Consider the following 72089-nt stretch of genomic DNA (forward strand, 5'->3'; position numbering starts at 1 on the left):
GTTAGTACTGAATGGCTTGTTGGTTAGTACTGAATCACTTGTTGGTTAGTACTGAATGGCTTGTTGGTTAGTGCTGAGTTGGTTAGTACTGAATCACTTGTTGGTTAGTACTGAATGGCTTGTTGGTTAGTACTGAATCGATTGTTGGTTAGTACTGATTGGCTTGTTGGTTAGTACTGAATGGCTTGTTGGTTAGTACTGATTGGCTTGTTGGTTAGTACTGAATCACTTGTTGGTTAGTACTGAATGGCTTGTTGGTTAGTACTGATTGGCTTGTTGGTTAGTACTGAATGGCTTGTTGGTTAGTACTGATTGGCTTGTTGGTTAGTACTGAATCACTTGTTGGTTAGTACTGAATGGCTTGTTGGTTAGTACTGAATCGCTTGTTTGTTATTACTGAATCACTTGTTGGTTAGTACTGAATCACTTGTTGGTTAGTAAAGAATCGCTTGTTGGTTAGTACTGAATCAATTGTTGGTTAGTACTGAATAGCTTGCTGGTTAGTACTGAATCGATTGTTTGTTAGTACTGAATCGCTTGCTGGTTAGTATCGCTTGCTGGTTGTGATCTCAAGTCCAAAATGGTCTCTTTCTCTCTCTGATTCAAAACCAGACTAAAAAACATAACTAATCAACTTTCACTTATAATCTAAACAGATGGGACATACCTCTTGATAGGACATACCTCTTGATAGGACATACCTCTGATAGGACATAGCTCTGATAGGACATACCTCTTGATAGGACATACCTCTGATAGGACATACCTCTTGATAGGACATACCTCTGATAGGACATACCTCTGATAGGACCTGCCTCTGATAGGACATGCCTCTGATAGGACATACCTCTGATAGGACCTGCCTCTATAGGACATACCTCTTGATAGGACATACCTCTGATAGGACATACCTCTTGATAGGACATACCTCTGATAGGACCTGCCTCTGATAGGACATGCCTCTGATAGGACATACCTCTGATAGGACCTGCCTCTATAGGACATACCTCTTGATAGGACATACCTCTGATAGGACATACCTCTTGATAGGACATACCTCTGATAGGACCTGCCTCTATAGGACATACCTCTTGATAGGACATACCTCTGATAGGACATACCTCTTGATAGGACATGTCTCTGATAGGACATACCTCTGATAGGACATGTCTCTGATAGGACATACCTCTGATAGGACATACCTCTTGATAGGACATACCTCTGATAGGACATACCTCTTGATAGGACATGTCTCTGATAGGACATACCTCTGATAGGACATACTGTACCTCTGATAGGACATACCTCTGATAGGACATACCTCTTGATAGGACATATCTCTGATAGGACATACCTCTGATAGGACATAGCTCTGATAGGACATACCTCTTGATAGGACATACCTCTGATAGGACATACCTCTTGATAGGACATGTCTCTGATAGGACATACCTCTGATAGGACATACTGTACCTCTGATAGGACATACCTCTGATAGGACATACCTCTTGATAGGACATATCTCTGATAGGACATACCTCTGATAGGACATATCTCTGATAGGACATACTGTACATCTGATAGGACATATCTCTGATAGGACATAGCTCTGATAGGACATACCTCTTGATAGGACATACCTCTGATAGGACATACCTCTTGATAGGACATGTCTCTGATAGGACATACCTCTGATAGGACATACTGTACCTCTGATAGGACATACCTCTGATAGGACATACCTCTTGATAGGACATACCTTTGATAGGACCTGCCTCTGATAGGACATGCCTCTGATAGGATATATCTCTGATAGGATATACCTCTGATAGGATATACCTCTGATAGGACATATCTCTGATAGGACATACCTCTGATAGGACATATCTCTGATAGGACATGCCTCTGATAGGATATTTCTCTGATAGGATATACCTCTGATAGGATATACCTCTGATAGGACATATCTCTGATAGGACATACCTCTGATAGGACATATCTCTGATAGGACATGCCTCTGATAGGACATATCTCTGATAGGACATACCTCTGATAAGACATACCTCTTGATAGGACATGTCTCTGATAGGACATACCTCTGATAGGACATACTGTACCTCTGATAGGACATACCTCTTGATAGGACATGTCTCTGATAGGACATATCTCTGATAGGACATACTGTACCTCTGATAGGACATACCTCTGATAGGACATACTGTACCTCTGATAGGACATACCTCTTGATAGGACATGTCTCTGATAGGACATACCTCTGATAGGACATACTGTACCTCTGATAGGACATACCTCTGATAGGACATACTGTACCTCTGATAGGACATACTGTACCTCTGATAGGACATACCTCTGATTGGACATGCCTCTGATAGGACATACCTCTTGATAGGACATGTCTCTGATAGGACATACCTCTGATAGGACATGCCTCTGATAGGACATACCTCTTGATAGGACATACCTCTGATAGGACATACCTCTGATAGGACCTGCCTCTTGATAGGACATATCTCTGATAGGACATAGCTCTGATAGGACATGCCTCTTGATAGGACATACCTCTGATAGGACATACCTCTGTTAGGACATACCTCTTATAGGACATACCTCTGATAGGACATACTGTACCTCTGATAGGACATATCTCTGATAGGACATACTGTACCTCTGATAGGACATATCTCTGATAGGACATAGCTCTGATAGGACATGTCTCTTGATAGGACATACCTCTGATAGGACATACCTCTGTTCGGACATACCTCTGATAGGACATACCTCTGATAGGACATACTGTACCTCTGATAGGACATATCTCTGATAGGACATACTGTACCTCTGATAGGACATATATCTGATAGGACATACCTCTTGATAGGACATGCCTCTGATAGGACATATCTCTGATAGGACATACCTCTGATAGGACATACCTCTGATAGGACATACTGTACCTCTGATAGGACATATCTCTGATAGGACATACTGTACCTCTGATCGGACATATCTCTGATAGGACATAGCTCTGATAGGACATGTCTCTTGATAGGACATACCTCTGATAGGACATACCTCTGTTAGGACATACCTCTGATAGGACATACCTCTGATAGGACATACTGTACCTCTGATAGGACATACTGTACCTCTGATAAAACATATATCTGATAGGACATACCTCTTGATAGGACATGCCTCTGATAGGACATATCTCTGATAGGACATGTCTCTGATAGGATATACCTCTGATAGGACATACCTCTGATAGGACATACCTCTGATAGGACATACCTCTGTGACGCTGACACTGTCTTCACAAGCTCTTCTGTGTGCGTGCATGCTCGCAATTACCCATTGAGGAAGGGAGGGAACATCATTGAGGGTTGCCAGGGGCTGAGTTAACAACCTAAAATATCTCAGCATGAGGGGAAAAGACAAAGAGATCTCATTCCCTCTTCTCGTTTTTTTTTTGGTTCTCAAAATAATTCCCAGGCCCATTTTGGGGCCATTTTCAGTTGTGATCATTCCAAACTAGCACAAAGAAAATGAGCCAAACGTAAGAAAGAAGACTTTGCTGGGATCAAGCGGTTGGAGCAACTAGACAGGAAATTAATGTGGGAAATGATTTATACGGTATCAGGTGAGTGTTCCCATAACGTACATGGTGGGACAGCAGAGGTCCCAGATAGCTAGATGGACGACGACCACACAAGGAGGAAATTATTATTTAATGTAGACGAATGATCACTAGCATAGTACCACAAACAACAACAACAAAAACATTGTAAGATCCTGCAGAGACTGGCTAAGGAGCTACAGTATGTCAACACAAAGACAGTCCTTGAGAAATCACTGTGGTTTAATTTTCCTTTACAGATAACTGTGGTTGAACTTTCCTTTACAGATAACTGCAGAGATAAAGGAAACAACACTCTGTGCACGAGAAAGATGAGAGAAAGATGAGAAAAAAAGAAGAGAGAAAGATGAGAGAAAGAGAAGAGAGAAAGATGAGAGAAAGAGAAGAGAGAAAGATGAGAGAAAGAGAAGAGAGAAAGATGAGAGAAAGAGAAGAGAGAAAGATGAGAGAAAGAGAAGAGAGAAAGATGAGAGAAAAAGAAGAGAGAAAGATGAGAGAAAGATGAAAGAAAGAGAAGAGAGAAAGAGAGGAGAGAAAGATGAGAGAAAGAGAAGAGAGAAAGATGAGAGAAAGATGAAAGAAAGAGAAGAGAGAAAGAGAGGAGAGAAAGATGAGAGAAAGAGAAGAGAGAAAGATGAGAGAAAGAGAAGAGAGAAAGAGAAGGATAGCAGCAGACAATAGTCACAAAGTGGAAAGACGTAAAACAAAATGTTTTTGCTAATATATTGAGAGAAAAAATTACTGAAATATGTCATTTCATAGCTCGTGAAATGCCATTCCTGCCCCATGATTGGGTCTAGACTAAAGTTCAATCTGACCTTTGACCTTAGAAGGGGATCTGCAAAATGTAACCAGCCAGTGGATACAATATATTCTAGAAATAAAGATGAAACGATGCTGATGCTCTGTAAATACAACAACGTAGAGGACCTTACAAAATAAACATGCCGGAAAGAATGGATTTCATCAGGGATCATGGTTCGAGGTTCCTGAGTGTGCGGGAATCCTGACGGGACTCGGGGGTTGAAAGATGGACTCGTTTGGAATCTCTCTATTGGAGTTTAGTCCCTGGAATTTCTAGTAAAGTGGATTTTTGTTATGCATTCCAAATTGCACCCTATTCCCTATATAGTGAGTTACGTTTTGATCAGAGCCCTATGGGTGTCACTTGAGACTCAGATTTTGGCTTTGGTTCAGCTGATATGGAACAAGTCCATCTATCCTCGATGGTGCAAACGATGGTGTATCGTTTACTAATTTATCTAGAAATGAACTAAATGCTTCTCGGTGAAGTACTATTGTGAGCAGCGATAAGGATATGACAGGGATGGGATAGCAGGCACATGCTTGGTGTCTGGTTTGTGTCAGACATGTTTCAATTTACAATACCTTTGATGTTCCACTAGAGGGAGGACTGTCTATTTGAAAAGGACAATAGCAGCAGTTGATCGGTCCACCTTCGTTACCAAGTTAATTGATTACTGACGCCGATGTTCTACCATTTTCCTCTAACAACAGTGATTAACGCAACCAGATCAATAAAAATCACCTCAAGAGTAATTCATTGTACGCTATCAAAGTAGCCTACAAGCAACATTGTAGCCTATTTCGATCCTTAGATTACTCGTTGGTTATTACTGCATTGTCGGAACTAGAAACAGAAGCATTTCACTACACTCGCATTAACATCTGCTAACCATGTGTATGTGACAAATACAATTTGATTTGAAGTAATAATAAAGTCATACAACTAAAATGTATCACTTTAAACTATTAAAACAAATATAAAATATGATAAACGGTTAGAATTACATATGATATGACACATTGTATTGAACTGATAATAGGTTATATTTTGAGATTTGAGAACTTCTACACAGAATAGAGTTATGGTCATATGGGATAGATAACCCGTGGTCCTTCCTCCATCAAAACGTCACAGCCGTCGGTATAAAACAAACGTGAGCCCGTGCTGGAGGGCGCACAGCTCTGCAACGTGACGTTAGCCGGGCACTGTTCGGAGAAGGTGCGTGCGGGTCAGTGGCACGAAGTTGTTCATGACAAATACAAATACAAAAAAGGAAGGATGCGCAGTTGTGGGGCGAGTCGGGCGACCTAAGTGAACGACAAGGGTTAAATAGAAGAATGAGAAAGACAAGTCAATAGGCGGTATGCGTTCAGTTACTAGAATGACGATTGAGATTGAGTTATTGCACTGAGTAGATTTTAGTTTGGCCCGCGCTTGGGATTTGATTCATTTGGAACGGCTGGGCGATAGATGTCTGATGGCTGAATACACACCTGGATTTCTATGGATCACAAACCAGCGAAATGGATTTCATCGGGAGAGACCATACGTGTATGAAGAAGCCAAATGAAAGTGCGAGAAAATAGTTTTTGTAAATTGCTATGAAGTTGATTTTGAACGTTTAAACATACTTTTACGCTTAAGGAACCTTGGGAAATAGTCACCGGTGTGAATCCGTTATTAGACTACATTTGTTTACCTAAGTGCTTCACGAACCAAATGCATCATTGAGCAACAGAAACATGTATCTCGGTAAAGCTCTTCTGTTGGTCCTTCTCCTAAACTACACGACTACCAGTCTTTCTCTGTCAACCTGCGCCACGGTGGATATCGATCACGTGAAGCGGAAGAGGTTCGAGGCGATACGGGGACAGATACTGAGTAAGCTCCGGTTGACCAGCCCGCCACACTCCCTGGGACCCAGTCAGGTCTCCTACCAGATCCAGTCGTTGTATAACAGTACCCGGGAGCTGCTTGAGGAGTTGGGGAGAGACCAGCAGCAAAGTTGTGGCCAAGACAACACGGAGACCGAATATTATGCCAAAGAGATATACAAATTCAACATGGTCCAGGGACCGCCAGAAAATAGTAGGCTAAGTCGTGTTATGTTATATTCATCTTAATGCTCTTTTGGTTGAAAAGCTATTTTCTATTGTTATTTTTTGTGAAACTCTTTTTGATGGTAGTTGGGCGCTCCATTACGCACGAGATCAATGAATAGAGAGCGTGCCAAATGCGTAATTTTGAAAACTTCCACGTGATCACAAGAGGGAGGGCTGTTACCTGAGTGAAGATCATACAATTAGTGGTTTATCTATTTGTCATGACAATGATGGGTCCTATCTGGGCTTTACATAGTTGATAGTTGACAACGGATAGGAACCAATCAACTCTGTATATTACATATATGGAGTGTGTGGATAACATACAGTAGACCAGAGTTTCCCAAACTCGGTCCTCGGGACCCCAATGGGTGCCCCCCCCAAAAAAACGTGCACCTCATTGAGGTCATGAGGACTGAGTTTGGGAAACCCTGTGAGTACCCAGATGGAACCCTGTGAGTACCCAGATGGAACCCTGTGAGTACCCAGATGGAACCCTGTGAGTACCCAGATGGAATGTGTCAGAAACGATCTGTTTAAGATCTCCTTAGATGTGCTAACTTCTGTTCACTTTATTGGCCATATTCAGGAACGTGTCTAGGACTTCAGTGAGATGTGGGACTAGTAGAAGCTGTGTTGTGGATGAACCTGGAAGTTGCCTCAGCTCTTTCCCCCAACCTATTTCAATCCAGAAGACTCGAGTTTTGTGTAGTCGTTCCTACTCCTCCTTCCTCACTCTTCCTCTTCCCTCCCTCTTTTTCCCCATGGACCCAGTCCCTCTCACCAGATGTGTCCGTTTTAGTTTCAGCCAGGCCCAAATGAGAGGGACATCTGCCCAAGCTGATTGGAACAGGGCTGGGGAAGGGAAGGGGAAGCCTTGCTGAGGGGAGATAGGAAAAGTTAACATGGAGACAGGAAAACTTAGCTGAGGGAAGGACAGTGAAAGTTAACATGGAGAAAGAAACAGTTAGCAGATGGAAGGACCTCTTCCACTCCTTAGTCAGAGAGCCACTCCCCACCACACTCTATCTCTCTTTCCCTATCTCACCTAATTATCACCTTTATAGACATCCACTCCCCACCACACTCTATCTCTCTTTCCCTATCTCACCTAATTATCACCTTTATAGACATCTCCCCACCACACTCTATCTCTCTTTCCCTATCTCACCTAATTATCACCTTTATAGACATCTCCCCACCACACTCTATCTCCCTTTCCCTATCTCGCCTAATTATCACCTTTATAGACATCTCCCCACCACACTCTATCTCTCTTTCCCTATCTCACCTAATTATCACCTTTATAGACATCTCCCCACCACACTCTCTCTTTCCCTATCTCACCTAATTATCACCTTTATAGACATCTCCCCACCACACTCTCTCTCTCTTTCCCTATCTCACCTAATTATCACCTTTATAGACATCCACTCCCCACCACACATTGTCTGTGAGGTCTGAGTAACAATTTCTGAGAAGAGAGGTGACAGGGAAGAGAGGTGTGTGTGTGGGGGGGGGGGGGTAGAGAGGTGGGTGGGTAGAAAGAGAGGGAGTGGGTGGAGAGGGAAGGAGGGGGGTAGAGAGGTGTGGGGGGGGTAGAGAGGTGGGTGGGTAGAAAGAGAGAGAGTGGGTGGAGAGGGAAGGAGAGGGGTAGAGAGGTGTGGGTGGGTAGAAAGAGAGGGAATGGGTGGAGAGGGAAGGAGGGGGGTAGAGTGGTGTGGGGGGGGTAGAGAGGTGTGGGGGGGGGTAGAGAGGTGGGTGGGTAGAAAGAGAGGGAGTGGGTGGAGAGGGAAGGAGGGGGGTAGAGAGGTGTGTGTGGGGGGGGGGGATAGAGAGGTGGGTGGGTAGAAAGAGAGGGAGTGGGTGGAGAGGGAAGGAGGGGGGTAAGAGAGGTGTGGGGGAGGGTTAGTGTTTTTAAGTGTGGAAGAATTTGAAGAAGGTCTTTTGGGTCGACGCAAAGCCCATTGCATCGTGGTCCCTTTTGAAAAGTGTTGTAGTAAAATGCCCCCCCCCCTCCATATAAAGTGCTCCCGACCAAAAAGCAACACAACATGGACAGATTGCTGCCTTTCGCTCCTACTACATCCTGAAGCCCAGTTAAAAACACAATGTAAACAAACATAATGAGTGATGCATATTGAGGAGGCTCCAGGGTGAAGGTTCCTCTAGGGACAAATCTAGGATCAGATTCCCATCCCTTAAATCCTAACTTTAACAATTAGTGGGTGGGGGAGGGCGACTAAAATGCAAAACTGACCCAAGATCGGTGTCTAGAGGCATCTACACCCTACTCCCATTTTACTCCATTCCTCTTGTTTACAAAAGCTCTATACCGTTGCAGTATTTCCCTGGGGGGTCAAAGGTCAAACTTACCTTAATGATCTCGATCGACATCGATTGACGATCTTCCTCTTTAGCCACTTGGCTCATCCTAATAAACTATTATCCCTTATAGTGTATAGAAGAAAAAAAGTGACAATAGTTATCTGTAACAGTATAGGTTGAAGTTTAGATTTGACTGAATATTCGCATTGATCTCGTACTCTGTATGAAAAGACGATTGTCAAACGCACCGAAATGCAAGAGATTCACATAATCTTGTTGTGGTTCTTTATTTAACCAGAGGTCACACGTTGAGATTTGCATTTCTTTTTTTTCCAGCTCTGACCAAGAGTGCTGCATATACATGAGATACAACACAACATAACTAACTATAAATGAAAGTTAAAAACAGTGCAAAATGTAAAAGAGAGCTTTAAAAGAGCAGGTTCAGTTGTCAATAGCGTCATCATGTGTAACGGATGTGAAACGGCTAGCTTAGTTAGCGGTGGTTCGCGCTAAATAGCGTTTCCATCGGTGACGTCACTCGCTCTGAGACCTTGAAGTAGTTGGTTCCACTTGCTCTACAAGAGCCGCGGCTTTTGTGGAGCGATGGGTAACGATGCTTCGTGGGTGACTGTTGTTGTCTGTGTGCAGAGGGTCCCTGGTTCGCGCCCGGGTATGGGCGAGGGGACGGTCTAAAGTTATACTGTTACACATGCATATACAGTATTCACCCCAATGGGGACTAATGACTTCAGCATATGCTGCTTTCTGGACGGAGCCAGCAGCAAACACGGAGGATGGTTTTTCTATATGTTACCTGTTGTGCACATTGCCCTTTCCCTCAGCTGGCTACAGACTTTTAGAAGTCCACTTACGCCAGAGAGGAAGAGACCCCAGTTTTTTTGTAAATGCCTTCCAATGCCAGGAAGGCTGTCTTGACTGTCTTTACACCTGATCATTTCTAGTGACTTGAATTACTCAAGAAAACACCGGTTCAACATTGTTATACAGTGGGAAGAAAAACAAGTATGTGAACCTTTTAGAATGACCTGGAAAAATTGGTCATAAACCTTTATCTGATATTCGTCTAGGTCACAACAAATAGACAAACACAGTCTGCTTAAACTAATAACAGACAAACAATTATATTTTTCCATGTCTTTATTGAACACACCGTGTAAACATTCACAGTGCAGGGTGGGAAAAGTATGTGAACCTTTGGATTTAATAACTGGTTGATCTTCTTTTGGCAGCAATAACCTCAACCAAACGTTTTCTGTAGTTGCAGATCAGACCTGCACAACGGTCCGGAGGAATTTTGGAACATTCCTCTTTACAAAACTGTTTCAGTTCAGCAATATTCTTGGGATGTCTGGTGTGAACCGCTCTCTTAAGGTCATGCCACAGCATCTCAATGAGGTTGAGGTCAAGACTCTGACTGGGCCACTCCAGAAGGTGTATTTTCTTCTGTTGAAGCCATTCTGTTGTTGATTTACTTGTGTCTTTTGGGTTGTTGTCCTGTTGCATCACCCAACTTCTGTTGAGCTTCAATTAGCAGACAGATGACCTTACATTCACGTTCAACATGTCTTGATAAACTTGGGAATTCATTTTTCCATCGATGATAGCAAGCTGTTCAGGCCCTGAGGCAGCAAAGCAGCCCCAAACCATGATGCTCCCTCCACCAGACTTTACAGTTGGGATGATGTTTTGATGTTGGTGTGCTTTGCCTTTTTTTCCCACACATAGTGTTGTGTGTTCCTTCCAAACAACTCAAATTTAGTTTCATCTATCCACAAAATATTTTGCTAGAAGTGCTGTGGAACATCCAGGTGGTCTTTTGCAAACTTCAGACGTGCAGCAATGTTTTTTTTGGACAGCAGTGGCTTCTTCCGTGGTGTCCTCCCATGAACACCATTCTTGTTTAGTGTTTTACGTATCGTAGACTCAACAGAGATGTCAGCATGTTTCAGAGATTTCTGTAAGTCTTTAGCTGACACTCTAGGATTCTTCTTAACCTCATTGCAGCTCTTGCAGTCATCTTTGCAGGACAGCCACTCCTAGGGAGAGTAGCAACAGTGCTGAACTTTCTCCATTTATAGACAATTTGTCTTACCGTGGACTGATGAACATCAAGGCTTTTAGAGATACTTTTGTAACCCTGTCCAGCTTTATGCAAGGCAACAATTCTTAATTGTACGTCTTCTGAGATCTCTTTTGTTGGAGGCATGGTTCACATCAGGCAATGCTTCTTGTGAATAGCAAACACACATTTTGTGAGTGTTTTTTTTATAGTGCAAGGCAGCTTTAATCAACATCTTCAATCTCATCCTATTGATTAGACTCCAGGTTGGTTGACTCCTGACTCCAATTAAAAAAGTAATTAGCCATTAGGGGGTTCACATACATTTTTCCAACCTACACTTTGAATGTTTAAATGATGTATTCAATATAGACAAACAAAAATAAATAATTGTGTGTTATTAGTTTAAGCACATTGTGTTTGTCTATTGTTGTGACTTAGATCAGATCAAATGTTATGTCAAATTTATGCAGAAATCCAGGTAATTCCAAAGGGTTCACATACATTTTCTTGACACTGTGGTGCCATTGGCAAATCTGGTACCCCTGATTGTGGAAATAAAGAGAGCACATATCATGATGACATTATATTAGTGTTATGATGAACCTCCCTTTGCCAGATGAACTTCACCAGGTGCACAAACTTCCTCATATAAAGAGAATCTTTGAAGTTATATCCCTTGACCCTTGATGCTTTCCACCTGACGAGATCTATTCAAAGCCTTTTCTACTTCAGACCAGACACCTCCTACTTCAGACCAGACCCCTCCTACTTCAGACCAGACCCCTCCTACTTCAGACCAGACCCCTCCTACTTCAGACCAGACCCCTCCTACTTCAGACCAGACCCTTCCTACTTCAGACCAGCCCCTTCCTACTTCAGACCAGACCCCTCCTACTTCAGACCAGACCCCTCCTACTTCAGACCAGACCCTTCCTACTTCAGACCAGACCCCTCCTACTTCAGACCAGACCCCTCCTACTTCAGACCAAACCCCTCCCACTTCATACCAGACCCCTCCTACTTCAGACCAGACACCTTCTACTTCAGACCAGACCCCTCATACTTCAGAGCAGACCCCTCCCACTTCAGACCAGACCCCTCCTACTTCAGACCCCTTCTACTTCAGACCAGACCCCTCCTACTTCAGACCAGACACCTACTACTTCAGACCAGACCCCTCCTACTTCAGACCCCTTCTACTTCAGACCAGACCCCTCCTACTTCAGACCAGACCCCCCCTACTTCAGAGCAGACCCCTCCTACTTCAGACCAGACCTCAACTACTTCCTCAGACCAGAGTAACTGTCAGTCACACCAGAATAAGTGTTTTAGAGGGAGGTGAGAGTGAGAGGACTGGCTTCCTGTGTTTGCAGAGAGGCGTATTTCTCATAAAGTACTGCGGTCAAGACCTAGCTGCTGGACAGATACAGCAAAAAGAACCCAAAACAGTGCACAACTAGACTCTCATCAAAGGTAGGGAATAGGGTTCCATTTGGGATGGAGCATAGGTCTCTAACTCTGTCTCTGTCTCTCTCTCTCTATCGTTGTCTCTCTTTCTCTCTGTCTCTGTCTCTCTCTCTCTATCGTTGTCTCTCATTCTGACTCCTCTCTCTCTCTCTGTCTCTCTTTCTCTCTCTCTCTCTGTCTCTCTTTCTCTCTGTCTCTCTTTCTCTCTCTCTCTCTGTCTCTCTTTCTCTCTCTCTCTCTGCGTCTGCATCGCCTCAAATCCCTGAAAGGTGCAAATGAAACGAAGTTAAAGGGAAAGAAAGGGATGGACAGGGCAGGGAGACTACTGGGTAGGGGAGACTACAGGGCAGGGAGACTACAGGGTAGGGGAGACTACAGGGTAGGGAGACTACAGGGCAGGGAGACTACAGGGTAGGGGAGACTACAGGGCAGGGAAACTACAGGGCAGGGAGACTACAGGGCAGGGAGACTACAGGGTAGGGGAGACTACAGGGTAGGGAGACTACAGGGCAGGGGAGACTACAGGGTAGGGGAGACTACAGGGTAGGGGAGACTACAGGGCAGGGGAGACTACAGGGCAGGGGAGACTACAGGGTAGGGGAGACTACAGGGCAGGGGAGGGGAGACTACAGGGCAGGGAAGACTACAGGGCAGGGGAGGGGAGACTACAGGGCAGGGGAGACTACAGGGCAGGGAGACTACAGGGCAGGGGAGAATACAGGGTAGGGGGGACTTCAGGGCAGGGGAGGGGAGACTACAGGGCAGGGGAGACTACAGGGTAGGGGAGACTACAGGGCAGGGAGACTACAGGACAGGGGAGACTACAGGACAGGGGAGGGGAGACTACAGGGCAGGAAGACTACAGGGGAGGGAGACTACAGGGGAGGGAGACTACAGGGCAGGGGAGACTACAGGGCAGGGGAGACTACAGGGCAGGGGAGGGGAGACTACAGGGCAGGGGAGACTACAGGGCAGGGAGACTACAGGGCAGGGGAGACTACAGGGTAGGAGAGACTACAGGGCAGGGAGACTACAGGGCAGGTGGAGACTACAGGGTAGGGGAGACTACAGGGCAGGGAAGACTATAGGGGAGGGAGACTACAGGGCAGGGGAGACTACAGGGGAGGGGAGGGGAGACTACAGGGTAGGGGAGACTACAGGGCAGGGGAGAGCATGTCTGATCTCTTTCTAATGTCTCCCTCTCTCTTACAGAAGACCAGCCCGACGGTGCTAAGAGTATTAACATCAGTGTGCAAGCATTACTGAGCTCGGTCCTCCCTATGCCTGTTTCTTGCAAATAAACTGCCCTACTGTCTGTCACAACCTGCCCTACTGTCTGTCTCCAACAACCTGCCCTACTGTCTGTCTCCTCTCTGTCTCCAACAACCTGCCCTACTGCCTGTCTCCTCTCTGTCTCCAACAACCTGCCCTACTGTCTGTCTCCCACAACCTGCCCTGCTGTCTGTCTCCAACAACCTGCCCTACTGTCCGTCTCCTCTCTGTCTCCAACAACCTGCCCTACTGTCTGTCTCCAACAACCTGCCCTACTGTCTGTCTCCTCTCTGTCTCTAACAACCTGCCCTACTGCCTGTCTCCTCTCTGTCTCCAACAACCTGCCCTACTGTCTGTCTCCTCTCTGTCTCCAACAACCTGCCCTACTGTCTGTCTCCACTCTGTCTCCAACAACCTGCCCTACTGTCTGTCTCCTCTCTGTCTCCAACAACCTGCCCTACTGTCTGTCTCCTCTCTGTCTCCAACAACCTGCCCTACTGTCTGTCTCCACTCTGTCTCCAACAACCTGCCCTACTGTCTGTCTCCAACAACCTGCCCTACTGTCTGTCTCCAACAACCTGCCCTACTGTCTGTCTCTAACAACCTGCCCCACTGTCTCCTCTCTGACTCCAACAACGTGCCCCACTGTCTCCTCTCTGTCTCCAACAACCTGCCCTACTGTCTGTCTCCAACAACCTGCCCCACATGACCTTCTCTACTATCCTAAAGGTCTCTTCTCTCTGTCCTACAGATTACCTTCCCTACTGTCCTAAAGGTCTCTTCTCTGTGTCCTACAGATGACCTTCCCTACTGTCCTAAAGGCATCACCTCCAAAGTTTTCCGTTTCAATGTGTCGGCCATGGAGAGGAACTCCACCAACCTGTTCCGAGCTGAGTTCCGTGCTCTCAGGGTTCCAAACTCTGCTGCCAATAGGAACGAACAGAGGGTCGAGCTCTACCAGGTGTGTAAAGGTACCCCTCCGTCTCTCCATGTCCTTCAGAGATCTTTAACTCCGTCTGACCCCCAAGAAATAACTGCATAGTTTTCTAAGGACCTGAAGCGAGGGGACCATCTCTCCCGGCGCCAACAAGATGGAGCCGGCAGGGATGGTCACTTCCGAGCCTGTTCACCCCGTTATCATCCAGACGGCGAGGTCAGTACAGGTGCATCAAAGCTGGGACCGAGAGACTGAAAAACAGCTTCTATCTCAAGGCCATCAGACTGTTAAACAGCCATCACTACAATAGAGAGGCTGCTGCCAACATACTGACTCAAATCTCAAGGCCATCAGACTGTTAAACAGCCACCACTAACATAGAGAGGCTGCTGCCAACATACAGACTCAAATCTCAAGGCCATTAGACTGTTAAACAGCCATCATTAACATAGAGAGGCTGCTGCCAACATACTGACTCAAATCTCTGGCTATCAGACTGTTAAACAGCCATCATTAACGTAGAGAGGCTGCTGCCAACATACTGACTCAAATCTCTGGCTATCAGACTGTTAAACAGCCATCACTAACATAGAGAGGCTGCTGCCAACATACAGACTCAAATCTCTGGTCACTTAAATAAATGGACTTTAAATAATGCCACTTTAATAATGTCTACATAGCCTACATTACTCATCTCGTATGTATAGACTGTATTCTATACCATCTACTGCATCTTGCCTATGCCGTTCTGTACCATCACTCATCCATATATTTATATGTACATATTCTTATTCATCCTTTTGCATTTGTGTGTACTAGGTAGTTGTAGTGAATATGTTAGATTACATGTTAGATATTACTGCACTGTCGGAACTAGAATCACAAGCATTTCCCTACACTCGCATTAACATCTGCTAACCATGTGTATGTGACCAATAACAACTGCTAACCATGTGTATGTGACCAATAACATCTGCTAACCATGTGTATGTGACCAATAACATCTGCTAACCATGTGTATGTGACCAATACAATTTGATTTGACAATGATAAGTCTTTCCTCCTAGTTTAAGGTTTGGAACACAAAGGCCTGCAAACCAACATCCAGGTCATCATGTCTGTTCCAAATGACACCCTATTCCCTATATAGTGCACTACTTTAGACCAGATACCTATGGCACCCTATTCCCTATATAGTGCACTACTTTAGACCAGATCCCTATGGTACCCTATTCCCTATATAGTGCACTACATTAGACCAGATCCCTATTGGCCCTGATCAAAAGGTAGTGTACTGTAAAGTGACTAGGGTGCCATTTGGGATGTAACAGTTGTCAATTAATACTGCTAGAAGTCTTGCTCTTTAATTAAGCAGGGGGTGAAAGAGTATGTGAGGGAGGGGCCTGGTAGAGGTAACACAGTGCTATGAGATGTGAGGGAGGGGCCTGGTAGAGGTAACACAGTGCTATGAGATGTGAGGGAGGGGCCTGGTAGAGGTAACACAGTGTTCTGAGGTGTGAGGGAGGGCCTGGTAGAGGTAACACAGTGCTATGAGATGTGAGGGAGGGGCCTGGTAGAGGTAACACAGTGCTATGAGATGTGAGGGAGGGGCCTGGTAGAGGTAACACAGTGCTCTGAGGTGTGAGGGAGGGGCCTGGTAGAGGTAACACAGTGTTCTGAGGTGTGAGGGAGGGGCCTGGTAGAGGTAACACAGTGTTCTGAGGTGTGAGGGAGTGGCCTAGTAGAGGTAACACAGTGCTCTAAGATGTGAGGGAGGGGCCTGGTAGAGGTAACACAGTGCTATGAGATGTGAGGGAGGGGCCTGGTAGAGGTAACACAGTGCTATGATATGTGAGGGAGTGGCCTAGTAGAGGTAACACAGTGCTCTGAGGTGTGAGGGAGGGGCCTGGTAGAGGTAACACAGTGTTCTGAGGTGTGAGGGAGGGGCCTAGTAGAGGTAACACAGTGCTCTGAGGTGTGAGGGAGGGGCCTGGTAGAGGTAACACAGTGCTCTGAGGTGTGAGGGAGGGGCCTGGTAGAGGTAACACAGTGCTCTGAGGTGTGAGGGAGGGGCCTGGTAGAGGTGACACAGTGCTCTTCACACACAGCGTCACCTCCAAGACATTATTTAAAAATATATACATATACAATTCAATAGCTTTTGTTTTGCTAAGGAGCATGATCGGTAGTGGACTTTTTTACATTTTCATATGGCCAGAAAGTTTAGTTTAGCATAGAAAGGTTTATCATACTGACGTCGACAATAAAAAACATGTTGCCTGGTATTCCACATCCCCTTTTTTTTCAAACTTCAGTTTCAACTGAAGAAGAGGAGAGAGAGAAGATGATATCCAGCTTGTGGTTTGGTGGTGGGCAGCCGCCAGACCCTAACTCCAGCTCGCCAGGCCCGGAGAATGTGTACAGGGTCTGGCTCGGGGCAAGGGGAACGGGGCAGGGGAACGGGGCAGGGGAACGCTAGGATAAAAGGAGACTCTTTTTCTATGTTTTACTATTTGTATGAAATTCACTGAAGAGGATGGTCCTCCTCTTCCTCCTCTGATGAGCCTCCACTGTTTGAGTGTTTTAATTGAGTCTGTTTTTGGATGCCGATTCACTTCATTTTTTAAATGTTTTATTAAACTGAATGTATCGCAGACATTCTAGAAGCATCTCTCTCTAAAGCCTCTGCTCTAGGAGATGCCATACGTTGTCATGGCAGTAATGAAGTCCTTATTGTCGAGCTTCTTTATGTTTACTCTCACAAAGTTGCTTAAAAACGTCTCCTCTAGTTGCAACAGCATCAGTGTAGTGACTCTGTATCGTTCGTATACAGTAAATCCCCCTTTTTTTTGGTTTTCAGATCCTGAGACCAGACGAGCACATAGCTAAGCAGCGCTACATCGGAGCCAAGAACGTGCTGACCAAGGGAACGCCAGAATGGGTCTCCTTCGACGTGACAGAGACGGTACGGGAGTGGTTGATGTACAGAGGTGAGGGTTTGATTCATTAATTGATTGTAGTGTTGAGCAATTTAGTGCATTTTGAGGTCGGTTTGGGGTTTCAGCGAGAGAGGAAAAAAATATACAAAAAATTATAATACATGAAATGCATTATGGGTTGAATGCTGTAACACAAAATAAAACCATGAATAAAAGTCCCATGATGCTAGTGACTGTAATAAAAGTCCCATGATGCTAGTGACTGTAATAAAAGTCCCATGATGCTAGTGACTGTAATAAAAGTCCCATGATGCTTGTGACTGTAATAAAAGTCCCATGATGCTAGTGACTGTAATAAAAGTCCCATGATGCTAGTGACTGTAATAAAAGTCCCATGATGCTAGTGACTGTAATAAAAGTCCCCATGATGGTAGTGACTGTAATAAAAGTCCCATGATGCTAGTGACTGTAATAAAAGTCCCATGATGCTAGTGACTGTAATAAAAGTCCCATGATGCTTGTGACTGTAATAAAAGTCCCATGATGCTAGTGACTGTAATAAAAGTCCCATGATGCTAGTGACTGTAATAAAAGTCCCAAGATGCTAGTGACTGTAATAAAAGTCCCATGATGCTAGTGACTGTTCGTTACTGCTGATCACTCATTAACCATCATTTATTCACATTACCTTAATATAAAATGTCAGCCGTTGTGTTTATGACATTAGTTTTATTTGATGACTTTATTATTTAGTTCCCAAGTCATCATCTCATCTCTATAGAGCCGCTGTCTGTCAAAATCACTATTTTTTTTAGTAGTTCTTCAAAGTAAATAAGGCATACTTTTATGACTGCTGAATACCACTTGTCAATCTCTTCATGTATTTTCAGGCTCGTAATCCAACTGCTTTCTATCTCTCTCCATCTTCTCCCTGTCTCCATGTCAAGTTTAGTAAGCTCCCATGCAATGCATTCTGGTCATGGTAAATAATTAACACATTTTATGTAACTAAACAATGAATGCTGAACAAATATATAAATGCAACATGTAACAATTTCAAACCATTTTATTGAGTTACAGTTAATATAAGGAAATCAGTCAATTGAAAATAGATTCATTTGGCCCTAATCTATAGATTTCACATGACTGGGCACATGACTGGGCAGTCATGGGTGGGCCTGGCTCCCAAGTAGGTGGGCCTGGCTCCCAAGTGGGTGCGCCTGGCTCCTAAGTGGGTGGGACTAATCAGAATACGTTTTTACCCACAAAAGGGCTTTATTACAATAGTTCTCCTTCAATGTGACAGAAATACTCCTCAGTTTCATCAGATGTCTGGGTGGCTGGTCTGACGATCCTGCAGGTGAAGAAGCCAGATGTGGAGGTCCTGGGCTGGCGTGGTTACACTTGGTCTGCTTTTGTGAGGCCAGTTGAATGTACTGCCAAATTCTCTAAAACAATGTTGGTGGCGGCTTATGGTAGAGAAATTGACATTAAATTCTCTGGCAACTGCTTTGGTGGACATTCCTACAGTCAGTATGTCAATTGCTCGTTTCCTCAAACTTGAGACGTCTGTGACGTTTTGTTGTGTGACAAAACTGCACATTTTAGAGTGGCCTTTACATGGTTGCCTTTATATTTTTGTTCAGTGTGGAATATTGGCCTGTTGGAAACTACAACTCCCTACTACATTGCACAGTTCAGGCTGGATTTGATTTATTCCTAGAGAAACTACAACTCCCTACCACATTGCACAGTTCAGGCTGGATTTGATTCATTCCTAGAGAAACTACAACTCCCTACTACATCACACAGTTCAGGCTGGATCTGATTTATTCCTAGAGAAACTACAACTCCCTACTACATCACACAGTTAAGGCTGGATCTGATTTATTCCTAGAGAAACTACAACTCCCTACTACAACACACAGTTCAGGCTGGATCTGATTTATTCCTAGAGAAACTACAACTCCCTACGACATCACACAGTTCAGGCTGGATCTAATTTATTCCTAGAGAAACTACAACTCCCTACTACATCGCACAGTTCAGGCTGGATCTGATTTATTCCTAGAGAAACTACAACTCCCTACTACATCACACAGTTCAGGCTGGATCTGATTTCTCTCTACAGAAACTACAACTCCCTACTACATCACACAGTTCAGGCTGGATCTGATTTCTCTCTACGGAAACTACACATTGAGCTCACAGAAGAAGAAAAAACGAACTAAATGGAATTCAAATAATTGAACCGACTTCGGTCAATTCGTTTTATTTAAAAAATTATAATTTAATCACTCAACACTAACTGATTGACATGATGAAACGACTTATCTTTCCCATGATGCCTCTCTCCTGTCAGCGACCAACCTGGGTCTGGAGATCAGCGTACACTGCCCCTGCCACACCTTCAACCCCAACGGCGACATCATCGACAATGTGAACGAAGTGCTGGAGGTCAAGTTCAAAGGTCAGCAGGCATAACATTATCATCTTCGTGTGGTCCTTTTTTGTTGTTGTTACACCATCCAATAACTGGCAAATGAACTGCAAGTTTCGCTCTGTGCCTCCACATACTGATAGCTTCTTGAGCTGCATCTGTGTTCCTTTTGACAGAGTGAACATTGAACTGACATTCAAAAAAAATAAAAAAATAAAAAAACATTTTTAAAACGGCTTTATAAGACACAAAGTCCCCAAGTGAGGAGGCCTATGACGTCCTCAACCCGCAGTTCAAACTGATCCCCCTTGACGGACGTCGCCTTCCCTGTCTGCAGTGCTCCGCCAATAGGAGCAGGGCCTCGTTTGAGCCCGAGGCCATCCACCTGGTTAACAGGACCATCAAGGAATATATAAGGAACTATTCTAGAGATAGTTTAGCCCTGACGTTAATTAACAACTGTGGCTTCCGCGAACTTGTAGTTTCTTAATTCAATTGCACCTTTTAATTGATGCCTTAAATTGTATTTCTTATATTGTCTACGGTTGTCCTAATTTGAAAGCATCCTAAATAATAAAGTTGTAATTGTAATGAATGACCTTTTGACCTCTCTCTCTCTGCTGCAGCGGAGAAAACATACAAAAATGTCTGCCCTGTAACATGTACTGGCTGATATGTAACGTCTCTCTGCTACAGGTATGGAAGGGGAGTATGAGGAGCTGGGTCGTTGGGACCTGGGTCGTCTGAAGAAGAAGAAGAAGAAGAAGAAGAAGGAGCAGAAGGAGCCGTACCTGCCTCACCTCATCCTCATGATGATCCCTCCTCACCGCCTCGACTCACAGCCACGCAGACGCAAACGGGCCCTGGACACCAACTACTGCTTCTCGTAAGGAGCCTTACGGAAACTGTTAGCACTTCTGTTTCCACCTATCGGTTGTCATGTCCTGAAAGGCGCCTTAGAAGTGGTTTATGGTAAAAAATCTGTTGTAACATAAAACAACAATAGCAGATGAAGGTTCAATGAGCCAGCTAACCTTTCCCATACGTGCAATCTGAAACCATTCACGTGTTGGTTGATCAAGACGAGAAACTTTAATAACTTAATTGAAACTTCAACTGAGTCTAACTAAAGTTTTGTGTTGTTCTGAACAAGAAAATCGTTGAGTTGCAACTGAACAGTTATCACAGTTGACTACCGAGCTCATTGTTGTATAAGTGAGAAGGTATGAGTGATTCACCGTAGTTTGTTGTGCCCCCCCCCTCTCCCTCCCAGCACTGTTGAGGAGAACTGCTGTGTGCGTCGTCTCTACATCGACTTCCGTCGGGACCTGGACTGGAAGTGGATCCACGAGCCTAAAGGATACTTTGCTAACTACTGCTCTGGACCCTGCCCTTACCTGAGGAGCTCCGATACCACGCACACACAGGTGAGGGCATTCTGACACCACACACACACACACACACACACACACAGGTGAGGGCAGTCTGACACCACACACACACACACACACAGGTGAGGGCAGTCTGACACCACACACACACACACACACACACACACACACACACACAGGTGAGGGCAGTCTGACACCACACACACACACACACACACACAGGTGAGGGCAGTCTGACACCACACACACACACACACAGGTGAGGGCATTCTGACACAACACAAACACATACACACACACACACACACACACACACACACACACCCACAGGTGAGGACATTCTGACACCACACAAACACACACGCAGAAACACACATACACACACAGGTGAGGGCATTCTGACACCACACACAGACACACACACCCTCACCTGTGTGTGAGGGCATTCTGACACCAGACACACACACACACAGGTGAGGGCATTCTGACACCTCACACACAGGTGAGGGCAAATGTGGTTATTTGCGCCAAGGCTATAATGACAAAAAAATACAGGCTAGGTAGCTGCTCAATAGCCCCATGTAAGGTAGCAGTGAGACTCAGCAAAATTTCGTCATACACAGGACTCAACCAGAATAAAATTCAGATCTGCCAGGATTGATTTATTTACGCAATTTAGTCGTAGACCGGGACAGTTGCACATTAATCCACATTTCAGCTTCCACATCAGAAACACCAAAATGTCTGGTTCACAGCCTAAAATGAACACCTGTCCCCTGTGGGTATATTTTGGCGGGTAAGATGTCTATTTCACCAGCCTTGTTGGTGGGAAGTCAGGGCTCCACTGTGCGAGCGTTTCACTTGTGTTTGTGAATAAAAATAGTGAAATATGATCACGTTTACAGTAAAAACAATAAACACTGCAGTAACTGTTTTCAAAGTATTTCCGCCATTTTGTTTCATAGCTGGTAAATTTAATCGCACAAAATCGAAATCACAAATGCTATATAGCCTATCCCACCTCACGCTGAAACACTGTCTGGCTGGGAGCTGTGCGCACCTGAAGAGCTGAGTGAAAGATTTGTTTTTAGAAGTGTTGCGCACAGGCATAAATATAGGTTTAATTTACTTGAAACTAAAGTCTACTGAAGTGAGACTTTGTCCTTGTTTTTCTTAGCTATTTACATGTATTTTTGTTCACAAGCAAGGTTGTTTTTCTATACTTAAGTTTCAACTGCTAGAAAAGAGAAGACAGTGTTTCTACTAGTCAATCTCACAGGTATAAACATGACTGAAGTCACGTTACCGCGGTAACCTCCCGCTCTTAAAGGGGCAGGTGAACATTTAGTCTCCTCTGTGATATTTTAGTTAAGACTCAGGTCACAAAAAAAATGTAATTATTCAATAGACCACATTTACTTCTTACTGGTAATACATTTATGATAGAAACATTAGAAAGAATGTTCATCTGTTTTTTTGTTGTGTGCTTTGTTGAAAAAATGTAAATGCCCCAAAAATATTTTGGCTGGTAAAAAATCTGAATGGCTGGTAGACCAAAAAAAGTATATTTTATACCCTCATCTCTTTCTTGTTCCTTTATAGCTGCTGAGCCTGTATAACACTCTGAACCCAGAGGCTTCAGCCTCTCCCTGCTGCGTTCCCCAGGACCTGGAGCCTCTTACCATTCTCTACTACTCTGGACGTACCCCTAAAGTAGAGCAGCTGTCCAACATGATCGTCAAGTCCTGCAAATGCAGCTGAGGAGGCCAGGAGTAGGCCCGAAGCCTGGGAGTAGAGGAGAGGGGAATGGCCCACGTAGGTGATCTGCATTGGGACACTAGGGCCAGCCGGCCTGCCTACCTGTGGAGGACTAGACTACTACCATCCAGGCTTTTTGTATTAATCAACAAACTACGTGGCCTAGCACTTAACACCACTTGAACTGAAGGGCCCTATCCTTTTTTAAGGAGGACATACTATGCTAGACTTTGGGATCTGAACCTCTTCATTCTTTTGATTTGTTCAGTTTAGAGTTATTTAGAGTTTCCTTTTACAGTTTTCTAACTGGGTTTCATTTCCTTCCTACAAACAAACTGAGTTTCCTTCCCTTCCTACAAACAAACTGAGTTTCCTTCCCTTCCTACAATCAAACTGAGTTTCCTTTCCTTCCTACAAACAAACTGAGTTTCCTTCCTTCCTACAAACAAACTGAGTTTCCTTTCCTTCCTACAAACAAACGGAGTTTCCTTTCCTTCCTACAAACAAACTGAGTTTCCTTTCCTTCCTACAAACAATCTGAGTTTCCTTTCCTTCCTACAAACAATCTGAGTTTCCTTCCCTTCCTATAAACAAACTGAGTTTCCTTTCCTTCATACAAACTGTGTTTCCTTTCCTTCCTACAGAGTTTCCTTCCTTCCTACAAACAAACTGAGTTTCCTTTCCTTCCTACAAACAAACTGTGTTTCCTTCCTTCCTACAAACAAACTGTGTTTCCTTTCCTTTCCTTCCTACAAACAAAATGGCTTCCCTTCCCTTCCTACAAACAAAATGGCTTCCCTTCCCTTCCTACAAACAGTGGGCATTATTATCATAACACAAAGGAGAAAGGACAGACTAGCTGCCGTATCCAAAGACATACACTACTGTTCAAAAGTTTGGGGTCACATTGAAATGTCCTTGTTTTTTAAAGAAAAACACTATTTTTGTTCATTTAAAATAACATCAAATTGATCAGATATACAGTGTAGACATTATTGTAGCTGGAAACGGCAGATTTTTTGTAATGGAATATCCACATAGGTGTACAGAGGCCCATTATTCTCAACCATCACTCCTGTGTTCCAATGGCACGTTGTTAACTAATCCAACTTCATCATTTTAAAAGACTAATTGATCATTAGAAAACCCTTTTGCAATTATGTTAGCAAGCACAGCTTAAAAATGTTGTCCTGATTTAAAGAAGCAATAAAACTGGCCTTCTTTAGACTAGTTGATTATCTGGAGCATCAGCATTTGTGGGTTTGATTACAGGCTGAACATGGCCAGAAACAAGGCACGTTCTTCTGAAACTCATCAGTCTATTCTTGTTCTGAGAAATGAAGGCTATTCCATGCGAGAAATTGCCAAGAAACTGAAGATCTCGTACAACGCTGTGCACTACTCCCTTCATAGAACAGAGCAAACTGGCTCTAACCAGAATAGAAAGAGGGGTGAGAGGCCCCGGTGCACAACTGAGCTTGAGGACAAATACATTTGTGTCTAGTTTGAGAAAGACGCCTCACAAGTCCTCAACTGGCAGCTTCATTAAATAGTGCCCGCAAAACACCAGTCTCAACGTCAACAGTGAAGAGGCGACTCCGGGATGCTGACCTTCTAGGCAGAGTTCCTCTTTCAAGTGTCTGTTCTTTTCCCCATCTTAATCTTTTCTTTTTATTGGCCAGCCTGAGATATGGATTTTTCTTTGCAATTCTGGAGTCGCCACTTCACTGTTGACATTGAGTGTTTTCTAATGATCAATTAGCCATTTAAAATTATAAACTTGGATTAGCTAACACAACGTGCCAATGGAACACAGGAGTGATGGTTGCTGATAATGGGCCTCTGTACACCTATGTAGATATTCCATTTAAAAAATCAGCCGTTTCCAGCTACAATAGTCATTAACAATATGAACAATGTCTACACTGGGGGGGGGGGGGGGGGGGGGCTGACACAGCAGTGACAATTTTCTTAGTTTGTTTCTATGGCAACTGGAGTGGAAGGAGAAGGGACCCACGAGCTGCTCTCTTTGAAGACTTTCTCGACAGGTTTGAATAAATAAAATAAATAAGGGACCCAAACACAATATGCTGGAAGACATTGATCTGAAAAACTATTACGTAACAGATTTTGTGAGATATATATTTTTTCTTTAAAATGGCTAATATTCTCTGGTGGTGTCATATGATTGATGTCCTGTTAATGTGTATCTGTCTGTTATATTACACCATGATCCTCATCATATTGTTTTGCTGGTGATTTTGAATACCTACTCTATGGTCATGCCAGGTTTGCTATTTATGAGTAGATGAAACATTAAGCAAAGGCATGATAGCTGGCACAGTTGATCGTCTTGTATTTTTTAAAAATATTTAAAAACAAATAAATTCAGAGTAGTCAGCACATCAGAGTAGTCAGCACATCAGAGTTATTATCTCCCCTGTAGCGAAGCCTCAAACATCAAACCAAATCACAAGCCATGTTTGGGTTTGTTAAAAGTGCCTAGAGGTTACCGCCCACAATGCAACAGTCACATGACGACTTAGAGAAAGAGGACTTCCAGGAACCAAAAGCACATGTGCATGTGCCAGTGCCATTGAGGAATTTCACAATTTTAAAGTAGTCAACTGGGTGGGACTTCCTATGCAAACATTGACTTTGTAACTGTTTAAACAGCACACTCCATGTGGCAGTATGCACATTCATAGACGTAGAAAAAGAAAATGTACCATTTCAAAATGGAGATGGCCTCAATGGCTCTGTCCGTACACAATATCACAGACAGATACAATGTTGCGTCCTCTAAATATCTCTCTGCTTTATGACAAAAAAAATGAGTGGTTGAATCCCAAATCACCCCCCCTTTCCCGCTCGCCACTTCGACCTCCTCCATTTTGAACACGTGTCCCAAAGCTGAGGGAGTGAAAATGATCGATGGAGTTGGGGCTAATTAGCCTACAAAAGAATGGAGAGGCGTGCCTAATTATATGGCATGTGCATTTGTTTATGTCTGATGTTGAGACTTGACACATGTAAATCCATCTTTAACTGTTACTGAGGTTTCTATTTTGTAGACGACAGGGGATTCGTTCCTTTTAAGGGGGAGTAGGAAGGAGAGGGAGGAGAGGGAGGAGTGGGTAGGAGAGAGAGGAGTGGGTAGGAGAGGGAGGAGTGGGGAGGAGAGGGAGGAGTGGGGAGGAGTGGGAGGAGTAGGTAGGAGTGGGAGGAGTAGGGAGGTGGGGAGGAGAGGGAGGAGTGGGGAGGAGTGGGGAGGAGAGGGAGGAGTGGGGAGGAGAGGGAGAAGAGGGAGGAGTAGGGAGGAGAGGGGAGGAGAGGGAGGAGTGGGGAGGAGTAGGGAGGAGAGGCGAGGGAGGAGTAGGGAGGAGTGGGGAGGAGAGGGAGGAGTGGGTAGGAGAAGGAGGAGTGGGGGGGATGGGGAGGAGTGGGGAGGAGAGGGAGGATTGGGGAGGAGTGGGGGGAGTGGGGAGGAGAGGGAAAAGTGGGTAGGAGAGGGGAGGAGAGGGAGGAGAGGGGAGGAGTGGGTAGGAGAGAGAGGAGTGGGGAGGAGAGGGGAGGAGTGGGAGGAGAGGGAGGAGTGGGTAGGAGAGAGAGGAGAGGGAGGAGTGGGAGGAGAGGAGTGGGTAGGAGAGAGAGGAGTGGGGAGGAGAGGGAGGAGTGGGGAGGAGAGGGAGGAGTGGGGAGGAGAGGGAGGAGTGGAGAGGAGAGGGAAAAGTGACATGGCAGCAGCTAGACAGTCTTTCTCCAAGTCAGCAGTAAGAGTGGTGTGAAGGCCAACCATCCCTCACTCCGTCTCCCCTTTCTCTCTTATTGGCTCCCCTGTCGTCTCTCTCCACCCTAGCGCCGGCCCAGCCATAGTGAGGAGGTATGTTATCTAGCCTTGAGATGACTAAACAGGAGAAGGAACCGTACAACAACACTTGTTCCAATGGAAAATTAGAAGGTCGATGGGCTAGATATGAAGCAATGGGATGTTTTTAATAATAAATGGTCACACTTTATTAAACAACAGAAACGCCTACAATAGCCTTGGTGAATTTAAGTCTCACGCTCCTCTTTCCCAGGGTCTCTCCTCCTCCACCTGACTTTCCTCTCAACACATAATACAAACCCAGACGCCATTTTCTATTTTCTTTCTCTCTCCAATAAATTCCCCTTTGGCTGGTTTTCTCCCTAACAGCTTTCCCAGACCAGACCATTCCTAGCTCTACTACATTTAAAAAAATATATTATACACAAGGTGTTTTAAAATCATTTATCTCATCTTCAGTGAGCTGCTCAGAGAACAGTTAAGATAGGATTTAATGCCATCATTGGGGCAGCTTCAACAAACAGGAGAGATTAGCGCCGTCAGACTTATGGCAACCCTAATGCCTACATAGTGCACTACTTTTGACCAGAGACCTATGGGGACTATACATTTGGGACACAGTAAGTTCAGGGAATGAGAATAGCCCTTAGCCTTAGTGGTGAATGAGAATAGCCCATAGCATTAGTGGTGAATGAGAATAGCCCTTAGCATTAGTGATGAATGAAAACAGCCCTTAGCATTAGTGATGAATGGGAATATCCCTTAGCATTAGTGATGAATGGGAATATCCCTTAGCATTAGCGGTGAATGGGAATATCCCTTAGCATTAGCGGTGAATGGGAATATCCCTTAGCATTAGCGGTGAATGGGAATGGCCCTTAGCATTAGTTGTGAATGGGAATGGCCCTTAGCATTAGTTGTGAAATGGAATGGCCCTTAGCATTAGTGGTGAATGGGAATGGCCCTTAGTATTAGTAGTGAATGGGAATGGCCATTAGCATTAGTGGTGAATGGGAATGGCCCTTAGCATTAGCGGTGAATGGGAATAGCCCTTAGCATTAGTGGTGAATGGGAATAGCCCTTAGCATTAGTGGTGAATGGGAATATCCCTTAGCATTAGTGGTGAATGGGAATATCCCTTAGCATTAGTGGTGAATGGGAATAGCCCTTAGCATTAGCGGTGAATGGGAATAGCCCTTAGCATTAGTAGTGAATGGGAATAGCCCTTAGCATTAGCGGTGAATGGGAATAGCCCTTAGCATTAGTGGTGAATGGGAATGGCCCTTAGCATTAGTGGTGAATGGGAATATCCCTTAGCATTAGTGGTGAATGGGAATAGCCCTTAGCATTAGTGGTGAATGGGAATATCCCTTAGCATTAGTGGTGAATGGGAATATCCCTTAGCATTAGCGGTGAATGGGAATATCCCTTAGTATTAGTAGTGAATGGGAATAGCCCTTAGCATTAGCGGTGAATGGGAATATCCCTTAGCATTAGTGGTGAATGGGAATATCCCTTAGCATTAGTGGTGAATGGGAATGGCCCATAGCATTAGTGGTGAATGGGAATATCCCTTAGCATTAGCGGTGAATGGGAATATCCCTTAGTATTAGTAGTGAATGGGAATATCCCTTAGCATTAGCGGTGAATGGGAATAGCCCTTAGCATTAGTGGTGAATGGGAATATCCCTTAGCATTAGTGGTGAATGGGAATATCCCTTAGCATTAGTGGTGAATGAGAATGGCCCATACCGTTAGCTACGTAGCTGTGAATGGGGCTAATGTGTACTGACAAGTGATCAGGGAGAATGTGGTCTCTGTTGGTCTCTGCCATCACTCCCTGTCAGAGCCTATCAGAGAATGGAGTCGTGATGACAGAGCCTATCAGAGAATGGAGTCGTGATGACAGAGCCTATCAGAGAGTGGAGTCGTGATGACAAAGGAAAAAGGCCACAAATAACACAAAGGCCAGTCATCTGGGTCTCAGGAAATGAGAACGTTTGGCGTCCAATGGATTTGCAGACAGCTGAGAACGTTTGGCGTCCAATGGATTTGAAGACAGCTGAGAACGTTTGGCATCCAATGGATTTGCAGACAGCTGAGAACGTTTGGCATCCAATGGATTTGAAGACAGCTGAGAACGTTTGGCGTCCAATGGATTTGAAGACAGCTGAGAACGTTTGGCGTCCAATGGATTTGCAGACAGCTGAGAACGTTTGGCGTCCAATGGATTTGAAGACAGCTGAGAACGTTTGGCGTCCAATGGATTTGAAGACAGCTGAGAACGTTTGGCGTCCAATGGATTTGAAGACAGCTGAGAACGTTTGGCGTCCAATGGATTTGCAGACAGCTGAGAACGTTTGGCGTCCAATGGATTTGAAGACAGCTGAGAACGTTTGGCGTCCAATGGATTTGAAGACAGCTGACAACGTTTGGCGTCCAATGGATTTGAAGACAGCTGAGAACGTTTGGCGTCCAATGGATTTGAAGACAGCTGAGAACGTTTGGCGTCCAATGGATTTGCAGACAGCTGAGAACGTTTGGCATCCAATGGATTTGCAGACAGCTGAGAACGTTTGGCATCCAATGGATTTGCAGACAGCCCCAGTGCTGTTGGATCAAATAAGACGGGTGGTGGTGCTCAATGGTTTCACAGCCAGACAAAACATCCCAGCCCTGACCTAACAGCCCCTGTTGAAGAATAGCCATGCTCAATACATACATGGTTGGTCCTGAAACTCATGGTAAGAACCCCAAATAGCACCCCAAGGAACGCCTGATAAAACCCCAAATAGAACCCTATAGAACTCTAAATAGAACCCTATAGAACTCCAAATAGAACTCCTAATAGAACGGCAGGTAGCCTAGCGGTTAGAGCGTTGGACTAGTAACCAAGAGGTGGAAAAAATGTATCCCTGAGCTGACAAGGTAAATATCTGTCGTTCTACCTCTGAACAAGGCAGTTAACCCACTGTTCCTAGGCTGTCATTGTAAATAGGAATTTGTTCTTAACTGACATGCTTAGTTAAATAAAGGTTCAAACAAAATATAACTCTAAATAGAAACCTATAGAACTCTAAATAGAACCCTGTAGAAATCTAAATATAACCCTAAATATAGAACCCTATAGAACCCTACAGAACTCTAAATAGAAACCTATAGAACTCTAAATAGAATCCTATAGAAATCTAAATACAACCCTAAATATAGAACCCTACAGAACTCTAAATAGAACCCCATAGAACCCCAGATAGAACTCTAAAAATAACCCTATAGAACTCTAAAAATACAACCCTATAGAACCCTATAGACCTCCAAATAGAACCCTATAGAACTCCAAATAGAACCCTATAGACCTACAAATAGAACCCTATAGACCTCCAAATAGAACCCTATAGCACTCCAAATAGAACCATGTTATAAAAAGACAGGTAGTGCCTGAAACCAACTCCTCTGCCCACAACTCTCCTGTTCCTTTCTTCCTTTTTAATACTAAACCAAAATAATCCAAGAGCCAAAAACACCCCCCTCCATCCCATTAACCCCCCCCCCCCATGCCTACACCCCCTTTTACCGTGAAACGAGAAAACACATTTATGAAATTCAGAAGCTGTCTGGTAAGATGTATGCACCATTTGTTCACACAAACTATCCTGGGAAGAAAGGAGGAAGAAAATCCCTTCCTTATTTTTCATCAGGCGCAAGGAAAAACTCCTGCTACTTAGCTTTGTGAGAATATGATGCCTGCTCCTTTTGGGCTTCAATCTGACCACGCACGCACGCACGTACGCACGCACGCACGCTCACTTCTGGGGAGGCAGCATAGCATAGTGGTTAGAGCGTTGGACTAATAACCGAAAGGTTGGAAGTTCAAATCCCGGAGCTGACAAGGTACAAATCTGTTGTTCTACCCACTGTTCCTAGGCCATCACTGAAAATAAGAATTTGTTCTTAACTGACTTGCCTACTTAAATGAAGGTAAAAAAAAATTAAAAAAACACCCCCAACACTCCCGCTACTGAATGAGGAAGTTATGATCCAGATCTGTTTCGGCTTCTAAGAAGCTCAACTTTTCCAAGACTCAACTCAACCATGATGAATTACGTGACATGTAAAATGCACCAAGGTTTGGAAAAGTCTGTCTGCAGAAATCACACTGACCACATTAACAGATGGGGAGAGGAGAGAGACAAGGAGTGGGAGAGAAAGAGAGACAAACTGCTCAATATGACTGTTGCATATACAATCATCAGGTGCTTTCAGCCCAGTTCTCAGGCTCCAGGGTGGAAAGAGTTGTGTCATTTACACACAGCACCTGCATCTCGCAGCACGCTCTGTACAGTATGTAACGTAGCGACTCAAAACCACCAGGCCAGCTGGCTTGGAACATCACCAAGGGAACAACCAAATGACACCCTATAACATCTATACTGCCCTATAGGCCCTGGTCAAAACAAGTGCACTATATAGGGAATAGGGTGCCATTTGGGAAACAGACATTTCCTTACTATCGCTGCCGTTACATAACTGACCAAACCCATGAAGAACTCAAGCCAGCCTATTGCATCACACTCAAGGACACAAACACCCCCAAAACAAGTTAGCTAATTATTGCAATAAAATACAATTATGTGCTTTGGAAACCATTCTGATTTAACCAAATACAATAACACAGAAGAGCCATATCCAGAGTGGATATGGCTCTTCTGAGGTGATCTCCTGAGGCCGTCTCTCCTATGTAGATGTACAACAGATACACTGCAGACAGAAAATATATCAACATGTAACACACACTAACACACACACACACACACACACACAGGGCCTCCACCATAAAACCATAGAAATGGCTTCCATTGTCCTCCGAGGCCCATTTCTCTGCCAACAGTGGGTTTAGGTTTACCTCTTCCTTCTCTCCAGCCGCCATTTTGTCTATGTTTAGTAGTGAACACTGACTCCATTGCCTAAAGGTTAGACAATAATGCTCAGCCTCCACTTGTATAAATGTACAGTGAACAGGGGAATATAGTGAATAGGGTAAGGGAAGAACTCCAACTAAGTGAAGCATGCTGAAAATGATCCTGTGGAGTATATGTTTGTGCGTGTGCTCATTCACACTCCTGCACACGTATGTATAATGTTTCAGCGACAGAGAGCATGTGCTAAAATCAAGCAGATGTGAACATAGATCTTCTCGGTAAGGGCTCCTCTTGGTAAGAGTCGTCCTGGTAATGATCCTCTTGGCAATGACGCTCTTGGTAATGATACCACTGGTTGTGAACTTTAACCCTCTTGGTAATGGTTCTCTTGGCATTGGGCCTCTTGTTATTGATTTTCTTGGTAATGGTTATCTTGGCAAGGGTTCTCTTGGAAATGAGCCTCTTGGTAATGAGTCTCTTGGTAATGGTTCTCTTGGTAACGAGACTCTTGGTATTAAATCTCTTGGTAATGATGTCCTGGTAATGAGTCTCTTGATAATGATGTCCTGGTAATGAGCCTTTTAGTTTTGAAACTCTTGGTAATGAGCCTCTTGTTAAATAGTTTCTTGGCAATGCTTCTCTTGGTAATGGTTACCTTGGTAATGGTTATCTTGGTAATGGTTATCTTGGTAATGGCCCTCTTGGTAATAGTTGTCTTGGTAATGAAGCTATTGGTAATGACCCTCTTGGTAATGAGCCTATTGGTAATGATAACACTGGTTGCTACTCCTAAACACTGCACAGACCTACTGCACAGACACTATAAGCAGGGAGTTGTCTTCAGAGCTGTGTGTGTGTGTGTGTGTGTGTGTGTGTGTGTGTGTGTGTGTGTGTGTGTGTGTGTGTGTGTGTGTGTGTGTGTGTGTGTGGGTGGGTGGGTGGGTGGGTGGGTGGGTGTGTGTTTGTGTGTGTGTGTCTGTGTGTGTGGGTGGGTGGGTGGGTGGGTGTGTATGGGTGGGTGGGTGTGTGTGTGTGGGTGTGCATGTTTGTCATAGGGTGGTTCCTCAAATAAAGGCTGTGTGTGTGTGAGAGAGAGAGAGAGAGAGAGAGAGAGCAGACTCCAGGACAGGCAGGGTATAAACAGGTATTTGTCCTTGTATCCTGAAGGATGTTCTACCATTACAAATCTAGGATGGAAATAAAAAATGTAATCACAGGAAGAGGCTGGAGCCTGCCAACATCATTGTATTTGTTATAATAACAACAGGGCAAACACACACACACACAGAGAAACACACACAGACACAATTTAAAAGCGAGACCTCTTGACTGCTTCAGTTGGCAGCAGTACGGGCCATTGACTGCTGTAGGTCCTACTATGTACCAGTGGAGGCTGGTGTGAGGAGTTATAGGAGGACAGACTCATTTTAATGGCTGAAATTGAATCTATAGAATGGAGTAATGGTTTCCATTGGTTTGATACTGTTCCAGTTAGTCCGCATCAGCCATTACAATGAGCCCGTCCTCCTATAGCTCCTCCCACCAGCCTCCATTGCTGTGTACATGCAATCACTCGAGTTGGAATGTGGATCAAAAGCTGACAACCTTCATTGACCTTCCCCTCTCAGAAAGTATTTGTGGCTCATTGACCTTCCCCTCTCAGAAAGTCTTTGTGGCTCATTGACCTTCCCCTCTCAGAAACTATTGATGGCTCATTGACCTTCCCCTCTCAGACACTATTGATGGCTCATTGACCTTCCCCAATCAGACACTATTGATGGCTCATTGACCTTCCCCTCTCAGAAAGTCTTTATGGCTCATTGACCTTCCCCTCTCAGAAAGTCTTTATGGCACGTTAACCTTCCCCTCTCAGCAAGTCTTTATGGCTCATTGACCTTCCCCAATCAGAAAGTCTTTATGACTCATTGACCTTCCCCTCTCAGAAAGTCTTTATGGCTCATTGACCTTCCCCTCTCAGAAAGTCTTTATGGCACGTTGACCTTCCCCTCTCAGAAAGTCTTTATGGCTCATTGACCTTCCCCTATCAGAAAGTTTTTATGGCTCATTGACCTTCCCCAATCAGAAAGTTTTTATGGCTCATTGACCTTCCCCAATCAGAAAGTTTTTATGGCCCATTGACCTTCCCCAATCAGAAAGTTTTTATGGCCCATTGACCTTCCCCAATCAGAAAGTCTTTATGGCTCATTGACTTTCCCCTATCAGAAAGTCTTTATGGCTCATTGACCTTCCCCAATCAGAAAGTCTTTATGACTCATTGACCTTCCCCTATCAGAAAGTCTTTATGACTCATTGACCTTCCCCAATCAGAAAGTCTTTATGGCTCCCTATTCCCTACAGTGTACTACTTTAGAACAGAGAACAATGGGCCCTGATCAAAGGTAGTGATTAGACTGTTGTTGCGATTAGATTGATTCGGATCCCATTAGCGACGCCAATGACAACAGCTAGTCTTACTGGGGTCCGACTTATAACGAAAAAGACACTACGAACAAAATACTTTACAATTTACATACATTTAAAAACATGGACCGATATCTGTGTGTGTGTGTCTATTAGTTACACAAACTGTACATGTCAGTACATACACACAACAAGTAGGTCACATGAGGGAGAGGTGTTGTTCTGTTTCTTAATTTGTTTTTGAAACCAGGTTTGCTGTTCACTGGCGCTATATGAGATGGAAGGGAGTTCCATGTGTAACAGTATAACTTTAGTCTGTCCCTCTCCTCGCCCCGACCCGGGCTCGAACCAGGGACCCTCTGCACACATCAACAGTCACCCTCGAAGCATCATTACCCATCGCTCCACAAAAGCTGCGGCCCTTGCAGAGCAAGGGGAACCACTACTTCAAGGTCTCAGAGCAAGTGACGTCACCGATTGAAACGCTATTTAGCTCGCACCACCGCTAACTAAGCTAGCCATTTCACATCCGTTACACATGCACTCACTATTAGCGCGCCCCCCCCCCCCGCTAACTAGCTAGCCATTTCACATCCGTTACACATGCACTCATGGCTCAGTATAATACTTTATGTTTCCTTGAATTTGTTCTGGACGTGTGAAAAGACCCCTGGTGGCATGTCTGGTGGGATGCGTTTGTGTGTCAGCGCTGTGTGTGAATTGACTATGCAAATAATTAGGAGTTTCCAACAGATTCATGTCCATGGTTGATATTATAAAAACAAGAAGTGACGCAGTCAGTCTTTACTCGACTCTTAACCAAGAGAGACTGGCATGCATAGTATTAATATTAGCCCTCTGATTACAATGAAGAGCAAGACGTGCTGCTCTGTTCTCAGCTCAACTGGGTCTTTCTTTGCAGCACTTGACCATATGACTGGACAATAATCAACATAAGATATAACTAGAGGCTGCAGGACTTGCTTTGTGGAGTGTGGTGTCAAAAAAGCAGAGCATCTCTTTATTACAGACAGAACTCTCTCCATCTTTACAACCATTTAATCTATATGTTTTGACCATGACAGTTTACAATCTAACGCAGGCCTGGGCAACTCCAGTCCTCGGGGGCCTGATTGTTGTCACACTTTTACCCCCAGTTCCAGCTAACACACCTGACTCTAATAATCAACTAATCATGATCTTGGAAAATGGCGCCGGAGGAGATGGCCGCATTTTTACGGTCTCCAAACCAATTGAAACAACTAATCATGATCTTCAGTTTAGAATGCAATTAGTTTAAATCAGGTGTGTTTGATGATGGGGGAAGTGTGTGACACCAATCAGACCCCAGAAGACTGGAATAGCACCTGCCTGATCTAATGTAAAACCAAGTAATTTAGTCTCCTCAAAATGTTTGACAGCCACGCCATTCATTACCAGATTCAGCTGAGGTCTAGAACTTGGGGAATGATTTGTACCAAATATAAAGCTCTTAGTTTTAGAGATGTTCAGGGCCAGGTTATTACTGGCCACCCATTCCAAAACAGACTGCAACTCTTCGTTAAGAGTTTCAGTGACTTCATTAGCTGTGCTTAAAAATGCGTATGTGGTTGAATCATCAGCATACGTGGACACACATGATTTGTTAAATGCCAGTGGCAGGTCATTTGGTAAAAAATAGAAAACAGTAGAGGGCCTAGAGAGCTGCCCTGCGGTACACCACATTTTTACATGTTTGACATTAGAGAAGCTTCCATTAAAGAAAACTCTGAGTTCTATTGGATAGATCTGTATCCACAATATGGCAGAGATTGAAAAGACATGACAGATATGGTTCTGGTTATGGTCAATAATATCAAAGGCTGCACTGACATCTAACAGTACAGTGCCCACAAACTTCTTATTGTCAATTTATTTCAACCAATCATCAGTCATCTGTGTCAGCGCAGTACATGTTGAGTGCCCTTCTTTATAAGCACGCTGAAAGTTTCTTGTTAATTTGTTTACAGAGAAGTAGCATTGTATTTGGTCAAACACTATTTTTTCAAACAGTTTGCTAAGAACTAGCGGCAAGCTGATAGGTCTGCTGTTAGAACCAGCAAAGACCGGTTTACCACTCTTGGGTAGCGGAATGACTTTGGCTTCCTTCCAGGCCTGATGACAAAGATTTTATTCCAGACTCAGATTAAAGATATGACAGATAGGAGTGGCTATAGTCAGCTACCATCCTCAGGAGCTTTCCATCTAAATTGTCAATGCCAGGAGATGTGTCATTATTGATCGATAAGCTTTCCCACACTAACTTTACAAAATTCTAACTTGCAATGGTTTTCTTTCATTATTTGTTTCTTAATTAATTAATACGATGGCTCACTGTTTATTTTTGGCATTTCCTGCCTAAATTTGCCCACTTTTCCAATGAAGTAATTATAGAAAATAATTGCCAGTATCAAATGGTTTTGTGATGAATAAGGCATCTGATTTGATGAAAGATGGAGTTGAATTTATCTCTAACCATAATTTCACTTAAAATACTCCAAATGTTTTTTTCCATCATTCTTTCTATCATTGATTTTGGCTTTATAATGCAATTTATTATTCTTTTAGTTGAGTTTAGTCACATAATTTCTCACTTTGCAGTCAGTAAGCCAGTCAGATGTGCAGCCAGACTTATTAGCCACTCTTTTTGCCCCATCTCGTTCAACCATACAGTTTTTCAATTCCTCATCAATCCACGGAGCCTTAACAGTTCTAACAGTCAGTTTCTTAATTAACAGGTTCTTAACAGTTGCATGCTTATCAATAAAGCAATTTCATAAATCATCAAGTGCAGCATCTGGACCAACACATATATCATCCACATAAGAGTCACAACAAAATATTTTGTATGATCTCTAATACAATTGAAGTCGGAAGTTTACATACACCTTAGCCAAATATATTTAAACTCAGTTTTTCACAATTCCTGACATTTAATCCTAGTAAAATGCCAGTTTGGATCACCACAGTTAGGATCACCACTTAATTTTAATAATGTGAAATGTCAAACTAATAGTGGAGAGAATGATTTATGTCAGCTTTTATTTCTTTCTTCACATTTCCAGTGGGTCAGAAGTTGACAAACACTAATTTCGTATTTGGTAGCATTGCCCTTAAATTGTTGAACTTGGGTCAAATGTTTTGTGTAGACTTCCACAAGCTTCCCACAATAAGTTGGGTGAATTTTGTCCCATTCCTCCTGAAAGAGCTGGGTTAACTGAGTCAGGTTTGTAGGACTCCTTGCTCGCACACGCTTTTCAGTTTTGCCCACAGATTTGCTATAGGATTGAGGTCAGGGCTTTGTGATGGGCACTCCAATACATTGACTTTGTTGTCCTCAAGCCATTTTGCATCAACTTTGGAAGTATGCTTGGGGTCATTGTCCATTTGGAAGACCCATTTGCGACCAAGCTTAATCTTCCCGACTGATGTCTTGAGATGTTGCTTTAAAATATCCACCAAATTTTCAATCCTCATGATGTCATCTATTTTGTGAAGTGCACCAGTCCCTGTGCACCCCCACAACATGATGCTGCCACCCCCGTGCTTCACGGTCGGGATGGTGTTCAACGGCTTGCAAGCCTCCCCCTTTTCCTCCAAACAAAACGATGGTCATTATGGCCAAACAATTCTATTTTTGTTTCATCAGACCAGAGGACATTTCTCAAAAAAGTACGATCTTTGTCCCCATGTGCAGTTGCAAACCGTAGTCTTGCTTTTTTATGGCGGTTTTGGAGCAGTGGCTTCTTCCTTGCTGTGCGGCCTTTCAGGTTATGTCGATATAGGACTCGTTTTACTGTGGATATAGATCTTTTTGTACCTGTTTCCTCCAGCATCTTCACAAGGTCTATTGCTGTTGTTCTGGGATTGATTTGCACTTTTCACACCCCAAAGTACGAACATTCATAGTGTTTATACTTGCATGCTATTGATTGTACAGATGAACGTGCATTTGGAAATTGCTCCCAAGGATTTGTGGAGGTTTACCATTTTTTTTCTGAGGTTTTGGCCTGATTTCTTTTGATTTTCCCAAGCAAAGAGGCATTGAGTTTGAAGGTAGGCCTTGAAATACACCTACAGGTACACCTCCAATTGACGTAAATGATGTCAATTAGCCTATCAGAAGCTTCTAAAGCCATGGCATACTTTTCTGGAATTTTCCAAGCTGTTTAAAGGCACAGTCAACTTAGTGTATGTAAACATCTGAACCACTGGAATTGTGATACAGTGAAATAATCTGTCTGTAAACAATTGTTGGAAAAAGTACTTGTGTCATGCACCAAGTAGATGTCCTAACCGACTTGCCAAAGTTGTAGTTTGTTAACAAGAAATGTGTGGAGTTGTTGAAAAATAAGTTTTAATGACTCCAACCTAAGTGTATGTAAACTTTTTCGGCCCAGCTGTTGTAACTGTTTGCTTTCCTGGATATAGCCACTATTGTGATCACTGCATACAGATTTAGAACAAAGTTCTACAGTATTAGTAAAAATGTGATGAACACATATAGATGATATAGCTCCTGTTGTGTTTGTAAACACCCTGGTAGGTTGATGAAAAACCTGAACCAGATTGCAGGCACTGGTTACAGTGAGAAGCTTCCTCTTGAGCGGACAGCTTGATGAAAACCTGTCAATAATTCAGGTCTCGGAGAAAGTAGACCTCTCTGTTTACATCACATACACTATCAAGCATTTCACACACATTCTTTAGATACTGACTGTTAGCACTTGGTGGCCTATAGCAACACCCCAAAAGAAAAGGCTTTAGATGTGCCAGGTGAAACTGCAACCACAACACTAATATATTAATGTTATCTGATGTTAGCAAGTTATTGATTTAATGAACATTATTTCTAAGGCTACCTATATTAATATGGACTATTTCCAGACCTTTCCTGTGAAGCTAATCAGAGATGGACATGCTATGGAAAAGAAAAAACAAAGCAAGAGAAGAAAATATACATTCAGGAGTCCATTAATCAGTTGGTGTGTGTAAGTGTATGTGCTGTGGAGTTGAAGCTATGAGCCCATAGGCTTGGCTCCCTCATCCCTTCCAATCTTTTTGGAGGGAGAGTGGAAAATGAGCATGTCATAGCGGATGTAAGCAATGTCACCACGCTCTCCGACAGCTTTCATGGCTGGGATAAGTTCTTTCCTTTTCTGGCGCACAGCTTCAGGATAGTCATTGAGGATGATATACGTCCCTCTCGAGTTCTTGGCTCTTTCCAGAACAGCTACTTTGTCCTTGAACGTCAGGAACATGACCACTGTTGGCCTGGGCCTGTCATCCTGGCTGGTGGTGAGTTTTCCACTCCACCTTAATCTTCCTGTGGATCATCTTCAGTTTCTCCGAGATTATTTCCCTCACTGTTATCATGGATTTACATACAGAACTGATTGTAAGGGATCGCTTCCATTGACTGAGAGGCGGACCAAAGCGCAGCGTGGTTATTTTGACTCATGTTTTAATAAATCACTTCACATGAACAAACTAACAAAAACAAGAAACGTGAAAACCCAAAACAGCCCTATCTGGTGCAAAACACAGAGACAGGAACAATCACCCACAAACACACAGTGACCCCCAGGCTACCTAAGTATGATTCTCAATCAGAGACAACTAATGACACCTGCCTCTGATTGAGAACCATACTAGGCCGAAACATAGAAATACCCAAATCATAGAAAAACAAACATAGACTACCCACCCAACTCACGGCCTGACCATACTAAATAATGACAAAACAAAGGAAATAAAGGTCAGAACGTGACACTGATGTCATCTCTCAATAACTTGCAGTCATTTTGCCGTTCTCATGTTAAACCCTTGTGTAGTCTTAACATTCTGCATACTCAAAAATGAACCTGCCTTCACTAAACCCCTAAAATAAAGCAGCTTAATTCAATTTCATGAAGAAACAACCTGTCATTCATCACCAACTGTCTGGGTTTTCCTTCTTCACAATGCAGAAAGACTGCATTTAAATCATTTAAATCATTTAGTCAGTGGACACTCATTTTTATTACAACACACCTGACATAATTGTTTTCTTTACTAAAGTAGAGATGTATTATTATTATTGCTAAAGGTACTGTATAGATGTAAAAACATTTTAAAGCAAAATATAGCATTTGTATAGCCTAAGAAAGTAGCAGAAATGTGCAGAAAGTAGTTTTGAATGCATTTTATTGAAGGGGAACAATAACAGTCTTGAACTTTTTTGGCAACATACTGATATATTCTTATATATTGTACAATGAGGAATTCAACTACAAAATACTAGTCTTCTCCCATGTTTGTAACCATTGCCGCCACCCACAAGGTGTACAAACAACAACAATAAATAAGATTAAAATAAGATAATAGATCCAAACAAAAATGTGAAGAATATAAATCAATCAACGGTAATTAGCACATGTAGGACAGTATGTAGGTGTGTGTACATGGACTTTGCAGATGTATTTCTCACATGTACAGCACATAGTATTGTTTTACAGTCCTTCTTTGGGGGGCAGAATTGGCATCTCCTCCTCTTCCCTGCCCCAGCTGCAGCCTCAGGTGGATCAGGACAAGATGCAGCCCCCTGAACAGCTTTCACAAGCGCTGCAGAGGCTGCTGTGCGGTGGAGGCGCTCCCTTCTTTGGATGTGTGGGGTTACAAGTGCCTTTCCCAGCTGCTCCAGGAACACCCTCCTCTTGTTCTGCTTATCGGGCATCCAGGTAGGGTTGATCTTGTTCCGTATCACAAAGGCATTGTATGAGGGCATATTAATGATATTATGGAAGATGATCAGGGGCCAATCACCTTGTCCAGGTTGTCCACACCTCCTTTGTTGTGGTTGTCGTCCAGGATGATGGCTGGCTTCCTGTCCTCACGATCACTGATCTCAGCCGTTTTGTGCAGTGTGCTCAGGACAACCACATTCTTGTTCCTCTTTGGGAGGTTTTCCCTGTTGTTGTAACAACTGCTTGTAGAACTGTTTTTATTTGTTCATCCTCAATGGCACTCACGGCTGCTTTGGTCTTGTCATGGTAACAATGTAGGTAATGCTGTTACTCCTCGCAGTTCCAGACAGGGCAGGTCGCAGGGAAGATTGGAAACAACGACAACAAACAGCAAGGATCTAGACCGCCAGAAGCACGGGACAATACGCGATCCCAGCCACAATGGCTAACCGCGTCGTGGGCTTTGTTCAATTCCTCAAGAAAACCCTGATAGCTTTATATGCAGCTAGGCTAGCTGCTACGCCAAACAGCTCCTCAGACCCGGCCTTGGTCAGCAGGATCACGTGACAGATTGTAATGGTCCCAGCAACTGATGTCAACTTTCCAAAACAACAAACTTTCCAAAGAAACTAGCCGAGCTCTTCCTCGTTCCGCGTTCAACAGGAAGTGCACTATAGAGGGAAGGGGGGGGTGCCATTTGAAATGCAGTCAGAACGACTTTAGCTGTATGAAATCAAACGTTTACTTCCATTAGTCTTAATCTTACAATGGACATTTCCATTTCTGTAGTGATGTTGTTTTAGCAATAGTGGTCAGTGGACACCGCTCATTTTCATTACAACACACCTGTCATAAAACAACTAAATAAGTAGTGCTTTACATTCAACTATACAATACCACCCATTCCCAATTTAATCAGGACAAAAATCATATAGTCAGATAGCTGGTTGCTCCCACACTGTGTTTTGCCAAACTGTAAACTGAAAGAAGCCTTTATTTGAGGAACCACCCTATGACAAACATGCACAACAACACACCCACACACACACACACACACACACCCACACACACACACACACACACACACACACACACACACACACACACACACATACACAAACACACACACACACACATACACACACACACCAGAGAGGATGATTTACTGTAATGCATAATAAGTGTCATGCTGCAAACCTGTCCACACTGTAACCAACATGGGTGGTCCCCTCTAGTTCCCCTCTAGAGTTCCCACTACACACACATACACACACACACACATATACACATACATACACAGATACAAACAGACATACACTACGCACACACACACACACTATACACACACCACAAATATGGGACAGCAAGTGGGATCTGGTAGAGAGAGGATAAGGAAAAGAGGCTAAAATATAGACTAGATTAAAAAGACTGGGATATAGAGAATAGGATATAGAGACTAGGATACAGAGACTAGGATATAGAGACTAGGATATAGAGACTAGGATACAGAGACTATGATATATAGACTAGGATATAGAGACTAGGATATAGAGACTAGATTAAAAAGACTAGGATATAGAGACTACGATATAGAGACTACGATATAGAGACTATATTAAAAAGACTAGGATATAGAGACTAGGATATAGAGATTAAAAAGACTAGGATATAGAGACTAGCATATAGAGACTCACATATAGAGACTAGCATATAGAGACTGGGATATAGAGATTAAAAAGACTAGGATATAGAGACTAGCATATAGAGACTAGGATATAGAGACTAGATGAAAAAGACTTGGATATAGAGACTAGATTAAAAAGACTAGGATTTTAGAGACTAGGATATAGAGACTAGGATATAGAGATTAAAAATACTAGGATATAGAGACTATGATATAGAGATTAAAAAGACTAGGATATAGAGACTAGATTAAAAACACTAGGATATAGAGAGTAAGATATAGAGACTAGATTTAAAAGACGAGGATATAGAGACTAGGATATAGAGATTAAAGAGACTAGATTAAAGAGACGAGGATAAAGAGACTAGGATAAAGAGACTAGATTAAAGAGAATAGATTAAAAAGACTAGGATATAGAGACTAGGATATAGAGACAAATATATAGAGACTAGGATATAGAAAATATATAGACTAGGACATAGAGGATATAGAGACTAGGATATAGAGACTAGGATATAGAGACTAGAATATAGAGAAGAGGATATAGCAGATATAGAGACTACGATATTGATGATATAGAGACTAGGATATAGAGAATATAGAGACTAAGATATAGAGACTAAGATATAGAGACTAGGGTATAGGGACTAGGGTATAGAGACTGGGGTTTGGAGACTAATATATATAGACTGAGATTGAGAGACTGAAATATAGAGACTAGGATATAGAGGATATAGAGACTAGGATATAGAGACTAGGATATAGAGACTAGTATATTGTTAGGATATATAGTCTAGGATATAGAGACTAGGATATTGTTAGGATATAGAGTCTAGGATATAGTAGCTAGGATATAAAGTCTATGATATAGAGACTAGGATATAGAGTCTTGGATATAGAAGCTAGGATATAGAAGGTAGTATGTAGTCTATGTGATACGCCCTGACCATAGTTTGCTTTGTATGTTTCTATGTTTTGTTTGGTCAGGGTGTGATCTGAGTGGGCATTCTATGTTGGATGTCTAGTTTGTCTGTTTCTGTGTTTGGCCTGATATGGTTCTCAATCAGAGGCAGGTGTTAGTCGTTGTCTCTGATTGGGAACCATATTTAGGTAGCCTGTTTTGTCATTGTGGGTTGTGGGTGATTGTCTATGTTATGTTGCTTGTTAGCACAGTGTTTCAGTAGCGTCACGGTTGTCACGTTGTTGTTTTGTTTTTGAAAGTGTTCAGTTTTTCCATTAAAATACCAAACACTTACCACGCCGCATCTTGGTCCGATCCTTACCCTTCTTCAGACGAAGAGGAGGAAATCTGCCGTGACAGAATCACCCACCGACCAAGGACCAAGCGGCGTGGTAACGGGCAGCAGCAGCAGCAGCAGCAGCCAGCATCACAAGACTCATGGACATGGGAAGACGAGTTGGACGGAAAAGGACCCTGGGCAGAGCCAGGGGAATATTGCCGCCCCAAAGCAGAGCTGGATGCAGCGAAAGCAGAGAGGCAGCATTACGAGGAGCTGGCACGGCAGCGCGGCTGGAATCCCTATAGGCAGCCCCACAAATTTATTGGGGGGGCACAGGGAGAGTGTGGCAGAGTCAGGAGTCAGACCTGAGCCAACTCCCCCTGTTTACCGTAAGGAGCCAAGGAGGAAACCAGAGCCGGTCAGGGCAGTGTTGGAGGTGAGCGAAGCAGAGACAGTGAAGGAGTTCATGGGGAAATTGGAGGAGAGAGTTACGAGGGAGGTGCTGTGTTGGTGCATGAGGCACGACATCCGCCCGACGGAGCGTGTCGGGGAGTTGATGTCACCTGGGTCAGCTCTCCATACTCGTCCTGAGGTGCGTGCTAGTCGTCTAGGGAAGACTGTGCCAGCCTCACGCACCAGGCCTCCTGTGCACCACTCTAGCCCTGCACGTCCTGTGCCAGCTCAGCGCTACAGCGCTCCTAGCCGTGCTAACCATGGCGGGCGTTGTACTGGTCAGGCACCGTGTTATGCGGTGGAACGCACTGTGTCCCCAGTACGCGTGCTTAGCCCGGTGCGCTACATCCCAGCTCCCCACATCTGCCAGACTAGGTTGAAGATCCAGCCAGGGCGGATGGTGCCTGCCCTGCTCTCAAGATCTCCAGTACGCCTTCAAGGTCCGGTCTATCCAGTGCCACCTTCACGCACCAGCCCTCCGATGGCAGCCCCCCCCGCACCAGGCTGTCTCTCCGTCTTTTGCCTACAGGTGCTCCCGCCTGTCCAGCGCTGCTAGAGCCTTCCACCTCTCCAGCGCCGCCAGAGTCTCCCGTCTCTCCAGAGCTGCCAGAGTCCCCTGTCTGTCCAGAGCTGCTAGAGTCTCCCGTCTGTCCAGAGCCGCCAGCCAGCCAGGAGCTGCCAGAGCCGCCAGCCAGCCAGGAGCTGCCAGAGCCGCCAGCCAGCCAGGAGCTGCCAGAGCCGCCAGCCAGCCAGGAGCTGCCAGAGCCGCCAGCCAGCCAGGAGCTGCCAGAGCCGTCAGCCAGCCAGGAGCTGCCAGAGGTGGACTAAGGTGGACTAAGACTATGGTGGAGTTGGGGCCACTGATATGGTTCTCAATCAGAGACAGGTGTTAGTCGTTGTCTCTGATTGGGAACCATATTTAGGTAGCCTGTTTTGTCATTGTGGGTTGTGGGTGATTGTCTATGTTATGTTGCTTGTTAGCACAGTGTTTCAGTAACGTCACGGTTGTCACGTTGTTGTTTTGTATTTGAAAGTGTTCAGTTCTCCATTAAAATGACGAACACTTACCACGCCGCATCTTGGTCCGATCCTTACCTTTCTTCAGACGAAGAGGAGGAAATCTGCCGTGACACTATGATATAGAGACTAGGATATAGAGACTATAATATGGAGTCTAGAATATAGAAGCTAGGATATAGAGTCTATGATATAGAGACTAGGATATAGAGACTATGATATGGAGTCTAGGATATAGAAGCTAGGATATAGAGTCTATGATATAGAGACTAGGATATAGAAGATAAGATAAAACCTTGGTTATTGACAGTAAATGGAATGACCCAGAACTTACTTTCGTACACACACTCCGTCTTTCTCCCCACCCTCTCTTCCTCCCTGACTGGGAAATGGGAATTAGGAGGCGTCGGGCCCTTCCATTGAAGCCACATGCTTTAAAGAAACAGCCTTGTTTCTGTCACAGAAAGAGGTTTGGGCGATTCCCTTGTGTAATTTGGCCAGATGTTCACTTATAAAGTCATAACCTAGTGTGGGAAACCGACTCTCTCTCTCTCTCTCTCTCTCTCTCTCGCTCTCTTATATACACAATAAACAATCAAACAAAACAAACACATGTATCAATGTAAAAATTCCTAGCCTTTTTCCTTAACTGACCCAGAGACAACAACATACCCAAATGAAACGTTACTTTGAGATTATTCCACATGACAGGGGCCTGGTAGAAAAATGTAGCTTTAACCAACTCTGTGGGTACACGTGGTCTCCATCATTAACCAACTTTGTGCTCTTGTGTTGGGAGGGAGGGAGGGAGTTCCTTCTCTCCTGTAACCAGTACTGTCCAGCTCCACAGTATTGTGTTAACTGAACACAGACAGCAAACATCCCTGTGGTCTGATTGATTGATTGATCGATTTGTTGATTGATTGATTGATACACACACTGTACATTATAAAAACGTGATTTCACACAAAAAAAATGTCTGAGAATTATTTTCGTTATGATCCCTAAATTCCAAGGTGCAAAAAAAACATTACAACATTACACAGATACTAACCTGACGTACCTGAGTGTCTTTTTCTTTCTGACTGGTCCTGACAACAAAACAGTCGGGGGAGGTTCTCTTCTGCACTGTTCAACCAATCCAGTCAACGTGGAGGAGGAGTTAAGGTGAAGCGTCGTCTTGTTAAAGCCCGTAAAGGGTGGAGTTGCGTCCAATGCATCCGGTATCACGGTTCAGAGTAAGACCCAGATACAGACACAGGAAGCAGATAGTACGAGTCTCCGAGTTTATTATAGTTCAAGGTGCAGGCCAAAGGCAGGTAAAGAGTCGTAATCCAAATCAGAGTTAGGCAGGTCATTGTTGAAGCCACTTACACATAACAGGCAGATCACTCAAGATTGACTTTCAAATTGGACTCCAGCAAATGCCTTCAAAAACAGGCCACTAGGTGCAACAGTGAGCGCTGTCACCTTTTGCGTCCCAGAATGCTGTGGGGTGCCCTTCTCCCTGAGTGCGCTGCACAATCAGGAAGTGTCTCTCACTCACATGGCTCTCTGTCACATGATCAGGTCTTTCTCACAGGCTACAAGTGAAGACAGATACATCAGGGAAATAACTGTGCGCGCCTTCTGAGGTGCATATAGAGGAACTGTCCACATTTACTTTAGCAGTAGTAGGCCTAACAAACATCAAAAAGCACTAGCCTATGTCAATCTACTATCCCCCCATAGTACAAAAGTCGACCTATTCTGTGCGAGAAATAAATATTGCAAACATAGTCTAACATAGTTAGCTTTAAAGTGTTGATAAACTATTAGGCTACTTCTTCACATTATAAGTGCAGCAATATACACACGGCAGTAGGCTATAAGCGCAAATGATCTTCCCCAAACTTGAAACTCATGCGCTGCTTATATATGCCAGTTAGGCTCTACACCCCTTGTATTTATACAAACCTTATTAAACCATATAGGCCTATGGTCTAAGCTACATGAGGTGTTTGACAAAGATTCTAAAAAGTCTGGAGAATAAAAGGAAGTGTTTCTTATGCTGGGCATCATTCACAAGTGATAATATATAATTCATAAGTGATAGGCTAATATTGTCACCCATCAGACAATTCTTGATTTAATCTTGTCTTTACATATACTACATAATATATGTGTGACATTTGTTTTGATTTAGAATGGACCATTATCATGTACCTGTCTCGGGAACAGGGTCAGCGTGAAAAAATACATGTCATCTATGCACTTAAATAGCGAATGGAGGACAATTTTCCCAGTGGTGTATTTTCATGCCAGGCAGGTAGGCTATACTCCTTTTGAAAAGACAAGCAATATGCTGAATATTAGGAAACTTTAGAAATAAATATAGTAGGCCTAGCCTATAGAAAGCTGATGAGATTCTCCTCTTTTTAGTAGAGGCCATCACTCTGTTTTCTCCCGCAATTGCTTAGCCTAGAGTAATGTTGCGTGATAAGCTCATGGGCTCTCATGAAGTGTTTGATTAGATTTTCGATTACATTTGCATTGATGTCAGAGTGATTAGAGGGACAATAGAGTGCTGAGTTCCAGGCAGTTGGCACGTTTGGTAGGCTACTAATGACCATCAGTAGCATCAGAGCTTGGAGAAGCCTAATTACCATGACTAAACGGTCACGTGGCATTTGACTGCCTGTGGCAATAATACGGTCACCACAACAGCCCTAAATCAGATTAGATAAGCCGATTACAGTTACTCCCCAACCCTGACCACAGTGTAAACGGACAGAACTCCACCATTATCAGAACCCCCTCCCCCAGTATGAGTGAGAAGGAAGCAGAGTAAGGATGATGGAGATTCATTTGGCAGAAACACAGTATGATCATCTGATTGTGAGCCAAACATAACAATCACCTCACTCTCTGTATTCATTAGCTTCGTCCCGTCTGTCTGCTCCTCTAGTTTCAAATCAATTTAAAATTGTATTAGTCATATTCACCGAATACAACAGGTAGACCTTACAGTGAAATGCTTACTTATGAGCCGTTAACCAACAATGCAATTTAAAAAAAATATGGGTAACAATAATAAATCTAAATAACAAGTAATTAAAGAGCACCAGTAAAATAACAATAGCGAGAATATATACAGGGGGAGTACCGATACAGAGTCAATGTGCGGGGGCACCGGTTAGTTGAGGTACTGTAATATGTACAGTGGGGCAAAAAAGTATTTTGTCAGCCACCAATTGTGCAAGTTCTTCCACTTGCGGGACATCTGGAGGAAACATGGCACCATCCCTACAGGGAAACATGGTGGTGGCAGAATCATGCTGTGGGGATGTTTTTCAGGGACTGGGAGACTAGTCAGGTTTGAGGGAAAGTTGAACGGAGCAAAGTACAGAGAGATCCTTGATGAGCTCCAGAGCGTTCAGAATCTCAGACGGGGGCAAAGGTTCACTTCCAACAGGACAACGACCATAAGCACACAGCCAAAAAAACTTAGGAGTGGCTTCGGGACAAGTATCTGAATGTCCTTGAGTAGCCCAGCCAGAGCCCGCACTTGAACTCGATCCAACAACTCTGGAGAGAACTGAAAAAAGGTGTGCAGCGACGCTCCCCACTCAACCTGACAGAGTTTGAGAGGATCTGCAGAGACGATTGGGAGAAACTCCCCAAATACAGGTGTGCCAAGCTTATAGCGTCATCCCCAAGAAGATTCAAGGTTGTAATCACTGCCAAAGGTGCTTCAAAGTACTGAGTAAAGGGTCTGAATACTTTAAATCTGATATTTCTGGTTTTTAATGTTAATACATTTGCTAAACAATTCTTAACCTGTTTTTGCTTCATCATTATGGGGTATTATGTGTAGATTTATGAGGGTGGGAAAAATGATTTAATCAATTTTAGAATAATGCTGTAACGTAACAAAACATGGAAAAAGTTAAGGGGTCTGATTACTTTCCGAATGCACTGTATTGTCTATTTTTGTAAGGATCGACGCTGGAGATAAGAAGCAGGTACCGGGAGTGAACATTTAATTAACAACTGACATGGAACAGGACAGGACCGCGTCTGGACAGGAACACACAATGACATTAATGCAGACACAGGGAACAAACAGGGGAAACAGATAGATAATCGGGAGATAATCAAACAACAATAGAGTTCAGGTCTAATGAGGTGCAGGTGTGTGTAATGAAGGGGACATGTGTATGTAATGAAGGGAACAGCTGTGCGTAATGAAGGGGACAGATGTGTGTAATGAAGGGGACAGGTGTGTGTAATGAAGGGAACAGCTGTGCGTAATGAAGGGGACAGATGTGTGTAATGAAGGGGACAGGTGTGTGTAATGAAGGAGACAGGTGTGTGTAATGAAGGGGACAGGTGTGTGTAATGAAGGGGACAGCTGTGCGTAATGAAGGGGACAGCTGTGTAATGAATGGGACAGGTGTGTGTAATGAAGGGGACATGTGTATGTAATGAAGGGAACAGCTGTACATAATGAAGGGGACAGATGTGTGTAATGAAGGGGACAGGTGTGTGTAATGAAGGGGACAGGTGTGTGTAATGAAGGGGACAGCTGTGCGTAATGAAGAGGACAGGTGTGTGTAATGATAGGCAGTCTTGGCACACAGGAGAGCGGGAGCAGGCATGACAAATATTTTTGTTGAATTGAAACAATAGCTGTTGATGACTTTATACAGTACAGGCCGACATAGTCTCCGTTTATGATATGTCTTATAAAGTATGGTTACATTTGCTCTGTTAATTTTATTTTACTAGGCAAGTCAGTTAAGAACAAATTCTTATTTACAATGACGGTCTAGGAACAGTGGGTTAAACTGCCATGTTCAGGGTCAGAATGACAGATTTTTGACCTTGTCAGCTTGGGGATTCAACCTAGCAACCTTTCGGTCACTAATCAAACGCTCTAACCACCTGCCGCCCTGTTAAACCATTTGGAATGACTTCCATAACAATTTAGTTGATAACCTTTAACTGCAGTGGGTTAAATCAGGGTCGCACAGAGTGATTCTGGGTAGTCTTAAAAATAAATACTTTGAAACAAAAGTATACACCTCACACACATGGTTATTGCCTTCAAAAGAAGACACCTGTTTCATGTCAGACATAGAGTCGAAATGTATTCAATTTTGAGTTTGCATCCCAATATTGAAATACAACAAAACATTTCGACATTGAAACACTAATGGTCATTGACTGCAGGAAAGGGCTGCGAGATTCTCTCAAAAATCCTTAAAACTCTAGAAGCTAAGCAGGGCTTGGTTATAAGCCTGGATGGGAGACCAATGGATAGATCAACTCTCCAGGAGGTGCTGCCCAGCCTATTATGTTTGTTTTTTTGATAGTGGATATAACGTTGAAGATCTGACATTGTTTCAAAGCTACAAAAAAAAACCCAGGTATATCTATGTTGAAAATTGGTTACAACGATAACATAATCCTTGTGGTTGAAATGTCACCCTCAAAAACAACAGATTTTTCAAATGCAATGAATTTTTTCCACATCACGATCCGTTTACAAATTAGGTTGAAATAGCGTTGATTCAACAAGTTTGTGCCCTGTAGGATGTGTTGGTTTCATGTGGCTGTGTTTTGATTTTTTGTGTTTTGTGTAATTGATGTATATATACAGTACCAGTCAAAAGTTTGAAAAAGGGGGATACCTAGTCAGTTATACAACTGAACGCAATGAACTGAAATGTGTCTCCCGCATTTAACCCAACACCTCTGAATCAGAGAGGTGCTGTGGGGGCTGCCATAATCGACCTTCCACGTCTTCGGCGCCCGGGGAACAGTGGGTTAACTGACAGTGGAGAACGACAGATCTCCATGCTTTCTTTTTTTTAGTGCTGCTTCACTGATACGTGGCAGGTGAAGGGTTAAGGCCATCCGGAGACCCAGCTCTGGACCCTCCAGGCTTCCCAGTATACCTGGATATGGTGTGTGTGTGTGTGTGTGTGTGTGTGTCTGCGCTGTCATTAGCCCATTGCCACTCACTGTGAATTAGTCCAACTAAATGGGGACGTACTCCTACAGTTGTACCTCGGGGGATGGCTGAGGTACCTCATCTGGTTCTGCTTTAGTTGATGAAAAAAAACAGTTTTATTAAAAGGAGTGGGCAGAAAAGGAAGAGGAAGTCCTTTTCATTGTTGCACTCCTCCTGCTGGAGAAGGTAGCTCTCGCTCTCTCTGTCCTGATTCTCTCTCTCTCTCTCTCCTTACTCCTGATTCTCTCTAGCTCTCCTGACTCCTGATTCTCTCTAGCTCTCCTGATTCCTGATTCTCTCTCTCTCCTGATTCCTGATTCTCTCTCTCTCCTGACTCCTGATTCTCTCTCTCCCTCTCTCTCCCTCCTTAGCTCCCTCCCTCCCTCCCTCCCTCTCTACTCTCTCCCCCTGACTCTCTCCCCCCCTGTCTCACTCTCTCACCCTCCCTCTCGCCGTCTCCATGTTTCCTTCTAGCTCTTCAATGAATCCTCTGTCTCTCTACAGTTAGATCTGTTGAAAGACAATCAGAGAGAATCCATTGACCTGTAGAGAGACAATCAGAGAGGATCCAATCAATCAATGCTTTGTTAGATAGGCTATTCAACTTTCTCTGTTTCCCGTTTCTATCCTGTTAAATATTAGCCACTATCAGTATGGACAGTCAGTAGGCCTAATAACCACACATGTTCAACTGAAAATGGACTGTTAGTTCCCTTCAGTTGGTATAGCTTACATTATCATTCAATATACTGTTAGTTCCCTTCAGTTGGTATAGCCTACATTATCATTCCATTTACTGTTAGTTCCCTTCAGTTGGTATAGCTTACATTATCATTCAATTTACTGTTAGTTCCCTTCAGTTGGCATATTCTACATTATCATTCAATTTACTGTTAGTTCCCTTCAGTTGGCATAGCCTACATTATCATTCAATTTACTGTTAGATCCCTTCAGTTGGTATAGCCTACATTATCATTAAATTTACTGTTAGTTCCCTTCAGTTGGTATAGCTTACATTATCATTCAATATACTGTTAGTTCCCTTCAGTTGGCATAGCCTACATTATCATTCAATATACTGTTAGTTCCCTTCAGTTGGCATAGCCTACATTATCATTCAATTTACTGTTAGTTCCCTTCAGTTGGTATAGACTACATTATCATTCCATTTACTGTTAGTTCCCTTCAGTTGGTATAGACTACATTATCATTCCATTTACTGTCGGTTCCCTTCAGTTGGTATAGACTACATGATCATTCCATTTACTGTTAGATCCATTCAGTTGGTATAGCCTACATTATCATTAAATTTACTGTTAGTGCCCTTCAGTTGGTATAGGCTACATTATCATTCCATTTAATTACATTGTGTCGTTTACCTTCATTTGTTTCCTCTGTAAACGCCGTCACGGCCGTGTGGTTGTTGCTGAGGATCATTAGTAACAGTTGATTATATAAAAAAGACAAGCAGGCTAATTCAGGCGCAGCGCAGGTCAATTAGCCAACGTCAATGGCGACAGCTAGTCTTACAGGGGTCCGACACATAGTGGAAAATACATTAACGACCAAATACTTTACAATTTACATACATTTAAAAACATGAACGTGTGTGTGTGTGTGTGTGCGTGCGTGCAGTGGTCATTTTAGCATGTAAATCTTTGTGGGGCAAAAAGAGGTATAGATGTGTGACGCATGCTAGCAAAGTCACAACACAACACTAAACAGTACATGAATTGCACTCTAACGTTGACAAACGGTGCCCACACACTGTTAGGGCCCTACATATAGCTATCCTAACAACAGTCCCAACACCTTACCACTGCTACACCTGGCTATCAGATGAGCCTTGTCCGACAGCGAAACAGTTCATTCCGCCTCATTTACTGCCTTTTAAAAAAACGTAGCTGATATGGTTGACTTGCTTAAAAACAAATGTGGTTTCTACTGACAATTGAGATGTACAAACTATGGCATAAGGGGACGACAAGCGGATAAGAGGCAATCCGTAATTTTGATTAAGACATTAATGAGCGAGCCAGGACGGACGTAGTCAATATAATTATTTGTTCAGCACTTTTGAAATGTACAGCGACATAATTTAGAACATGTGCCGTTCTTACAGTGTTCTCCCTGTACACCAAGTCAGAACCGTAGGATAAATAAAGTGGGCATATATGTAGACAATGAAAGCTCTTACAATATTAAATGATTACATTTATCTAAAACAGGCTATAGGCTACATGTGCACCACCAAGTCAGAACAGTAGGTGAAAACACAACCCCCCTTGGGTTGTGCTGTGGCGGAGATCTTTGTGGGCTATACTCGGCCTTGTCTCGGGATGGTAAGTTGGTGGTTGAAGATATCCCTCTAGTGGTGTGGGGGCTGTGCTTTGGCAAAGTGGTGGGGTTATATCCTTCCTTTTTGGCCCTTTCCCGAGGTATCATTGGATGGGGCCACAGTGTCTCCTGAACCTTCCTGTCTCAGCCTCCAGTATTTATGCTGCAGTAGTTTATGTGTCGGGGGGCTAGGGTCACTTTGTTATATCTGGAGTAATTCTCCTGTCTTATCCGGTGTCCTATGTGAATTTAAGTATGCTCTCTCTAATTCTCTCTTTCTCTATCTCGGAGGACCTGAGCCCTAGGACCATGCCTCAGGACTACCTGGCATGAGGACTCTTTGCTGTCCCCAGTCCACCTGGCCGTGCTGCTGTTCCAGGAATCCTGACCTGTTCACCAGACGTGCTACCTGTCCCAGACATGCTGTTTTTCACTCTCTAGAGACAGCAGGAGCGGTAGAGATACTCTTAATGATCGGCCATGAAAAGCCAACTGACATTTACTCCTGAGGTGCTGACTTGCTGCACCCTCGACAACTACTGTGATTATTATTATTTGACCATGCTGGTCATTTATGAACATTTGAACATCTTGGCCATGTTTTGTTATAATCTCCACCCGGCACAGCCAGAAGAGGACTGGCCACCCCTCAGCCTGGTTCCTCTCTAGGTTTCTTCCTAGGTTTTGGCCTTTCTAGGGAGTTTTTCCTAGCAACCGTGCTTCTACACCTGCATTGCTTGCTGTTTGGGGTTTTAGGCTGGGTTTCTGTACAGCACTTTGAGATATCAGCTGATGTACAAAGGGCTATATAAATACATTTGATTTGATTTTGATTTGAAATTAAGAGGGGAAAATAGTCCAAATTATTAGTGTGAGAAACATGGGCTACTAACAGGTTACTACACAACATACACTTAGTATTACTTTCTTAGCTACAGTATACCTCCCATTTGTGGAGGTACCTCTCTAAAAGAGTGCAGTGTATAAAGTCAGAACCTGCTGTCTCAGCCACTGCCTGTCACCAAGGGAGTACCCCAAGGCACAATCCTAGGCCCCACGGTCTTCTCAATTTACATGAACAACATAGCTCAAGCTGTAGGAATCTCTCTCATTCATTTATATGCAGATGATGCAGTATTATACTCAGCTGTCCCCTCCCCAGATTCGGTGTTAAATGCCCTACAACAATTTTTTATTTGTGTCCAACAAGCTTTCTCTACCCTTAACCTTGTTCTGAACACCTCCAAAACAAAGGTCATGTGGTTTGGTAAGAAGAATGCCCTCTCTCCCCACAGGTGTGATTACCACCTATGAGGGTGCAGAGCTTGAGGTAGTCACCTCATACAAGTACTTGGGAGTATGGCTAGATGGTACACTGTCCTTCTCTCAGCACATATCAAAGCTGCAGACTAAAGTTAAAGTTAAACCTAGACTTGGTTTCCTCTATCGTAGTCACTCCTTTTTCCCCCTAGCTGCCAAACTAACCCTGATTCAGATGACCATCCTACCCCTGCTAGATTACAGAGACATACATTTATTGGAGCCCCAGACCGAAGGTGATTGACCGTCATCTTGAACTCTTCCATTTTCTAATAATTGCGCCAACAGTTGTTGCCTTCTCACCAAGCTGCTTGCCTATTGTCCTGTAGCCCTTCCCAGCCTTGTGCAGGTATACAATTTAGCCCTGATGCCCTTACACAGCTCTCTGGTCTTGGCCATTTTGGAGAGGTTGGAGTCTGTTTGATTGAGTGTGTGGACAGGTGTCTTTTATACAGGTAACAAGTTCAAACAGGTGCAGTTAATACAGGTAATGAGTGGAGAACAGGAGGGCTTCTTAAAGAAAAACGAACAGGTCTGTGAGAGCCGGAATTCTTACTGGTTGGTAGGTGATCAAATACTTATGTCATGCAATAAAATGCAAATTAATTACTTAAAAATCATACAATGTGATTTTCTGGATTTTTGTTTTAGATTCCGTCTCTCACAGTTGAAGTGTACCTATGATAAAAATTACAGACCTCTACATGCTTTGTAAGTGGGAAAACCTGCAAAATCGGCAGTGTATCAAATACTTGTTCTCCCCACTGTATATTTACAATGGGGCAAAAAAGTATTTAGTCAGCCATCAATTGTGCAAGTTCTCCCACTTAAAAAGATGAGAGAGACCTGTAATTTTCATCATAGGTACACTTCAACTATGATAGACAAAATGAGAAAAAAAATCCAGAAAATCGAATTGTAGGATTTTTAATGAATTTATTTGCAAATTATGGTGGAAAATATGTATTTGGTCGATAACAAAAGTTTATCTCAATACTTTGTTATATACCCTTTGTTGGCAATGACAGAGGGCAGACGTTTTCTGTAAGTCTTCACAAGGTTTTCAATTATATATGAATGTGAATGAATATATATATATATATATATATATATATATATATATATATATATTCATTCATATGTTGCTGGTATTTTGGCCCATTCCTCCATGCAGATCTCCTCTAGAGCAGTGATGTTTTGGGGCTGTTGCTGGGCAACACGGACTTTCAACTCCCTCAAAAATTTTCTATGGGGTTGAGATCTGGAGACTGGCTAGGCCACTCCAGGACCTTGAAATGCTTCTTACGAAGCCACTCCTTCGTTGCCCGGGCGGTGTGTTTGGGATCATTGTCATGCTGAAAGACCCATTCACGTTTCATCTTCAATGCCCTTGCTGATGGAAGGAAGTTTTCACTCAAAATCTCACAATACATGGCCCCATTCATTCTTTCCATTACACGGATCAGTCGTCCTGGTCCTTTTGCAGAAAAACAGCCCCAAAGCATGATGTTTCCACCCCCATGCTTCACAGTAGGTATGGTGTTCTTTGGATGCAACTCAGCATTCTTTGTCCTCCAAACACAACGAGTTGAGTTTTTACCAAAAAGTTATATTTTGGTTTCATCTGAACATATGACATTCTCCCAATCTTCTTCTGGATCATCCAAATGCTCTCTAGCAAACTTCAGACGGGCCTGGACATGTACTGTCATAATTGAAGTGTACCTATGATGAAAATTACAGGCCTCTCTCATATTTTTAAGTGTGAGAACTTGCACAATTGGTGGCTGAATAAATATTTTTTTGCCCCACTGTATATATATATTCATTCATATGTAATTTACCCCAGCCCCCGTCCATGCTTGTTGTGCTCACTTGAACAGGAAGGTGGCGCAGCGGTCCTTCATGGGCAAATTTTCTCATCAAAGTCTGGCATTCTCTGGATTTATGGTGCTTTCAAGACAGCTGGGAACTCGGGGAAAAAACAAGGTTGAATCATGATGATGACAGTGAACGTCAGGTGGTCGCTCTAGAAAGAAGCAGAGTTCCCAATTTACCAAAACCTTGTTGGATGACCGTTCAAAACATTTTCCCAGTCGGATCGGTTTGTTCTTGAGTTACCAGTTGTCTTGAACTCACTGAAGTTAGATTTCCCAGTTCCGAATTAACAGTTGCTTTTAGCCCGACACAAGCCATGCTTCATTGACAGCATGGCCAGTGTTGAATGTTAATCATTTTAAACTTGGAAAAGAGACCCTTAATCCCAGACTTGGGACCAAACATCCGCTCCACTGAATTGCAGGCTAGTGATTGCTTTGCAATGCATGAAGTTAACCACTGATTCCTTCCAAACCACTCATTGTTGAATTTTCTATTTCCAACTTGTTGTGTAATGTTTATGTCCAATGGCCGATGAGCACCAATACGTTTTATCTATAATTTCTCTTCAATATTTATCTTCATATGACAAGGATAAAAAAGGTTTTGCCAGTAGATTCTCGTCTTGATTCATGATGATGACTGCTAGCTAAGATTTTGAAGGTATGATGTTGACATGATCAGTCCAATCAAAGCTACCATAGATATAACGTGATTTGACGTCATTTTATCTATGGCCAATTTGTTTGCAAACTGATATGTGACAAGTAATAATGTGAAATAATATGTAAAATAGGCAAGTTCCCTCAAAAAAACAGGTGGGGCTCTGAATGACGGGTCACCACTGTGTGGTTCATTAGTTATGTCACGCCCTGATCTGTTACGCTTGGCTCCACCCCCTCCATTATCCCCTGTGTTTTCTGTCTCTGTCTGTTGCCAGCTCATCTTGTTTGTTCAAGCCTACCAGCGTTTTGTCTCAACTCCTGGTTTTCCCTAGTCTCTCTTCTTCTCGTCCTCCTGGTTTCTGACCTTTGCCTTTCCTGACCACTGCCTGTCTCTGACCCTGAGCCTGCCTGCCATCCTGTACCTTTGCTCTACCTCTGGAATACCGACCTCTGCCTGACCTGACCCTGACCCTGCCGTCCTGTACCTTGGCCTCTACTCTGGATTATCGACCCCTGCCTGCCTTGACCTGTCGTTGACCTGCCCCTGTGGTTACAATAAACATTGTTACTTCACACAATCTGCACTTGGGTCTTACCTTGATTCCTGGTTAGTTAAAAACTTCTTAGGGTTGAGATCCCGCTAACGGGATCGATATGACAACAGCCAATGAAAGTGCAGGGTGCCAAATTCAAAAACAGAAATCCCATAATTAAAATTCCTCAAACATAGAAGTATTTCACATCATTTTAAAGATACACTTCTTGTTAATCCCACCACAGTGTCCAATTTCAAATAGGCTTTACGGCGAAAGCACCACAAACGATTACGTTAGGTCAGCACCTAGTCACAGAAAAACAGCAATTTTTCCAGCCAAAGAGAGGAGTCACAAAAATCAGAAATAGAGAGAGAATGAATCACTAACCTATGATGATCTTCATCAGATGACATTCATATGACTTCATGTTACACAATACATGTATGTTTTGTTCAATAAAGTTCATATTTATATAAAAAAAATCTCAGTATACATTGGCGCATTATGTTCAGTAGTTCCAAAAACATCTGGTGATTTTGCAGAGAGCCACATCAATTTACAGAAATTCAAATAATAAATGTTGATGAAAATACAAGTGTTATGCATGTAACTTTAGATACACTTCTCCTTAATGCAACCGCTGTGTCAGATTTCAAAAAAGCTTTACGGAAAAAGCAAACCATGCAATAATCTGAGTACGGCGCTCAGAGACCAAACAAGCCAAAAAGATATCCGCGATATTGTGCAGTCAACAGAAGTCAGAAATAACATTATAAATATTCACTTACCTTTGATGATGTTCGTCAGAATGCACTCCCAGGAATCCCAGTTCCACAATAAATGTTTGTTTTGTTTGATAATGTCCATCATTTGTCCAAATAGCTACTTTTGTTAGCGCGTTTTGTAAACAAATCTAAAGTCACGAAGCGCGTTCACTAGGAGCAGACGAAATGTCAAAAAGTTCCGTTACAGTCCATAGAAACATGTCAAACGATGTATAGAATCAATCTTTAGGATGTTTTTAACATAACTCTTCAGTAATGTTCCAACCGGAGAATTCCTTTGTCTTCAGAAATGCAATGGAACAGAGCTCACTCTCACGTGAACAAGCGTCACAAGCTTGTGGCACTCTGCCAGCCCACTGACTCAAAGAGCCCTTCTTGAGCTCCTCCTTTACAGTAAAAGCCTCAAACAAATTTCTAAAGACTGTTGACATCTAGTGGAAGCCTTAGGAAGTGCAACATGACCAATATCCCACTGTAGGGAATAGGGAATGAGTTGAAAAACGACTGCCATATGAATTCTGTTATACTCACTGACATCATTCAAACAGTTTTAGAAACTCCAGAGTGTTTTCTATCCAAATATACTAATAATATGCATATATTAGCAACTGGGACTGAGTAGCAGGCAGTTTACTCTGGGCACCTTATTCCTCCAAGCTACTCAATACTGCCCCCAGCCATAAGAAGTTATGTCAATACATACATACAACAAGTAGGTCACATGAGGGAGAGGTGTTGTTTGCTTCCTTTCTTTTGGAAACTGGGTTTGTTATTCAAATCAAATCAAAGTTTATTTGTCATGTGCGCTGAATACAACAGACCTTACCTTACAGTAATTACAGACCTTACAGTGAAATGCGTACTTACAGGCTCTAACCAATAGTGCATTTCATGAGAGTGAAAGGGATTTCCATGCCATCATGTCTCTGTATAATACTGTACATTTCCTTGAATTTCTTCTGAACCTGGGGACTGTGAAAAGACCCCATTTGAACCCCCACACGGAGCAATACTTGACCGTGTCGTCACAGTTCCATGGTTGGTGCAGGCAAGCCTAATGTTGTACATTATTCTCCCTATGATGACATTACCATATCCCTAATGTTCTGAATCAGTTCTCTCGTGAATCTGTGGACAAAATGTTAACTACACTGAACAAAATATAAATGCAACTACGAAACAATTTAAAAGATTTTACAGAGTTACAGTTCATATAAGGAAATCAGTAAACTGAAGTAAATTCATTAGAACCTAATCTATAGATTTCACATTGACTGGGAATGCACATATGCATCTGTTGCTCACAGATACCTTTAAAAACAAGGTAGGGGTGTGGATCCGACAACCAGTCAGTATCAGCACGACACACCTCATGCAGCACAACACATCTCCTTCGCATAGAGTTGATCAAGCTGTTGATTGTGTCCTGTGGAATGTTGTCCCACTCCTCTTCAATGGCTGTGCGAAGTTGCTGGATATTGGCGGGAACTGGAACACGCTGTCGTACACGTCGATCCAGAGCATCTCAAACATGTCCAATGGGTGACATGTCTGGTGAGTATACAGGCCATGGAAGAACTGGGACATTTTCAGCTTCTGGCAATTGTGTACAGATCCTTGCGACATGGGGCTGTGTAATATAAGGGATCCCAAGTGGTGCAGCGGTCTAAGACACTGCATCTCAGTGCTTGAAGCGTCACAACAGACACCCAGGTGCGAATCCAGGCTGTATCACAACCGGCCGTGAGTCCAACGGGGCTGGGTACAATTGGCCCAGCATCGTCCGGGTTTGGCTGTTGTAGGCCGTCATTGTAAATAAACATTTGTTCTTAACTGACTTGCCTTGTTAAATAAAGGTTAAAACATTTTTAAAAATTGCATTCTGAGAACATGAGGTGAGATGAATTGTGTGGCAGATGAATAGACGGTGGGTCTCAGGATCTCGTCACGGTATCTCTGTGCATTCAAATTGCCATCGATAAGCATTCAGCTACACCCGCAATAACATCTGCTAAAAAATGTGTATGTGACCAAAACAATTTGATTTGATTTAAATGTTGATTTGATTTGATAAAATGTCCATAGCTCATGTCTGCATGCCCATACCACCAAAATGGGGCACTGTGTTCACAATATTGACATCAGCAAACCGCTCGCCCACATGACTACATACTGTACATGCTGTCTGCCATCTGCCCGGTACAGTTGAAACCGGGATTCATCCCTGAAGAGCACACTTCTCAAGCATGCCAGTGGCCAAGGTGAGTATTCGCCCACTGAAGTCTGTTAAGACGCCGAACTGCAGTCAGGTCGGAAAAGCTGACCACGACTCCATTTTGTTGCTTCCAGCCTACAGACAGAAACTAAAACAGGAAGCTCCCTCGCTCAGGTCTGTTCAATGCTGGTCCGACCAATCTGATTCCACGCTTCAAGACTGCTTCCATCACTTGGATTGGGATATGTTTCGCATTGCGTCCAACAACAACATTGACGAATACGCTGATTCGGTGAGCGAGTTCATTAGAAAGTGCATTGGCGATGTCATACCCATAGCAACTATTAAAACATTCCCAAACCAGAAACTGTGTATTGATGGCAGCATTCGCATGAAAGTGAAAGAGCGAACCACTGCTTTTAAGCAGGGCAAGGTCACCGGAAACATGACCGAATACAAACAGTGTAGCCATTCCCTCCTCAAGGCAATCAAACAAGCTAAGCGTCAGTATAGAGACAAAGTAGAGTCGCAATTCAACGTCTCAGACACAAGAGGTATGTGGCAGGGTCTACAGTCAATCACGGATTACAAAAAGAAAACCAGCCCCGTCGCGGACCAGGATGTCTTGCTCCCAGACAGACTAAATAACTTCTTTGCTCGCTTTGAGGACAATACAGTGCCACTGACACGGCCCGCTACCAAAACCTGTGGACTCTCCTTCACTGCAGCCGACGTGAGTAAAACATTTAAACGTGTTAACCCTCGCAAGGCTGCAGGCCCAGACGGCATCCCCAGCTGCGTCCTCAGAGCATGCGCAGACCAGCTGGCTGGTGTGTTTACGGACATATTCAATCAATCCTTATCCCAGTCTGCTGTCCCCTTATGCTTCAAGAGGGCCACCATTGTTCCTGTTCCCAAGAAAGCTAAGGTAACTGAGCTAAACGACTATTCATCTGCCGCCATCACCTCATGTTCTCAGAATGCAATTTTTTTAAAAATGTTTACCTTTATTTAACAAGGCAAGTCAGTTAAGAACAAATGTTTATTTACAATGACGGCCTACAATTCTGTCATCATGAAGTGCTTTGAGAGACTAGTCAAGGACCATATCACCTCCACCCTACTTGACACCCTAGACCCACTCCAATTTGCTTAACGCCCAAATAGGTCCACAGACGACGCAATCGCAACCACACTGCACACTGCCCTAACCCATCTGGACAAGAGGAATACCTACGTGAGAATGCTGTTCATCGACTACGGCTCAGCATTTAACACTAGTACCCTCCAAACTCGTCATCAAGCTCGAGACCCTGGGTCTCGACCCCGCCCTGTGCAACTGGGTACTGGCCTTCCTGACGGGCCGCCCCCAGGTGGTGAGAGTAGGTAACAACATCTCCACCCCGCTGATCCTCAACACTGGGGCTCCACAAGAGTGCGTTCTGAGCCCTCTCCTGTACTCCCTGTTCACCCACGACTGCGTGGCCATGCACGCCTCCAACTCAATCATCAAGTTTGCGGACGACGCTACAGTGGTTGGCTTGATTACCAACAACGACGACACAGCCTACAGGGAGGAGGTGAGGGCCCTCGGAGTGTGGTGTCAGGAAAATAACCTCACACTCAACGTCAACAAAACAAAGAAGATGATCGTGGACTTCAGGAAACAGCAGAGGGAGCAGCCCCCCTATCCACATCGACGGGACAGTAGTGGAGAGGGTAGTAAGTTTTAAGTTCCTCGGCGTACACATCACGGACAAATTGAATTGGTCCACCCACACAGACAGCATTGTGAAGAAGGTGCAGCAGCGCCTCTTCAACCTCAGGAGGCTGAAGAAATTTGATTTGTCACCAAAAGCACTCACAAACTTTTACAGATGCACAATCGAGAGCATCCTGTCGGGCTGTATCACCACCTGGTATGGCAACTGCTCCGCCCACAACCGTAAGGCTCTCCAGAGTGTAGTGAGGGCTGCACAACGTATCACCGGGGGCAAACTACCTGCCCTCCAGGACACCTACACCACCCGATGTCACAGGAAAGCCATAAAGATCATCAAGGACAACAACCACCTGAGTCACTGCTTGTTCACCACGCTATCATGCAGAAGGCGAGGTCAGTACAGGTGCATCAAAGCAGGGACCGAGAGGCAGGGACCGAAAACAGCTTCTATCTCAAGGCCACCAGCCTGTTAAACAGCCACCACTAACATTGAGTGGCTGCTGACTCAACACCAGCCACTTTAATAATGGAAATTGATGTAAGAAATGTATCACTAGCCACTTTAAACAATGTCACTTAATATAATGTTTACATACCCTACATTACCCATCTCATATGTATATACTGTACTCTATACCATCTACTGCATATGGCCTGTGCCATTCTGTACCATCACTCATTCATATATCTTTATGTACATATTCTTTATCCCTTTACACTTGTGTGTATAAGGTAGCAGTTGTGGAATTGTTAGGTTAGATTACTCTTTGGTTACCACTGCATTGTCGGAACTAGAAGCACAAGCATTTCGCTACACTCACATTAACATCTGCTAACCATGTGTATGTGACAAATAAAATATGATTTGATTTGAGGTCAAGACCCTGGTGAGGACGACAAGCCCGCAGATGAGCTTCCCTGAGACAATTTCTTACAGTGTGTGCAGAAATTCTTTAGTTGTGCACACCCACAGTTTTCCAATTGCATGCTCCCTCAACACTTGACAATTATATCTGTGGCATTTAGAGTGGCCTTTTGTTGTCCCCAGCACAAGGTGCAGCTGTGTAACAATCATTCTGTTTAATCAGCTTCTTGATATGTACCCAGCACAAGGTGCACCTGTGTAAAGGCCCGGCTGTTAAATCAGCTTCTTGATATGCCACACCTGTCAGGTGGATGGATCATCTTGGCAAAGGAGAAATGCTCACTAACAGGGCTGTAAATACATTTGTGCCCACATTTTTTGACTAATAAGCTTTGTGTGCGTATGGAACATTTCTGGGATCTTTAATTTCAGCTCCTGAAACATGGGGCCAACATTTTAAATGTTGCATTTATATTTCTGTTCAGTGTAAAAGTTACATCGTATTTAAAGGGTTTGCTGAAGATAAATGTACTGAAAACCCTATTGAATGAAATCTCCATGAGAAAATATTTTGGCCAGCAAGTGGGAGGGTTTTCAGGGGTTGAAATTATTCAGAACGAGCAAGGGAGACACACTTGCAGAGCATGTTATGCGACTGAATAAGGTTAATGTGTGTAGGAAAGGCGTAAATTCCTAAATTGGAATCAGGCCCTTGGAAAAAGGGATTGAGAATGTTTGGACATTCCTAAATCGGAATCAGTCCCTTAGAAAAAGGGAATGAGAATGTTTGGACACTGCATCAACAAAAACCCAAATTATTTGATGCCTCGGCCAAAACTAACCAGAGACAGAGAATTTTCCGACTTTTAAAAACAGGGTCTTATAATTCCCAACCCAAATCTGATCCTGAAGAATGACCAGAATAGCCACAGTACCTTGTCCTCGCCAAAACTCATCCAGCGAGAGTCTGAGGCTCTGTCCCAAATTGCACCCCAATTCCCTATGTAGTTTACAAAGGTTCAATCAGCAAGACTGGTCAGGTTCAATGAGTAAGACTGGTCAGGTTCAATGAGTAAGACTGGTCATGTTCAATGAGTAAGACTGGTCAGGTTCGATCAGTAAGACTGGTCAGGTTCGATCAGTAAGACTGGTCAGGGTCAATCAGTAAGACTGGTCAGGTTCAATCAGTAAGACTGGTCAGGGTCAATCAGTAAGACTGGCCAGGGTCAATCAGTAAGACTGGTCAGGTTCAATCAGTAAGACTGGTCAGGGTCAATCAGTAAGACTGGTCAGGGTCAATCAGTAAGACTGGTCAGGGTCAATCAGTAAGACGGGTCAGGTTCAATCAGTAAGACTGGTCAGGTTCAATCAGTAAGACTGGTCAGGTTCGATCAGTAAGACTGATCAGGTTCAATCAGTAAGACTGGTCAGGTTCAATCAGTAAGACTGGTCAGGGTCAATCAGTAAGACTGGTCAGGTTCAATCAGTAAGACTGGTCAGGTTCAATCAGCAAGACTGGTCAGGTTCAATCAGCAAGACTGGTCAGGTTCAACCAGTAAGACTGGTCAGGGTCAATCAGTAAGACTGGTCAGGGTCAATCAGTAAGACTGGTCAGGGTCAATCAGTAAGACTGGTCAGGTTCAATCAGTAAGACTGGTCAGGTTCAATCAGTAAGACTGGTCAGGTTCAATGAGTAAGACTGGTCAGGTTCAATGAGTCAGACTGGTCAGGTTCAATGAGTAATTCTGGTCAGGTTCGATCAGTAAGACTGGTCAGGGTCAATCAGTAAGACTGTTCAGGTTCAACCAGTAAGACTGGTCAGGGTCAATCAGTAAGACTGGTCAGGGTCAATCAGTAAGACTGGTCAGGGTCAATCAGCAAGACTGGTCAGGTTCAATCAGTAAGACTGGTCAGGTTCAATCAGCAAGACTGGTCAGGTTCAACCAGTAAGACTGGTCAGGTTCAACCAGTAAGACTGGTCAGGGTCAATCAGTAAGACTGTTCAGGGTCAATCAGTAAGACTGGTCAGGGTCAATCAGTAAGACTGGTCAGGTTCAATCAGTAAGACTGGTCAGGTTCAATCAGTAAGACTGGTCAGGTTCAATGAGTAAGACTGGTCAGGTTCAATGAGTAAGACTGGTCAGGTTCAATGAGTAATTCTGGTCAGGTTCGATCAGTAAGACTGGTCAGGGTCAATCAGTAAGACTGTTCAGGTTCAACCAGTAAGACTGGTCAGGGTCAATCAGTAAGACTGGTCAGGGTCAATCAGTAAGACTGGTCAGGGTCAATCAGTAAGACTGGTCAGGTTCAATCAGCAAGACTGGTCAGGTTCAACCAGTAAGACTGGTCAGGTTCAACCAGTAAGACTGGTCAGGGTCAATCAGTAAGACTGGTCAGGGTCAATCAGTAGGACTGGTCAGGGTCAATCAGTAAGACTGGTCAGGGTCAATCAGTAAGACTGGTCAGGGTCAATCAGTAAGACTGGTCAGGGTCAATCAGTAAGACTGGTCAGGTTCAATCAGTAGTACTGGTCAGGTTCAATGAGTAAGACTGGTCAGGTTCAATGAGTAAGACTGGTCAGGTTCAATGAGTAATTCTGGTCAGGTTCGATCAGTAAGACTGGTCAGGGTCAATCAGTAAGACTGTTCAGGTTCAACCAGTAAGACTGGTCAGGGTCAATCAGCAAGACTGGTCAGGTTCAATCAGTAAGACTGGTCAGGTTCAATCAGCAAGACTGGTCAGGTTCAATCAGTAAGACTGGTCAGGGTCAATCAGTAAGACTGGTCAGGGTCAATCAGTAAGACTGGTCAGGGTCAATCAGTAAGACTGGTCAGGGTCAATCAGTAAGACGGGTCAGGTTCAATCAGCAAGACTAATAGAATGGACTTTGTTTCCTATTCTAGGGGCGCAGTGGTAATTAATACAACGTAACATCATCATAATGGGAATGAATACAAACGCATCAGCACGGAGTCTTGTTTCTCCTCTTCTTCCCTATTAGCCCCATGTTGTGGAATGTCATTCATCCATTGACCTTTATAGCCTATACGCACGGCACTATAATGCATATTTCTCACGCACGCTGTTTAACCTATGGGCTGACTCTTGCAATTATCACCTTCCTCTCTCTCTCAACCAATGGGCGTAAACCTTGGGATGTATTGATATATCAACATATCCTCATTGTCTCACTTGCTATTTTCCAGCAACAGTTTTCCCCACCACCACCAGCTATAATCACCATCTATAATCACCAGCTATAATAAATAACCTTAAGGCCAGTAGTCATTGGCACTACAGCATCCTCACACACCTGCTATTACATCATCTGGCTCCGGGGATCTTCCCTTGGAGACAAGGCCTTTACCCCAAACTATTTAATAACATGCCATATTGCATTCCGTCTTTGTTGTTCATTCAGCTAAGCCTGTACCCGATTGAACTATTTTATCCCTGTGGGCCCCTGGTCAAAAGTAGTGCACCCACATAGGGAGTAGACTGCATTTGGGACGGACACCGAGTCTAAAAATAGCCATTGGGGGAATGTTGTGGTTGTTCATGTATGCAGATGACCAAATTGGAACCCTATTCCAACTATAGTGCACTACTTTTAACCAGAGTCATATAGGCCCTGGTCCAAAGTAGTGCACTACGTAGGGAATAGGGTGCCATTTGGGATGCTAACAAAGCCATATGCTAGAGACATGACCCCCATTTAATTCTGATCTGATTTAGGTGTAAAGAGAATGGTGCCCCCTTAGTTACCAAACTAACTAACCCACAACCTACATTTTTACCAAACTATCTCATCAAAATGTTGCCAAGCAAACTATCCCATTAAAATTTTACCAAACAAACTCTCATTGAAGTTTTACCAAACTAACTAACCCATTAAGTTTTACCAAACTAACTCTCATTAAAGTGTTGCCGAACAAACTATCTCATTAAAGTTTTCCTGAACTATTCAATTAAAGTGCTACCAAACTAACTATCCAGTATAAAGTGCTACCAAACTAACTATCCAGTATAAAGTGCTGAGTAATGAAAGGGGGTGACATCAGGCCCCTTGGGTTAGATATACTGTTTTACCAAGTCCACTCAATATGTGCAAAAATGAATCGATAAAGGGAGGACATGGGGGGGGGGGATTCAGGACTTGTCCGGAAGCCGCTCCTGCATTGTCTAGGCTGTGTGATTAGGGTCGTTGTCCTGCTGGAAGGTGAACCTTCGCCCAAGTCTAAGGTCCTGAGCGCTCTAGAGCAGGCTTTCATCAATGATGTCTCTGTACTTTGCTCCGTTCATCTTTCCCAGTCTCTGCCGATGAAAAACATCCCCACAGGTGGCCTAGTGGTTAGAGCATTGGGCAGGTTGCGGAAGGTTGCTGGATTGAATCCCTGAGCTGACAAGGTCAAAATCTGTCGTTCTGCCCCAGAGCAAGGCAGTTCACCCACTGTTCCCCGGGTGCAGAAGACGTGGAGGTTGATTAAGACAGCCCTCCACACCTCTCTGATTCAGAGGGGTTGGGCTAAATGCGGAAGACACATTGCCCCCTTTCCCACAGCGTGATGTTGCCACCACCATGCTTCACGGTAGGGATGGTGTCAGGTTTCCTCCAGATGTGACACTTGGTATTCAGGCCAAAGAGCTCAATCTTCGTTTAATCAGACCGGAAACTCTGGCTTCTCATGGTCTGAGTCCTTTAGATGCATTTTGGCAAACTCCAAGTGGGCTGTCATTTGCCTTTTACTGAGGAGTGGTTTCTGTCTGACTACTCTACCATAAAGGCCTGATTGGTGTAGTGCTGTAGAGATGGTTGTCCTTCTGGAAGGTTCTCCCATCTCCACAGAGGAACTCTGGAGCTCTATTGGAGTGACCATCGGGTTCTTAGTCACCTCCCTGCCCAAGGCCCTTTTCTCTGTTACATCTGCTCCTGCCACGCCCTCTACTGCTCATCCTGTGTCTCCTTGACCTGCAACCTGTTCCATAATCAAGACCTCTACAAATACTCAGTCCTGCCACTTCCATACTGCCAGATCATAATCTCTGCTCAGTCAGTCTACGTTTCTAGCCGTTTGTTACTATTTAGATCCTGTTATGCTGTTGTGCCTGTTTTCCTTGCCTGACACAGTTTTCCTCTCTGCTACAGTTCTGCCCGTTCTGACTCTGGTCCCTGTCTCCAGTCCCACGTCTCCTCATCCTGCTACTACTCCCTTGGATTCCCCTCCGGACCTTACCCAGTCTCAACCCCTCTCGCTCCAGCCTCAGCCTCTGCACCTGTATACCCTGTCTCAACCCCTCTCGCTCCAGCCTCAGCCTCCGGACCTGCTTACCCTGTCTCAACCCCTCTCGCTCCAGCCTCAGCCTCCGGACCTTACCCTGTCTCAACCCCTCTTGCTTCAGCCTCAGCCTCCGGACCTTACCCTGTCTCAACCCCTCTTGCTCCAGCCTCAGCCTCCGGACCTTACCCTGTCTCAACCCCTCTCGCTCCAGCCTCAGCCTCCGGACCTTACCCTGTCTCAACCCCTCTCGCTCCAGCCTCCACACCTGGTTTCCTGCAACCCTCCCGACCTTCCCCTGGCCTGCACTCCATCTTCCCCCTGTGTTTCAATAAATACCTTGGTTACTTCATCCCAGTCTCCTCGTCTGAGTCTACTCTTGGGTTTCCCTGTTCCACTCTGCGTAACATTCTCCCCCGATTGTTCAGTTTGGTCGGGCGGCCAGCTCTAGGAAGAGTCTTGGTGGTTCCAAACTTCTTCCACTTAAGAATGATGGAGGCCACTGTGTTCTTGGGGACATTCAATGCTGCAGAAATGTAGAGTCTCATAGCAAACTTATGCAAATAAGCAAACATTTTTAAATATCTGTTTTTGCTTTGTCATTATGGGGTATTGTGATGTCGTTTCTTAATATCGAAAGTAAGTCAAGCCATTGTTTATAGGGAAAATACTATAGATTTGACCCTCTTCCGCTCATAAGTCAAGCCATTGTTTTAAATCAGAAGAGAAAATGTAAACCAAGGAGAGAAAAAAAATCACACTACCCTCCCCAAAGCAAAACAATAAGGTTTGACAACCCTCCCCTATTTTGGACCTCCCCTCCCCCCCAGTAAAATTTCGATTTGCCCCTCAGTTCCAGTTGTGGTTTCAAAGTTTGAACCCTTTCAAAGCAGAAAGCCCCCCGTTCCCTCTTTCTTCCCTCCCTTTTCTCCCTCCCTCTTCTCCCTCTTTCTTCCCTCCCTCTTCTCCCCTTCCCAAGAGCCAGCTCAATTCAGCTAAGAGTTTCAGTATGTTTGGCTTGTGTGTGTATTTGCTGGAAATGACCCATGAAAAAAAAAAAAGAGAATCCTGAAACAAGAGCGCAGCGTATCTCTGGTATCTAATTAAGGATGATTAGTTGGTACAAGGCACAGGATGGATCTTGATCTGACCAAAACAAGTCAAAGTGAAAATCAGAAGGGAGCTTTGGAGGAGTGTGAAGAATGACATACTGTACTTTGTGTTTGACTTCTAAACAGTCTTCGTCTATAAACACATTGAGACGCCATTTACCTTATATGAAAGATATGGAGCTGTTGCATGTACCCAACCTGCTGCCTGTTAGAAGAATTGGGAAAATGTAACGGAAAATTCAATATAAATTTTATTATAACTATTTTTCCTTCTCTTTAGTGGATGGTGGATAGAAAGATTGTATAAAAGTGGGAAAGCTAGACATTCCTGTCATTCCCTGCCAGGCCAATACATAGAAGAGAGATCGACAGGAAAAACACAAAATGGACGAGGCCAAACTCTCCCAGACACTGTCAATCTTACATCACTGTAACAATGCTGTATGAGTATTGTACGGTTAACCCCTAGTTACCCCTAGTTACCCCTAGTTACCTCTACTGAGGATGGTTTATTAACCCCTAGTTACCTCTACTGAGGATGGTTAATTAACCACTGGTTACCTCTACTGAGGATGGTTAATTAACCCCTAGTTACCTCTACTGAGGATGGTTAATTAACCACTGGTTACCTCTACTGAGGATGGTTAATTAACCCATAGTTACCTCTACTGAGGATAGTTTATTAACCCCTAGTTACCTCTACTGAGGATGGTTAATTAACCACTGGTTACCTCTACTGAGGATGGTTAATTAACCCCTAGTTACCTCTACTGTCTACTGAGGGTGGTTTATTAACCCCTAGTTACCTCTACTGAGGATGGTTTATTAACCCCTAGTTACCTCTACTGAGGATGGTTAATTAACCTCTAGTTACCTATACTGTCTACTGAGGATGGTTTATTAACCCCTAGTTACCTCTACTGAGGATGGTTTATTAACCCCTAGTTACCTCTACTGAGGATGGTTTATTAACCCCTAGTTACCTCTCCTCTCTACTGAGGATGGTTTATTAACCCCTAGTTACCTCTACTGTCTACTGAGGATGGTTTATTATCCCCTAGTTACCTCTACTGTCTACTGAGGATGGTTTATTAACCCCTAGTTACCTCTCCTCTCTACTGAGGATGGTTTATTAACCCCTAGTTACCTCTACTGTCTACTGAGGATGGTTTATTAACCCCTAGTTACCTCTACTGAGGATGGTTTATTAACCCCTAGTTACCTCTCCTCTCTACTGAGGATGGTTTATTAACCCCTAGTTACCTCTACTGTCTACTGAGGATGGTTTATTATCCCCTAGTTACCTCTACTGAGGATGGTTTATTAATCCCTAGTTACCTCTACTGAGGATGGTTTATTAACCCCTAGTTACCTCTACTGAGGATGGTTTATTAATCCCTAGTTACCTCTACTGAGGATGGTTTATTAACCCCTAGTTACCTCTCCTCTCTACTGAGGATGGTTAATTAACCCCTAGTTACCTCTCCTCTCTACTGAGGATGGTTTATTAACCCCTAGTTACCTCTACTGAGGATGGTTTATTAACCCCTAGTTACCTCTCCTCTCTACTGAGGATGGTTTATTAACCCCTAGTTACCTCTCCTCTCTACTGAGGATGGTTTATTAACCCCTAGTTACCTCTACTGAGGATGGTTTATTAACCCCTGGTTACTTGTACTGAGGATGGTTTATTAACCCCTAGTTACCTCTCCTCTCTACTGATTATTGTTTATTAACCCCTAGTTACCTCTAAATGGGGGTGGGAACACTTTTAAAGCACAAGCTATGACATTAATCTTACGAACATCCAGCTGTCCAATGATTCAAAACCTTTTCCTTTCCCAAATAATATATTAACGTTTAGT

The 72089-nt window shown here is 43.7% G+C and overlaps 1 protein-coding gene across 1 annotated transcript; it reads left to right on the forward strand.

Annotated features, from left to right (window-relative positions):
• The first annotated feature begins 5645 nt into the window (after positions 1–5645).
• Positions 5646–24034, forward strand: LOC110522636 (transforming growth factor beta-3 proprotein). The gene is made up of 7 exons (XM_021601101.2): positions 5646–6554; positions 14519–14682; positions 17519–17648; positions 19960–20067; positions 20734–20923; positions 21311–21464; positions 23031–24034. Exons 1-7 carry the CDS (start codon positions 6209–6211, stop codon positions 23187–23189), a joined length of 1251 nt encoding a protein of 416 aa, XP_021456776.1. The 5' UTR covers positions 5646–6208; the 3' UTR covers positions 23190–24034.
• Positions 24035–72089: the final 48055 nt, after the last annotated feature.

The sequence above is a fragment of the Oncorhynchus mykiss genome, chromosome 4, assembly GCF_013265735.2.
Source record: "Oncorhynchus mykiss isolate Arlee chromosome 4, USDA_OmykA_1.1, whole genome shotgun sequence".
Lineage (NCBI taxonomy): Eukaryota > Metazoa > Chordata > Actinopteri > Salmoniformes > Salmonidae > Oncorhynchus > Oncorhynchus mykiss.

Coding starts and splice junctions, on each gene's coding strand:
- LOC110522636 (XM_021601101.2), top strand. CDS start 6,209: ATGTATCTCGGTAAAGCTCTTCTGTTGGTCCTTCTCCTAAACTACACG. Junction 14,683..17,518: donor AGAGGGTCGAGCTCTACCAG/GTGTGTAAAGGT, acceptor TTTGGTTTTCAG/ATCCTGAGACCAGACGAGCA. Junction 20,924..21,310: donor GACACCAACTACTGCTTCTC/GTAAGGAGCCTT, acceptor TCTCCCTCCCAG/CACTGTTGAGGAGAACTGCT.